Source organism: Larimichthys crocea, chromosome XX (genome assembly GCF_000972845.2).
Source record: "Larimichthys crocea isolate SSNF chromosome XX, L_crocea_2.0, whole genome shotgun sequence".
Classification (NCBI taxonomy): Eukaryota; Metazoa; Chordata; class Actinopteri; family Sciaenidae; genus Larimichthys; species Larimichthys crocea.
Genome location: NC_040030.1, coordinates 11,613,628 through 11,673,691, shown reverse-complemented (window position 1 = coordinate 11,673,691; position 60,064 = coordinate 11,613,628). Strand labels below are relative to the sequence as shown.

The window sequence follows — 60,064 nt, the reverse complement described above, 5'->3', positions numbered from 1 at the left end:
CCATCTCCGTTCCTCCCCGTATCACTCATCAAGATTTAAAAAGAATGAAAGACAGAGAGGAGAAAAGAGAAGAAAAAAAAAACTGCATTAAATATACATACTAATTCCACCGTGAAGTAATCAGATTACAGACCAGGTGACACTGGGTGCAAAAAATTTGGATGGTTGGCAATAACGAGGGGAAGGACGAGGTTCACGGGGAGGAAAGACAGAAGGATGGACGGACAAGAAAAGAGGAGAAAGGTGGAGAGAGAGAAGAAAAGGGATGGGATTTACATTCAAAAGCAAATACCACAAGAGAAAGAGACGACGGTGCCGAAGAAACAGTGCCTCTGAGATGAAGCCTGAGAAAAGTGTGGCCCTGTGCAGGTTGTGCTGACTGACTAAAAAAAAAAACAGCTGTGTTTCGAATCCTGTGGCGGTGAAAGTCAAAGTGCTGCGAACCGCTAATCCACATCAGTGGAGGGCTTTGGTGCTGATGCAGATGGCACACAGAGACTGAATACCTGCTCTGTCTCTGAAAAGAGATACTGAAGCTTTGGAAAATTAGCCTTCACTGTGTGGTTTCTTTGGATGTGTCAGGATTTTTCTTTTAAATGGGTTTTCGAAGTGGAAGAATGCAGTGATGTGCAATATGTTGGTAGCTAAATTGTTTTTAGCATGAATGGGTGAGATGGTCTTAAAGACGGGTGATTATCAGGGAAAAAACAAGAATGTAGATGGAAAAGAGATTCTTAACACTTATTCTACAGCAGTGTGAAGAAAGTACTCAGATCCAACAAGATGTATCATTAGGAGAATGTTTTTAATGTATTAAAAATACTCATTTTTACTGTCGTAATACTATGTATCAATACATAAGTTGCATTTAACTGTTGTATGTGGACAACATATTTTAAACTCTTTTGTATAGTCCAGTATAGTCGAGTGGTTCTCAACCCAGGGGTCAGGCCTCCTGCAAAGTGTCACAAGTTGAATCTGACAGGTCATGAGATGATTAATGGGATAGGAAAAGAAGAAAGAAAAAAAAGTTACACTACACCACTACACTTATCTTTGCTTTTTTTGTGAAGTATTAGATCATGTTATCTAATCAAGTCTCCAATATTTATTGAAATGAAACCATCTGAGAGGTTTCGGAGGAGAAATTTGTCGGTGGAACTGCTACCAACTCTGCTACCATTTGAATTATGACCAGGGCCTTGAAGAAAACATTGTTCGCAAGACAAAAAGATGAGAAGCTACTGGTTCAGTAGTTTATTATGTTTGTGTCTCTGAAAAATGTGAAATAAAAAAATATTTTTTTCTCTCTGAAATGTAGTGGAGTAGTATTTAAAAAATACCTAAAATTGTACAAAAAGTACTTTTGCACTCATGTTGTTGTGTTGTCATTGTATAGCTATAAAAGGTGACATATAAGGTTAATACATGTTGGCAGGTCAGGAATTATGTCATATAATGTAGTTAACGTCAAAAATGTTCTCGGTTTTCTACCGTTTTCGCCTCCCCCTTGTGCGTTTGTATGTCTGGTCTGTCTCTGTCTGTGTGTGCTGCTGGACGAGGCCTCTTGTTTTAACTCTCCCCTGCCTAGTCACAACTACACCTACATCCCATCATCCAATAAAAGACTGGCTCGACTTCCCACATGCTGCCAGATTGTTCAGTCTTCACGGTGGTAACTAGGCTACAACCAACTTGGTGTTTTTGCAAAACCAGCTTTGTGCTTCTTGTCTAACTTTGATCTCCCTCTGATCTCTGCCCGCTACATCCAACTCTGTCATCACCTCACCTGTTTTGGGATTTTTTTTTCCCCCACCACCTGCCCTGCACCTTCCATCTACACCCCATTCTTTAAACCTCTGAGTATTATTGTTGTCGCTAAACTGTTTGTGTTTGCAATTTTGTGTCCGCCTACCATTCAGCATATAAAAAAAGACAAAATCGTCTTGAACAAGTCCATGATTTTGTGAATAACTAATCCTCGGTGCAGCTGCAAAAAACACAAGAATCCAAATCTGTCTTGGAAAATATATATTCATCTCAAAATAATCTGTTTACGTTCTCGTATGAAACGCTTTTGCCGGTTTTGCCGGAGTCAGCGGTGGACAACAAAAGTAATGTGCCGCGAGACAACATTGTCACATTTAATGTCGGAATACAAGAAAAGTTATGACAGCTTCAGGTGGATGAGAGAGACATGAATAATTAATTAGACATTAATGGGGAGACAGACATTAATTAGGCATTAATGTGGAGACTCTTTGTACAGTCTACCCTCACCTTCTCCCAGTCACATCCTTCCACTACGTGCCTATCTGTAGCTCAGCCCTCTCTCTCTCTCCCCCCCTTCCACCCACTGCATGTTCTCTCTCATGTCTGTATAAAGAGGCAGATGTGAACTAACTATTTAGACTGCGGGTTGATATTTAACATCATAACAATTTTAGCTCGATCGAGGTGCTTTTTGGGATGATTCGGGATGATTTCTTGACACTTGGAGCTTCTTCATTTGCTGTTTTTTTTTTCTGTGATTGCTTGACTTTCCTTCTTGACATCAATCTGTTTTCTAGAGTTTGCTGTGCGCGGTGGCAACGTGGGAAGGGTGTAAAAAAAAAAGAAAAAGAAAAAACAGGGCGACATGCAAACAGGCCAAACATCAATTCAGTGTCAACATGTAAGAGGGGAATTTGCCACTGCTTCGAGAGGAGGTTGGTGTCTGTGTAAACTGCACATTGACTGGCTCGTGAAGAGCCTTTATAAACACAGGTTGGGAGAAACAGAAAGGGAAGAAAGGAACTGTAAGGACTGAGTAAATTACTTTCCAGTGTACTGTACATGCTATAATCCTGGGAGAAGGCAGGCAGGGAAATGATAGTGGCAGTGGGGGGCAGTGTTCAAGTACAGGTCAGCTCCATTACCTGGGTCCAGCATGTCTGTCTCACATCCTGAACATACATATATAACCCCGGCTTGATGATATTCTCTCCCAATCTCGCTAGTTTCCATTCCAAACCTCTTTGATCTGTGATTTGCATTTTAGCGCCCACGGGGTGAAAATTATTTGGATGAGATTTTTTTTTTTTTCTCCCTCACTGCCTTCTTTTCTGCATCTTCTCACTCACCCATTCACCGTACCCGAGGCTTGTAAACTCATCCCCTCCCCTCCCCTACTCCTACCCCTTCCCCGATTCCCTCTTTCCCCAGCTCCCTTCCATCCTCCTCCTCCTCCCCCCCACCGCCTGCGCTGCTCAGGATCTCCTTTTAATATCAGTTATGCCCCCAGAACGAAACAAACAAATTAGCTGACGGGGAGGAGCGGGGTTTCAATCTTGGTTCCTCACCTGTGTGTGATCCTTGGGGTGAGAAGCCGGCCCTGAACAAGGCTCCCGAGCAGTAAGAGGGTGGCTAGAGACAAATGGGATGAGGTAGACCTTGGCAGAGGTGGAAAGGAGTACATTTGCTCAAGTACTGTAGCCTACTTAAGTACAATTTTGAGGTATATTTTTTTGTTTATATTTCATGGGACTTTGCTTTGCTATATTTCAGTGGGAAATATAATAATTGTTTGACAGTTATAATTACTGTCCATGCATTTCTTTTAGATTATTTATTTATTTTTTATTTTTTTATGCCCTTATTGATAGGACAGCTGAAGATAGATAGGAAGCAGAGAAAGGGGGAGTGACACGCAGTAAATTAGCCATCCGATGCAGGATTCAAACCAGGGCCAGCTGCAGCGAGGACTATAGCCTCCACACACGGGGCGGCGGCTTAACCCACTACGCTACCAACCGCCCCTGTCCATGCATTTCTAAAGGAATAATCCATCATTTTCCACATCTTGCTCCAGAGTTTGTTACCTTTTGACACATCCAGGCTAGCTGTCTTCCTCCGTTTCCAGTCTTTTATGCTAAGCTAAGCTGAGTGGCTGCTAGTTGTAGCTTCACATTCACCATAAAGACTTTGATTTGCTGAGTTAGAGGTCATGTCTGCACGATAAATATGATGCTACAGCCAGTTAGCCGGTTAGCTTAGCATATCACAAAGACTAGAAACGGTAAAAACAGCAAGTCTCTTTTCAAATGTTACAAAATACACATACAAGCACCTCCACCAACCAGCAATTAACACTTTTGTTAAAAAAAACAAAACAAAGAAACAGCACGGTGTGGTGTTACGGGAGGTTACGTGTTGATGCTAAGCTAAGTGCCTGCTAGCGGAGTTAGAAGGAAAAGTCCCAAAAATAGAAATTTATCTGGTAGAAATTTGGGGAGGGAGGTTAACACTTAATTAGAATTTTGAATGCAAGTCTTTTTTACGTGTAATGAAGTATATTAAGATTAATGTACTGGTACTTTTAGGATCTGTACACTTCCAGTGCAGACATGCGGAAAAGCCAAAAGACACACAAGCAGTGACGCAGAAGAGCTATTTTTGTTTCGTGTGTTTTTGTTTCTGCCCAAAAACTGAACTCTGCATCATCATCCCACTTAAAACATCCTGTGGCTCGAATAAAAAAAAAAAAAAAAAGTAAAAAAACCACAGCATCACGTCATCATCTCACGTCTGCGGACGTGCAAACTTCACCGCCACCTAGACCAGACGCCCCGTCAACAGCAAGTCTGCTTCTAGCCCGCTGCCCATTTGATGTTTTTTTAAACAATTTATATTTGTTATCATATCAAAGAGGAGGCGTGCGGCTATCAAACGCGTGAGGTACACACTCTCAGCCGAGGGGCCCTCTCAACCCAGCCACGCTGCATTCCTTATTCTATTTTATCTCTCTTGGTTTTTGACTAATGTCAGTAACAGCTACCGGTAATAAAATGCTTGTTAGAGTTTGTGCCGTTGCCTCGGAGCGTCGGCTTTGATACATTGTCAGGCCATTTGCCAGTATTTCCTGATTACCTCGCTACCGACTGCATGTTTATTGATTGGGAGTTAATAAAGCGAGGGCCTCCACTTATTTTGTCCTCGCTTCCTTTGCAAAAAGGTGAGGCTTCCTTTGATGTGGGAGCGATACATTGTCGGGCGACATAAACGCGTTTGTTGTAGTGTCAGCTTCGCTCCTAGCCCCTCTCTTCTTTCTTTTTTTTTTTTTTTTTGTGCATCGTGTGTGCGCCGCAGCGAGAGGCGCGTTGTGGTTTTCACTTTGACTGTTATTGTCATTGTTGGGAATAAATTGAAGGTGTAAGAAAAAACAAATGGTGCCAATTACTTCCATTACCTGCAGGCAGTCTGGGTGACTTTGTTTTGCTGTCTGTAATGCTGACATCTGATGCTGCACTATATCTTTGCATCTGCCTGTCTTTATGGGTTAGTGCTTTTATGTCTTTATGTATAGGATTGTCACTGTGAGTCTGTCATGTCTGGACCTGGCTTCTTTACATTTGCCCCCCCCCCTCTCTTTCCATATTGTGTGTCCCCATGAGCTGGTATGGTGATTCCATCCTTTACCAGCTGATTGTCTTTTGTCTCCGTCCTTTCTAACTTCTCCCACTGCTGTTTATCCTGCCCCTTCCCCAGACACAAGCCGCCTCGCATGAATTTCTGTCTCTTCCTCTGGCTTGTCTTGTACCACCCCCCTTTTTTTTCCGAACCCCACTGAGCCAGCAGTCGTGTCAAATCAAAATAACATCTTTAAAAATTCAGTCAACATTACCCCTACAAACAGCGAGGGCCTCCTTGTTGGCTATTCATGTATTCAGGTGTACATTGTATCATGGTGGAGATGCATTCGGGAGCGCAGGGGGAGCCCAACATGGCAATTCCATCAAAATTTGATGTATTCATTCATAGTCACTAGTAAACTCTGTTTGTTTGCAGATAACCGGGATGTTTACCAGCGGCTGGGCGGACAGGAAAGCAGACAGGCACATGCAGATCAGTTTCTTATCAGACAAGCAGTGGCCCTGCACCTGCCGGCCATGTAACCCCTGCTAGGTCCCCAGTGGAACATGAGCATGTGGAATATGACAATGTCTCCACCATCTTTCTGACAGTTACCAACCCGTCTCCCTTTCTGTCGATCTTGATGTGTGCTTGTATTTTTTTGTGTGTGGCGCTGCGACAAACACCATATGTGCTTGGCCTAAGAATACCCCCCTCCCCACACGCGTTCCTGCTCTATCTCTCCCTCTTTCCTCTCTCAATTCTCAGCGTATTTACATCCTTGTTTAGTGTCACATTCTTAGGGGTCAAACCAAAGTGCTGTAGCCTCAGGCTGGCTCCCAGGCTTGTGTATCATTGTGTTTGCTGATCACTTTCACCGCCTATCATAGCCCGGCACTCTCCCTGCCTTATTTATTTTTTTATTCGTTATGATAAAATACCCAGTAGTGCTTGTACAGGCAGTTTGATCTGGAATAATATGTAAATACAGAGTACTAAGAGTACCCTTCATCCATCCCATTTCCCCCCTTTTCTCTGCCTCCTCTTCCTCCTCTGTATCTTTTCACTTTGTGGAGTTTCTCCCCCATGAATCTCTCAGATTCCACCGCTCTCTTCCTTGGAACCCGTCCCAAAATCTCATCGTGTCAGAATGCATTACGAACATCAAAACATTTCTGTTTACAACATCGCAGTCGTGTCAATTAAATCCGATAAATTATTCAAACATTTATCTTCCCCCACCACGCCTGGGGAATTTTTAATCAAGCTTCCTATTTGCTTTAAATTAGCACTGTCAAGTGTGCATTTGTGTAAAATCCCTGGTATCATTAAAGATTTATCAATTGGAAATCTGTTTGGGTTGATTTTGCTGTTAATTGGCTAGGAGGCGTGCTGTGGCTTTACACCCGTCTGCAACAAGTGCCTCTGAGTTAGGTTAAAGCTGCAGAGACGTAACATCAGCATCCTTGGAGAGGGTTGCACTACTAATCAGACTTGCAAAACTTATATATACAGAGCTCAACAAAATGTATCTGTCATTCCAGCTGCAATATTGATCCAATATTTCATTTTTAACACACTTTAACACACATTTGATGTTTTAGTAGGCAGACAGAAATGTAATATTTCTTACTCATGGTCCACATCAGCCTATTTGTAGTAAAGGACACTTTTATTTTGAATGTATTTCTCATTATTATACTTATATATCATTCATATGTAATTTAAAAAGACGTTTCTGGGTTCGAACCTCCTTCTCTCTGCGTACTCTGGCTTCCTTCCACAGTCCAAAGACTCTCTATGTGTCAGCGCTATGATTAACGGGCGACCTGTCCAGGGTGCACGCAGCCTTTTGGCCAATGACCAACCACTTTGTGGGCTCCCATCTCACGTGTCACGTCCTGTCATTTCAAACCATTTCAGACACCTGCTACTTTAGCCCATTACCTGTCTAGCCAGCTACAGATCATGCAGATCGTCATCCATACAAAGTAACCCAGCCAGCGTTCACTCCTTTGCCAGATGGTGTACATTGTCATTCTTTCCAGCTGTTTCTCTGTTTGCCTGCCTTCCTGTATGACATCATACCTGTTTTTTTTGTTCAGACTAACTGCCTTTCTTTAGCTTCCTTGGCTGCCTTTCCGATAACAACTGTATTTTTCAACACTAAGTGTTGCTCTACCTCCATACTGTTATTCTGTCTTTTAATCCTTATATATATAGCCTATAAATCACTGGATGATCAAGAATACCCACATTAAAGGTGCATTTTGGAATAATAATTGGGAATATTAAATTAATCTGGATTGTAACCTGAATTTAGTAAAGCTGACTTGAGCAATTCATTCAGGGCGTAGTGTTCTCAGTGTTTTTGGCACTTGAATCACACAAACTCAGCAGGAGATCTAAGCCAAGAATCTAAGAAACAAAAAAGCTCTGGTTTACATTGCCTGTACTCTACAGCATAAGCATATCCAAGCCAAGTCTTTCACTTGTTTGTCTCTGTGAATGTATAAGCTGTCATTTTAATTGGTGTTGCTGTCTACATTGGGTCTGTACAAGCTCCCATCTTAAGTGCCACTTAAACCTGCTCGATGTTGTTATGCTTCATCCATTCAATGTAAACGCAGGGTGGCTGCGTAGCAGTAGAACATCTGCAGCCATGTTAATTCCGACATCTATTGCTAAAAAAAAAAAGTACCGGTCTGATTCTTCAGTTTGCTTACTTTAAACTTTCTAAGTTAAACTTTAAACCTTATTGGGTGTTCAAATCTATGTGTGCACACTAAGTATTTAGCTGCCGTGATAATATAAAAATAATAAGAGTAAAAAGAGATATAGACAAAATATTCAGATCAAACCAAACAGTCAACATGTCCATTTAAAATGAAAAACTTTGGCCGAAAAATTCATCTCATACGTGAAAAAAAATGCTTTAGATCCTGCATGTGACACTTTAAGCGAGAGTTAAATAAACTTGAGCCATGAACAAAACTAAAGCTAAATCAGCCATAGCAGAATAATCCAAGTAACATTTAAGAATAAATCAGCTGGTATAATAGCATGGTAAGCCAGGCCAGATGGCAACCACATGTCTGTCTGCAGATTCTTGGAGGTTAGACTGAGGTCAAAGAGCAGATCTCTGACACGCAACCCCACTCCCTCCCTCCCTCGCTCTATGGTTCTATTCCTTTCACAGTTTTTCCTTTGTTTCATGTCATTCGCACACCTTTTTTTCCTCTCTTACTCTGTCTCCTTCTTCACTTTAGAGTTAAATATCCCTCAGCAACAGATTAGAGGAAATGGCAGCACAGCAAGTGTTTCACATTCCATTGTCCTCTTTTTACGCTTGAGATTCCGTGCAGTTTTTCCAGTATTTTTTGGGCATGTTTGAAGCATTTTTGAAGCCATATCAGAGATGACATGTTCTGTGCATATTTTCAAACAGCTTCCTTTTGTAATGCAAATGGCCGTGACTCTGTCAATAAGTAGAAAGGCAGACGCATGCTGAACGGATCGCCTGAAACTTTGGCGCTGCACAGTTTTGACTGCTGTGAAGGATTGTAATGTTAACTGCTTGTGATGGGGGGTTGTTTTAGGGCTTCACTGACTCGACTCAACCACACTGACACATGATTTACAAATAGGCACACACACGCACACATCTTGTTGGTTCTCACGTTTGTGCTTCAGTGCTCTCCATCTCCAACTCAACCCCCCAGCACACAGTGTGCTTCCAGGGCTCCCCACAGCCCAAGGAACCTGCAGCACATCTGTCTACACTGCATTTCCTCCTCCTGCTCCTGCTCTGCTCCTCTAACCGCGGCCAGGTGTTTGCCCATAGCCACACAGCTCTTCATCTCCAGGCCGCCAGACCGACGCTGATGTAATTGCTCTCTCCGCTGATCCATGAAAACAGAGAGAAAGGCGAGGGAGAAAAAAAAAGTAGCAAAAGACAGAGCAAGAGACAGTCTGCGTTGTAAAGTCGGAAAGAGAGCTGGGATTATGTGACAGGGAGGTGTGGGTGGTGGGGAAGGATGTGTGTGTGACTATTTTATAGAGGGTGGAGTGTGAGGCACTCTCAGTGTGTGTTTATGAGAAGGTCAGGGATAAGTTGGGTGGAATGTGTGCTAAAGTTGTGATGGTTGTTGTTTGTATGTGCCCATGTTTCCAGGTGCATATGGACAGCCGTCTGCACGCATGACCTCTCCCAAGAGAGACAAAGCAGCTCCATAGTGGGAGTGTGGCGTGCTTTTAGTGGTTATGTTGTGACGGCAATTTCAATTAATGTATTCATGATATTTATATATTTAAATATATTTATAAGGGCTTAAACCCACGGGGGGAGGTGTCTTTCCATTTTCCTTAATGACATGCAAATGGGGTGTAATGTTTTGTTCTGTCTCAAGCCCATTCCGGAGAGTTCTGTGGTGTTATGGGAATTATATCACAGTCTGTATACGTGTCCTAAAGAATGGTTGACCCATCACTGTCTGCTAGGAATCACAATGAAGTTTAAGTTTGACCATTTAAAACAAAAACAGTTTCCATTTGCATTTCAAGCATTCTATCTGATAGTCTCGTCCAGACACACTTAAAATGCATATAACAAGAGCTTTAATCATCTGCATTACATGCAGTCAGTAATCAAGAATTACAAGGGTGCCGCGGCAACAGATCTAACAAATTATTAATGCGTCTTTGGAATGATCATATATCACAGAAAAGCTCCAAGACTCAATATGATTCACTTCATCAAACTGACGTAAATACTAATATTAAGTGATAACAATTGTTTAAACTCCAGTCTGTTAGCTATCCAATATTGCCCACAGGTATGTTATAATAATACTGCAAACACTGCAGCGCATCATTTAAATTGTCCAATTTTCTGCTCAGCAAAAGGAACTAATTCATCAAGTATATCCTATTTGTTCCACCATGAAACAAACAACAACATTAATTTAATAGTCAAAGATTGCAACACTTAGCAAAAATCCCCTGGAGTTCTGAATAAAGTGTTAGATTAAATTAATGTTTCCTCCCTATGTGGCTAACCTGCGGCACGGTGATGAGACGATACTGTATCAAATTAGTGAATCGGAGGGAAACAGCCTCCCGCTGTTAAAGATCTAATTATTGCAAATACAATAAACAGCTTGATTGTTTTTAATGTCTGCCACTGTATTCTTTCTCTCACACAACCCTTGTACATTACGGGAGTCTGAAAGCACGTTTCACTGCGCACAGTAATATTCTATTTTACTTGAGAATAAATCGATAGTTCTTGTTACACTGTATATTTTATATTTCAAAAAAACTGGCTCACTACCTATCTTTTTTCACACATAGAGTGAAGATCATTTGAATCATTTCAAAAACTAACTTGACATGTATTAACAGACAAAAAATAATAGAAAATTGGTAAAATAGGAAATATTCAGAGCGCAATATTATTGAAGAAATAATCTGATATCTTGGATATATACTTATTTGCTTTTTTTTTGCCAAGAGTGTACAAGTGTGAAGGATTTAGTGGCATCTAGTGGTGGTATCTGATTGCATCTCCCTCGCCTCAACCTCTCCTTCCATATTTAGAGCTTAAAAACATGGCAAAGGTCTTGAAGAGGACCCACTGCATCTGTAGATATCGAAGGCTCATTCCATATGTTCTATGTTTACAACTTCTATGCTAAGCTAAGCTAGCCCGATACTGGCTGTAGCCTTATATTTAACGTACAGTAGGTATGTAAATCTTTTCATCTAAGGACTAGAAAGCAAAAAGGAGTATGCTTTTTCCCATCATGTCAAACTCGTCCTTTAAGGTTAATGCATTAAAGCTCTGAACTTCTTTGTGTTGAGGTCAGATGCGTCATAGAATGATCTTATCCGACAATTCTGTTCAACGCCCCTTATTTTGAACGCACGTTCAGACATAATATTTGATGACTTTTCTTCAATTTTATTATTTAAGAGGTGGAGGGAAAAACTGTTTGACATGCATGCCTCTATTAATTTAGTTCTATCAGAGATTTCTAGCGGATGTCACTCTCCATAGATGGTGGATTTCTCATTCAGAAGCAAAACTCTGTCATTTCCATAAACGCTGAGCGAAATCTGTGCTGATTCAGCGTAAGAAAACATTTATCGTGCAACAAATTGATTCTTGATATTAATTCATGTGTTCACTCTTGAAGTGTACCCATGATTTAAGCCTGCCTCTTTTGTATGTCCAACTTAAATTAATTAATGTCTTACTATCATTGTGGTCCAGCTGATTGGTTGGTTCATCATTTACAGTGCTCTCTCTCCAAATCTTATCCTCTCCAGCAACGCTGACATTTGGAGAATTCTTGATTAACATAATTAGACAACTTTGATAGGAGATTTACAAAATCCCCCTTTTCTCCCGTCCTGACTTGTTTCCACGCACGTCTCGCAATCTTCACGTTAATGCTGTGAGTCCATGGATTAGATGTGACATTTATAAGGGCATATTTAACGGAAAGATGTATAGAAAATATCCTCAATGCATAAAGAGATTAAAGGCAGAGAAGTTGGTGTTTAGTGTATGTAGTGCACACGCTGGCACGTGCTTTTTTTTTACCTTACTCCGCTTTGTGTGTCCGATTTCTGTGATTTTATGCGAGCGTGTTGGTATAAAAGCAAATGCTGAAGAGAACGAGAGTGTAAAAAAGAGATAGAAGAGAAAAGAAAGAGACACAGATTGACTCTGGCAGCTGTTATTTCTCTATGAGGGAGACTACGAGGAGCTCCAGCAGTTTATTGATTTTCAGAACTGCTCTGCTCTCATTGTTATCCCAGGGTGCTGAGCACTGTTCATTGGACACACGCAGCACCTCGGGCTGTGATCCCTGCCTGAGAAACCCCAGCTCTCACAACAGGCCCTTCCCCACAGCACACAACCCAGCACACCCCATTCATACCCATTCATGCCTATGTCTCAATAGCTTCCGCTGAGGAGGTTGCAGCCAACCATAAGGGAATAAAGGCATTGAGGCTCATTCTCACATCTTTGAAGTCTATTGTGTGCATAGTGGAAGATGGGGGAATATACTCCTTTTTCCAGATGAGAGAATTAGACTGATATTCCGCTGCGTCATGTCGAGCAAGGGGGTAGGGGGGGATGCTTTGGTGGAGGTGAAAGGTTCAGATCAACAAGGCGTTTATTTCCGTTTTCCAGATCGGCTCTACTTATTCTCGCCGCAGCTGTTGACGAGCATAAATTAGTTCGGATAAGCAGTCACTCTGACATTTCGGATGTTTACCCAGCATGCATCATAAAAGGAATAAAACAACCAAAGCTGCATCACCCCTCTTTACTTACCATGACTCACAGAAGGAAGAAATAACAAATCAGAGCGTTCGTATTGTCCACTACTGTCTGCTCAAACTAGGCCATCTGAGCGCCATTGTGAAGTGATGTCATGGCTGCTGCTCACCTTTAGCTTGGGTTTGTCTTTAATTATTGTCGGGGAGGAACACACAGCCCAGCTCATCAACTGGATAAATATTTGACCGCTGTTCCATAAATTGGCATTGGGGGTTTATTTTAACGATGCATTCTGTCCAAGCCAGACATCATGCACAGAGCGATGCGCAGTGAATTGGCTCTCCGCAGGTGACCACAGCTCGCCTCGGCATGAGGTAAATTAAAACTCACATTTCTGTTCGGGAAATGAGAGATTTCATACACTTCCCGAATTTGTCTTATTTAATTATAACCTATGTCAAAGCCTAATCTAGGAAGCTTAGGCAGGGCATCCAATTAATCAAGAAATAGGTATGTTTGTAGACTCTGGAGGAGCGTGCAGGGAAGTGTGTCCATGCATGTGTGTGAGAGAGAGTTGTTGCATGAATATGGGAGCATATTTGTGCTTTGTTTGTGTATCATTTGTGCGTGTGGGTTGATGTGCACGTGGGTGGCTGCGAGTGTCTGTGGGTAAAATTTGATCCGCTTCAACCCGGGGGGTTTCACTAACAGGACTCAGGGGTACGTGCTGGCACCATGTAAGAAAGCTCAAAGCAGGACACACAGGCTATGAGGCGTCACGCCTTAACAAATAAGGATCCCACTGTGATGTTAGCCAGTGTCGCTTTAGCTTGGCTTATGGTTTATGCTAATCACAAATCTGCGAAGGATCATAGAAATCCAAACAGTCTGACATTTTTGATTATCATTCCACTTTGGACAACAAAGGCAGCAAAGGACGAAGAAGACACCAAACTTTGTGGAGTGAAAACTTAACATTTGCGGATCCATCCAGTTAGTGGGATTTGGGTTAGGAAGGCACAAAATAACAAATGAAAAACATGAATAACGACAGTTTCATTCAAGCGCTAAGCTGCTACTCCTAATTCACGGTTGCAGTGATCGTGAGCGTTTCTCACTAAGTGTGTGCCTGAAGGTTCAGATCACATAAGCAGCCACGAGTCATCTCTGTCACGGACTTTGCAACATTGCCTCGATTGTCATAATATAGTCTGATAAGTCAGTGTCTGTGTAAGCTTGAGTGGCATGCATGTAATGTAAAGTAGCATGTCATAACTCACTCCCATATGTTATGATGCCGGAGAAATGAGAAGGTGGCTAATAAGAGGTGGATATGGTGCTGGCATGCAGTGTGAGTGTATTGCATGAGCGTTTATGTTCCTTATATCAAGTGGTCTGTGCATTCAAGTTTTAAACTGCATTCCACCTTTCTCTGGTTTCCCCATATCATCAAAACATCAACATATGGCAGAGGAATGAGCCTGAATGATGGGTCAAACGCAGTTTCTGTCTCGATGGCTTTGCATGATTGTCAATAAAGTTAAATGAATCACAGATGGATGTCAACTTTGATCTCCTATTCTTCCAGGAGCCGGTGGAAGCCATTTTGGAGGCGTCTTCTTCACATGTGGGATTTGCATCGCCTGGCCCAAGTTCTTGTGATAACCCGTCAAGTGGGCTCTTTTGTTTCTAATGTCAGTATTAATCGTCAATCACCTGCTATTCTCTTTCTTTATCCGAGGGATACATATTTATGAAGTCTGGTGCTTTTGTGTGAACATTTGCAACTGATTATGCGCACTCTTCTCACTCCAAACTTGGAATCCAGATGTGCAGCTATAAGTCAGTCATTATTTAACTCCCGGAGTCCTTGTTCCTTGAGGAATAGGGTGTTTGTTTGCATTGAAATGCTAATCAATTGCAGCAACAGGCTTCATTCAGATCATAGAGAGATTCTTCTTTAATGAGTCCATCAATTCATGCCCTATTCATGTCCATTCCCCGTCCAGACGGAATGATTCAAACTGCCAAACACAGTCTGCCTCCTTTGACAGTTGGACCAATAAAAGGTTGAATGTTTTGATCAGACAGCCTCAAACAATCCTTTCCTTGGGGGGGGAAGAAAAAAAAGCCTTACCATAATGCTATTAATCATGTGAGGGCGTCAGGGTTCAGCTGGTGTCACGGTCAGCTTCAAAAAGTCTTACTTATTAAGTTCTACTCATTCTGCATGGACTTGTGTGTAAAAATCTTTGAAGATTTGATCAGGTACAGGTGCCGGTTCTTGCTGTTCAAAGCGACACCTCAACTCATTTGCCTGGCCATTAAAGTCGACGCAAAGGCCAACGCGGGCCAACTTTTGCATTTCTATTAGAATCGCAGCCTGCTGAGGAATAGGCTCATTAGAGATAATTACAGATGCTCTGTCCCGCAGCCATTTCTCCTGTTCAACTCGGTTTCTGCAAAAGTTTTACTACTCTAACAAAAAACAAATGTGGGTTAGCAAGACACTCACAGTTAATGATAAAGGTGTATCGGCATGCTACACCCTTGGACCGCTCAGACTCTTGCACTCATGCCATTATTAGTGCGTTAAAGGAATGGTTAAACATTTTTCGGGAAATCAGCTTGTTCCCTTTCTTTCAGAGTTGGATGAGATGACTGATACCAATCCCCAATCCCAGTCTGTATGGTATGTACAGCCATTGTGTGTGCTTGAGGGTTAGTTTAGTTTAGCATAAAGACTGGAAGGAGAGGGAAAGAGCTTGGTTACTTGGAGACAAGTTACTTCCTAGTGTTTCCGCTGGTTACCAGGATACTGTTACCTGCCACAGTGTAGCATATAACCCCCATGTAAAACAAAAAAAAAATGAACCTACTGTTTTACACTTCTGGTTTGTATGGATTACACAATATATTGTGGGACTATGAGAGTGAGAGTGTGTATTGATCACCTCATCTTATTCTCTGCAAGAAAGCAAATAAGCCAAAATGCCAAACTCATAAAATGTATTCAAAACACGCAGCAAAGACTTATGATGCTTGGATTGCTGCAGTGTGGGAGCTTGCAGTAGCATTTTTTTTTTTGGATATATGTGTGCGTTTGTGTGTGTGTGTGTGTGTGTGTGCCAGGGAAAGCCACAAACAGAGATGCGTGTTTGTTTGGGGCCTGTGAAAGGAGGATTAGGCTTGTTGGCAGCGCGTGCACCGACTGAGCCGTCGCTCCCCTTTCGCAGTACACACTCCAGCAATCAGGCAGGCTGCCAAACAAACAGATGAAGTCAACAGAGAGATGTTTCCTTGTGTCTTCTGAGATGTGACTGCAACAGATGCAACGCTGACACCGACGCTTGACACAGTGTGACAGCCTACTGTGTCTACACAGCCGGCTCCACTTTGACTTATTTTGCAGGGGGGGGGGGGGTGGGGTGGGGGGATGACACTATGCACATGATCACACACAAGATAATGTTTGTCAGCAGCAACGGCGATGACACTATGTAAGAGAGACAAAGACAGACAACGGGGGTTGATTTCACGGTGCAGTCATGTTGCATGTACAGTCCTCAAAAGATTACCATATGTGTGTGTGTGTGTGTGTCTGTGTGTGTGTGGGGTCGCAGTCAGTTTTTTTTTTTGGAGTTGCAGGCTTTGATTTGCTCTGTGCATGATTCAATCTCCGAGGTGAACTATGGCCATTACACACTGCAAGGTCAAAATCCCATTACTTAAATGCAATTTTATCCATGATTTTTTTTCTTACAGGTCCCATCTCTCAAATATATCTCCACACTGCCACCCAGATAGGCAGGCTGAAAGCACTGCATGCTGGTTAACAGAGTTCTTGGCTTTGAGCAGCTCTAGGGGATGGAGTGAGGGAGTATCTGTATCCAGGTAATTACAGTCTGAGGGGGCACAGAGGTCCTCTGTGATTACACATCAGCCCTGTAATGGATTCAACACTTATATATGGAGAGAGAGAGAGAGCCACGTTCCTTACCTTCCCATCGCAAAGGCAGGGGACGGGCGGGTGAGAGCAGGCATGGTGGGGCGGGGTAGGTAGGTATATCTGCAAGATGGATTACGTGGGGTTTGCCGAGTTCAGCATTGACACAGATTCATCGTAAATCATTATGCTGGGGACCCGGAGTGATTTCTGCATTAGGAGCAGAAAATGGAGTTCAGCCAGTCAATGAGGGAGGGCATATTTCACATCAATCACCTCCACACTCTCATGTTACCATGGCTTAAATCTCACTTATACTGTTACCAATAGGGTTCAATGGCTATGATGGCAATCAGCAAGACACTGCACTAAACAATACCCTACTGACTACACAGAGGCCACAGCATGGGGCTGCATTGCCGTTTATGTAAAGTGAATTATGTATGAATTGAAATGGAGAAAAGTAAAAGATGGTGTTGGCACTGAAGAGGTTGTTTAGATTATAATTCTGAGGTATATATTTATAGTTCAAACTTTTAACACATGTTGGCTAACTTCCAAGCTGTTTTGTTCAGATTCTTCATAGAAATAGAGTCGGCCAGGGGCTGAGTTTGTGACAAGGATCCAACCAACAACAGTTCAGATAGTGGAGTTTTCACTGAAGCACAGTTCTACAGGGAGGTAATCACCTGTGCTTTGTTGAAATTGGCTTCATCTTCTTACTGTGTGGAGTCCCACTGACCTCATGCAGAAGTTCCTATTGACATTTTCTGGAATTAAGTTCCCACAAGCTGGACTTGCCATATGAAGATGACAAAATATGGCAATGACCATAAAACATAAAACAAATAAGTCAATTTCCTCAGTGTGGGATCATCTTATGTTGTCTTATCTTACCTTAAACAAGAACACTGTGTTTAATATTGTGAATGGGCTATGGATGAACAAATATGGATTCCTCTAAAGTAATGTGACATTATCTGTCCAGAGCTTGTGAAACATGTCATCAGTTCAGTTTAGGATGTTTATAAGCCATTCTCATAAATAAAATAAAAAAAAAGTTACAATGAATAACAATGACCATGAGCTGTTAAAGGGGATGTACAGTAGGGTCTCCAAGACCCCCAGCATTAGGGTTAATAAATCATATCTAATGACTTTTTAAATGAATCACTTTCACTAAATGACTTTTCAATGATCTCTATGATGGCTTTATTTGACGTCACTGATTTGTTTTTACATATCAGAAGTGTTCGAAAACATTTTACGACCATAAATTAAAACTAAATAACTTTTAAATCTTCAGCATGTATGTAACTTTCTTTTCAAGCTTTTAGCATTAAAATGTATTCTTGACTTTGGAAATAAAAGTTTGACAAATAAACAAACAACTAACTAACTAACTAACTAACTAACTAACTAACTAACTAACTAAATAAATAAATAAATAAATAAATAAATAAAAATCTCAACACAAGGTCTGTTTCTAAGGCGTTCAACCACATCTTGTGTCCTTCCTCAGTGAATAAACTTGCTCTCACCACATCACATGACATGATTCATACTTAGTAGGTCATGTGATGACAATGAAACCATCTCCATGACAACTGAGCAACTACAAGTTGAGGAAGGTATGAAGGAAGCATTTTAAATACATTTATTTCTTATTATATATATATTTTTTAATTTATTATTATTATTACTAAGTCCTAAAGTAACCTGCACTGATTATATTTTGACACATGTTTCAATCAACATACTTTTTTAGAAGTTTTTTTTTTTTTTTTTTTTTAAATACATATTTTAAAGTTGATTTTATTTAGGTTTTCAGTTGCTCCTAACTTTGTTTTTGAGGTACACATGTTCAGGGAGGGCTTTGTTCACTTCTCTGCCGCCAAGGGAAGCAAAGGGAGAGCAGAGCAGCTTGACTGGCTCCACTGCAGGAATCCGGATATGATGAAAATGTTTTAGACTCAACTTATCCTCAGCGAACTGCCGCCACTGCACGTCGAAGGCGCCTCGAGGATTATTATTAATATATATATATATATATTTTTTTTACACATACGTCAAAACACGTCGGGACAAAGTTGGACAAAGTTACCGGAAAAGTTTGTTTTTTTAGTTGCAGAGGTTACTCTCTCTTAGCCCGGTGTCTTTTTCCTTTTTTTCTTCCCAACGTGTCGGAGGGAAGAGTTGCAGGATGGGAATAAGTCAGATTTGAAGCGAGGGAGTTGTCATGTTTGAAAGGTAAGTTCTGCTTACACAAACAAACATGTCCGCTTTAAGCTATAAACACTTCTTAGCTTCGCTTTTTTAAAACTTTTTTTGATAAAGAAAAGGGAGTGTGTGAACTAATGGGCTGCACATGGAGCAAGTTTATGTAAAAAAAAACGAGAGAGGAGGGAAATTTCCACAAAGTTTTTTTTTTTTTTTTTTTCGACGTCACTTCTCTCGCCGTGTGAATAATAAGCAGACGACTTTTTTCTCAAGTTGAGTAATGACCCGCACGGTGTGGCTTTGTGTCTTCAAGCCTGTGCTGATGGTGAGACATTGCTTTCCTTACAGCGCTGAGGGCTGAGGAAAGGGAGGCTTCTTCTTCTTCTTCTTCTCCTTCTGTGTGTGTGTCCCCCCCAAAAAGACGGACTGTCTCATGTCCAAGGAGACCGTCTTTCCTCCGGATGGTCCGGCAGGACCAGGGAAGGGCCCTCAGCAAGACACAAGTCCCCTGCTGTCAACCTCACAAGGTAAGGGCACACACACACAGGAATAGCATGTTAAATATAGGGGTGAGCAAGGTGGGTGAGCTTCACAACATCTCCTGTCACTAATATTTCATCACACTGAGGAGACACCACCTCTCAAAGTGTAAACATGTCCGGCCATGCTGTGCCCGGTTTAACATCTGACAACATCATTCTGCAAATCCTTGTCACCCATGAGCCAAAAACATTTATTAAAGTGACAAACATTTCTCTCCTGTGAACAACCTATAGAGTGTGTTTACGTCTCCTCCATGCAGCCGGTGCACCAGCAATAAAACCGAGCTATAAATATCAGTGACATATTCTGACAAGTGTCGCTCGTACAGTGAAACATGTGTGCGAGAGAGAGAAAAGAAACGAGTCAATGAATTGCGTATCGGCATTTATCAGTCTGCTCGGGACAATATCGGCCTTGTCGTTTTTAAATTATATTCATGTGACGTTTAAGATGCATCAATATCCGGCCTCCAGAGTTAAGCCTTGATAATGTTTTTGATTTTTTTTTTTTTTCTTCATCTTCCCCCTCCTCCTCAATAAAGTCTGAAGAAACGCCCTGGTGACTATTAACAGCAACCACAGCCAATTATAGTTTTTAATTAACTTTCTAGTTGCCCCTAAGATTATCACATGTAAAATAAGCTTACCCCCTCCACACACACACACACCCCCCTTTTCCATTTTTCTTCAAACAAGCAATGAACCGTTAACCATCCTATTTATACCAAGCATCATTATGGCACTGTCAAAAAATAGCAAAGTAGGACAAAGTAAGCAATCACTGCGGCTGCTGGATTGCGAATGGATTTTCGCCGGACCTTCAAAGGCGCTCGCAGTTAAGACTGGATTTCCCCTCTCAGGGGACTGTGGATGTACTGAGGATAGAGCAATTTATTTCTAACTGTGATCACTAAATACTGCGATGCATCACACAGTACTGCTGCTAACGCAAGTGCTACGCTACAATACATCAGCTCCAAGCTGAGATATGTGCCACATCTATCTAGGGCTTCTAGGCCCGCGCCCCATCCCATCCCCGCTCCCTCCATCCATCACTGCTTACAAACAGAAAGTGTCGTAGCGTCGGAACAAACGCATCAAGCGGACGGGATTTGCTGAATCATCCTTCACTTGTTGTTTTTTTCTTTAGAAATCCGCAGCTAAAAAGTTACTCAGGACACAGTGTGTTACTGTAAAAAACTTGTAGGCTATGAGAAAAACTGTGGGCTATGAGCAGGCATCTGGCACCGAACCAGTGAATAAAGTCATTGTGGAAGGTTTATTTACCGAACAAAGCAGCAGTGTGCAATGAGCAAAGCGTCAGCGAGTCTTGAAGTCAAGAAGCCAGAAGACACGGCTTAGAGAGAGAGAGAGAGAGAGAGATGAGTGGAACTGTCTCTCGTGTTTCTTTTTTTTTTTTGCACAGCTATCAGGCCTGGAGTTTTTGCCCACATACTTTTTCCAATTTAGATGAATGCAGCCTTTATGGCAGTGAAAAGAAGCTTGGCAGGTACAGCACACCCGGGAACAGAAGGAGAGAAAATGAGATCCAGAGCTCTGGCAAGGCCTTTACCTGAACCGCCCCACCATGTTGTGCAACCATTTGCCAGCGGCCTGTGCTTTTTCTGGCAAAAATAGGCCCGAGCGGCCTCTGCACCTCTTGGCTCGTCCAGCTGTCCCTGATATTTTGTCCACTGTGGCTGACCCCGCAGTAAAAGTTTACATCTGTTTTTGGAGGAATGGATGTAATGCACGTTAATTTAGAACAGTTGAGCCCATAATAGGATAACATTAAAGTAAACAGCCAAGGCCCTCTCTGTTCGTCACTATGCGGCATAAATATGTTTGTACGCAACAGGTTTTCCTCTCTTAACCCCTGTTTTAACTTTCAATGCTTTTGACCGTAGATGCTTGTGACAGTGAATCATCATCAGGAAGAACGCCGTCTCCCAGGAAACCAGCTGATGAAGAACAAAGTTACGTGACTGAGGAGAAGCCTAATTATTGCGGGCCTGTAAGAAGTAAGTTTTAACGACCTGGGAAAGCTGTGGGCGGACAGCAGGATATCTTGGTGTTATTTTTAATGATAAACAACAATGAGCCATTTAATTGCGGAGAGTAAAAAAAAACGATTTTGCTTGCCAGATGATCAAGCTTAACCAATGTTTAGCTCTGTTTTATTTCACATCTAAGTCCTTTCCGACTGTCAAGAATAGCCGCTGTTATGACACTCGCATGGCGTACATGCACGAGGCAGAGGTCAGTTGGCCAACTAAAATATTAAGCCTCAGTGTTTCCAGTTAAAAGAATGTCAAGATAGCACCAAGGTCTCTGGGCGAATGAGCGGTAACATGCGTGCTCTCTCATTCTGCCATAATGACCGAGACTTGGCTCGTTTCTGCATTTTTTAAAATTTTGTTGCTTCTCCTTCCAACCCTCAGCCCTCTGTTTTGGAAGTGGGGAAATCCTGTTTGTGGTTCTGGCATTGGCTGTTTTAACGCACTTGATTGCATCTTAGCCACAATGTTTTTACCCCGTACCAAACATTTACCTATTGGAGAGGACTCGTGCCAGCTGCTCGAGGCATTTTCCTGTTGAACAGTGTCTTCAGTGTCGTTCAGGCTAATACAACTTTGCATGGGCGTATTGCTCCTTGCAATAATCTACTGTACCAACAACATACGTTTTCGATTTTCAAAACGTCTGTTTCGCTTTTTTCTGCGTCTTATAATAACTTTGGAAGCGTATGAAACCTGTATTATTATTATAATCCAAATAATCACATTGTTTTATGTAAACGTCTCGACGCAGAGGTTTTTACAAAACGGTTATTTGGCATTGGACTGCTTGAGTTATTAGCAGGTCTAATTGAGTCTAGATGCACTCTCGTTTAGTAAAATGACTTGATACTGAGCTATGGATTGCAGGTCACAAAAGGAAACCAGCTAAAAGCTTTGTGTGTGTGTGTGTGTGTGTGTGTGTGTGTGTGTGTTTTATTGTTCTTAAGCAGAGTGAGATGTGTCAGCAAAGGCTAATAGCAGCTGATTGCTTCCATCCATGTAAGTGCCTAGCTATAATAAGGATTGTGTTTGCATTTGACACAACAGTTCTTTTGTTTCTAGGTTGTTAACTTTTCCAGGGCGCCTTTTCCTGCCTTTTTTATTTTTTTTTGGTATTAAGCTTAATGACTTGCCAGTGGCTTGTTTACTGAATCAGCGAGGAAAAGAGATTCAGTTGCCGAAAAAAAAAAAAAAAAAAAAAGATTTTCTGTCAAGAGGTCTTTCTAGCTTGGCAGGTGTGTGGAGTATTGCACTTCTGGAGAGGGAGGCATGCTTTTCTTTCATCTCAGCAGATAAGCCCCTGTGACAACAGTTTTGCGTTGTAATTGATGTCACCCACCCCACCCCCTCCTCCCGCCTCCACCTCCAACATCCACACATGCTCTCTCAACACTCACACAGACTTGTCTGGTGAGGGAGTTTTAAGAGGAAGAAAGATGTGCTACTTCTCTTTTGAGTTACAAGAACATAAACTAGTCATGTCAAATAAAGGCAAAACCCCAAGTTTGTGCTATGATAATCTCTGTGAGAGTTTAATGTGCCCGTGTCTGTGTGTGATTAAATCAAAGTTGTGATATTTTTTTTTTTTGACATTTAGGGGTTAACCTATTTGTATCACAGTCTCACTGTGGTTTTGTTTGTTGAGCCGACCAATCACATTGCCTACTGGCAAGGTAATTGAGAGGCCTCTTCACTGCAGAAACAGGAAATCGATAAGAAATCATCTGCCTGCCTACATCCTGGCCCTTGCTGTTTTTTCCCTCCACCGATGTCTGATTTAAAGCTTGTGTACAGTAAGCGGACGGTGACTTTTCACAACAAGAGGAAGCCTATTGTAATGTTGTAATAACAGCACATATCCTATTTCGGCTATGATAACATTGTTTTGACAAGTTGTCTTTTTAAGCAGTGGGTCCCCCCTGAAAACAGGAAAGTAAACATGGCAGCGGTTCCCTATTGATTTAAAACTGTTCTTCACGGAGCATAGCATTGATTTTCACAAGAGTACATGAGACACTGAATAACCAAACATCACCGCACAATTTATCATCAAGTGTGACCTAAAAATCTGGAATTATCGTTATGAACTGAAGTTTCAGAAATTCATATGGCACAGGGGGGAGGAAAAAAAAAAAGTTGAAGTGTGGTGGTGGTGGGCTGCCAACCGCTGTGGCTTGTTAGACAAAAAAGAGGGGGAAAAAAAGTACAATTCTGCCCTTCCTGTAAGGCCGTTGTCAGTGAACGGTTCCTCTGTGGCTCCGCCATCCTGGGGGAGGAGGGAGAATCTTGTGGGGGAGACAGACATTCCTCAAGAGACCGTTCTGGGTTTTCAAGCAGCTGATATCTCCTGCAAACAGGGCCTCAGCGCTCCAGCCCCTGCCTCAGAATAAATTGCTACCACCCAGCACCAGTTTTAGGAGTTTAATCGTCACATTATTCACCGGATTGTCAAATACTTTTTTTTTTTTTTTTTTAATGCTTCTGTGGTTGATAAAGATGACCTTACTAGCTTCCGAGGAACAGGTCTGTTTTTTTATCTCGGTAAAATTCTGTAGTGAGAAAGGAAGGTCAAATAACATGACTCTCTCTCACTCTTTTTTTTTTAAAGAAAGACATTAGTCTGGCCTTTGTGTGAATGCCTGATTGGGCTCTTTAGTGGCACACCTTCAAGGTTATTACCTGTGCGCAGAATTGACCTTTTTGGAAGAGAATTTGTGACCCCTAATAAATGCAGTAAAAGGGATTGTTTAAATGGAGAGTATCTCATACTTGCACCCCTCTCTCTCTCTCTCTCACGCAAGAAAATATTCCTTGACGGTGCAACAATTAAGATTTATATACAAAACTATAAAGCGTTATGATGCTAGACAGTTGGAGGAGTTGCACTAAGATGAAACAAAGGGCAAGTGCCTCCTCCTCATCATTTTCATCATCAGCGCTGAAATATTTTTGCTGCCCAAGTGTGGAATCAACATTCGCAGACTGTCTCACTTGCCTCATGTATATTCCAAAGTTACTTAAGTACTTAGAGACTTCTTAACCTCATGCCAGTTTTCTTTTCCCAGAATGTGTTTTTTTTTTTCAGCTATAGGAAGTGCATGGTGATTGTTGTTATGCAAGATTCATATCTTTATTGTAATCCTCAGAGCCCTGTCTCTGCAGAAATAATGTGTCTAAAGCATAGACCTATTATAAACTGAACCGTAATTTTCAAGTGATTACTTACCAGTGGGTCATGGAATCAAAAACTGTATAAATAGGGTGAAATGCTAGTGTAGGGGTTGATTAAAATGGCCATTGTAATTCTGCCTCTGTTGTAATTATTTTCTCATTGTCTTGGTGCAGATAGATTTCATATGGGAAATTTCAAGTGTGTTAATTAGCATATTTTACCCGAAGTGCCCAAGCCTATTCACTGTTAATTTTTTTTTTTTTTTAAGATATTCAAAATACTTGAGCCAAATGATTAGATATGCATACCTCAATTCACGGACTGCAGTCTTTTAAGTGCTTATGTTAGATACAAGGCAACATATATAGATTTTGATTGCGGAGGAAGAGTGCGTTTTTGTAGCAAATTTGGACGTGAAGAGGAATCCTTCCAAGTCGTTTTAACACCAATTGACCTCCGTGTCTAAATGCTTCTTTTGCAGCACTTTGTCGTGCCGCGGTGGGGAAAAAAAAAATTCTGATCTTTTACTTGAATGAAAGCGGCAGTAATGCAGTGTGAATCTACGCGAGGAAAGTCCTGTGTCTTTAAGTCTTTAGCTATGTTAATGCACAGATGTGTATGTTAACACAGAGGCAGCAATTTAGTCTGTAACGTTGCATCATAAGTTACAAGTTAATTATATGTTTTTTAATGAAGAGTAAGTTTAAACTACGCTATCAATTAAATGCGGAGAAGTGCAATAAAAAGTAATACGTTTCTTAACTGAATTGGGCATATTTATAAATAGCCTTACAACAGGAATACCATAGTTAAGTAAAAAGTTACTCAAACTGCGCTTAAGTTCAATACTTGATAAGATTACTTATTTACGACTGCTGCAAAGTGGAGTCAAATTGTGGCATATTTCATATCCAGACAGTTCAAATGAATCTAACCTCCATATTTTGCTCGTTGCACAGGTAAGGTAGAGGGCTCGCTCAGCTCATGTTTACCGCCTCCCCAACCGATGCCACACCAGGCAGTGTCGGTGCCTTTCACAAGCTACTCACAGAGAGTATAAAAAAACCCCATCCAGTTCAAATGAGAGCAGTGCAGGGGGGATTACTTGGCCTCTAACAGGGTTTTGGCTCCAACATTAAGGTTAAAACCCTTTTCTATTACTGAGATCTCTGCTGATGTTGCCCCCGCCAGCCCCGACCCCCTCGAGCTTCCAGCTCCTTGCCCCCTTCGTGTTTGCAGGTTCAGTGCCTCACTGCTAGGTCATTCTGTCAGGCCCCCTGATCAGTGGAGGGTGACCAGGGACCAGGGGATGGCTCCCGTCCAGACTCCACAGACAGCCACAGCCGACACAGGCCCCGGCTGGTGCAAAACACCCCCCCCCTCATGCAACCTCCTCCCTCCTCTCTTTCAGGCTAGAGCTAAAATCGATTCGGGCGTCTCCGTGTTTAAAAAGCCACTCAGAGGCAGACGAGCACCTCTGTCCCGAAGGTTGATCTCTCAGCTTAAGGCCTTGATTGGCATCCCGAAGATGCGAGGCACTGACCCACAGCTGTCCCATTAGCAGAGGGTTAATGCTGAGATTGATACTGAGCAAATAAAGGAACTAGGTGTGGGGGTATTTTGATAGACTACCGATCCCCTCTCTGACCCGGAGACAGACCTTAGCTGTATTTTAGCTTTTTAGGGAGTGGTTGCGCTACTGCCAGATCCTCATCTCTGACTCCAGTAGCGTCTGTGTTAGTGGATCTGCCGCAGATGCACACTGTATTTATTTGGTGTGTGTGTGTGTGTATGTGTGTGTGGTTGACTCTGTGTCTGCCGTTTTTGCATGTGTGTGTCTGTGTGCGCGCCTTTCTGTGTATATGTGCACAAGTACGACGACTGTGCGCATGTGCACGTCTGCGCGCCTGCCGTTGAATTTCAAACAAGTTGAGTTTCCTGTGGAACTTCTACTTCAGCAGGGAGATTTTGAAGCTGGTGGAATATTTGAGTCATCGATGTAACTGAAACTGAAAATACCACTATTCCCCCCCTCACCCCCCCCTCGCCCCCCTCCCGCTCTGTTGCTCTGGTTTTGTTTTGAGTCGTCAGCGAGGAGAGGGTGGAGCACGTTTTTTTGGAGTATGGAGCCTGGCAGCTCCCTCAGGCCTGCTCTGAGTCACGTCATAATTGATCTTTCTAGAAATTGTGGTAGCTAGCCGTGTAAAGTCTAAATCTGTGCAAGATGTGCAGCTTTTTAAAGATACTGCAATCGCTCGCGTTCGTCTCGTCTTTTTACTACACCCTTTTCTCCCCCTCTCGGATGGTAAGGAACAGATGAGGGGAGAATGAAAAGGCGTTTGACAAAGCTTAATGCAGAAACAGGCTCGTACAAATTCATCTAAGAAAACGAGGAGAGGGAGGGAATAAAGCGCCATTTAGTGTCTCTCACAGCAGCCAGGTTGTGAGGCTTTGAACACTTCTTGATGTCTTGCGTTCTGCTACATTAGTAGCACTCAAATTAGCACCATGCCAAATTCCACACAACAGTGGAGAGACCGGAGACTTCTCTGGGTCGGAGCTTGGAGGTAGGAGGGGGGGTGGGTGAGTGAGGGTGGTGCTGAGTTTGAATGACTTCCCCTCAACATGATTCATGTAAGAGAAAATGGCATCTCATTGGGAGTTTCAATGATTTAGATAGCAGTCAGACATATTAATCTGGGAAAATGTTCCGTTTTGAAATCAAATGATAATTGATGACCCCCTTTTCCCTCCACCACCACGGACTCCCCCCTTTCCCAGCGCGCACACACACCTTAACCAGCCTGAGTACGCTGAGAGGTTTGTGTCGTCAAATCAAGCTCTTGTCTTTCAAGTTGCCTTTGCTACTGTAAAATGTAATTAAGCAGAACAAGGTCCGAGGGGGTTATTTTTTCCACTCAATCAGCAGCAAAATTTGAAATTAGTAAATCCCTGATGCCCGGCTTCTCTCTTTGTTGGGTGGAGGAGGAGGTGGCGGCGGCGGCGGCAGCAGCGGCGGTGGTGGTGAGGAGGGGGTTTGGAAATAATATTAAGCTCTGTCTTTACATGTCACTTCCCCTTCAGCAGGTTGGAGTAGCCAAATTTGAATGACTGTCACAGAGAATTAAAACGCGGTGGAAAATAAGTGTGTCGCCACTGAAAACGAGCTGAGCAATATCGACTGACTGTCCTGGAATGGGATGGAAAAACAGACAAGAAAAAAAAAAAGTGATGTTTCCTGCTTAAATGAGATGCTACACAATATGATCAGCCTTGACAGGTGAAGACAGCTAATAGAGTTCTGTTGCAGGTTACCATAACACACCCACGCACACATACAGGGCATGTCACTTTTGCTGATGAGGATCCAATATCAGAGCAGGTAATTTAGCTATCCTCAGCGGTCATCACCATCCGTGCCGCTGCCATCATCATCATTTTATCTTGGATAAATACAAAACATTGTGGTGCGTGCGTGCGAACTGACAGGGCCAGGATTGCCGTGTGATGTCCAGAGTCACATTTTTATTCATATCTGTTGGAACAAGTGACATTTCTGTTAGCCCCGTGTCAGGTCGCCATCCACTCTGTGCAAACGCCCTGAGACAAGAGCGGCGGAGTTCGCGTGGCAACCCCACATCTTCTTGCACTAACGGACGAGGGAGTCTAATTTTCTAATCAAATGCTAGTGCTCAGTCGCCTGGTTTGACATGGGCAGTTTGCTCTCATTTCACACCGCTGATATCTGCATTATATTGATGCTAATCACAGTTAGTGGGGTTTTTTGTTGTGCTGGGACACTTGAATGATGATCCCCGAGTCGCTTGTCTGTTCCTTCCGATGCGTCCTTCTAGACAATAAAGAAAGTCCTTGTCCCGTAGTTTGGAAGGTCAAACGGTAAACGAGGCTTTGATACGCCCAAGGAAAATTTCAATCAGAGCCCTTTGTAATAACATTCATTGTACTATTTTCCTCTCTCTCTCTCTCTCTCTCTCTCTCTCTCTCTCTCTCTCTCTCTGTCCCTCTCACTCTCTCTGCAGTATAATTCCCCTGGTTTTGCGTCTATAAATATGGACAGGGAAGATGTATAATTTCTAATGAGAAAATATATCCCTTTGGATTGAAAGGCAGGGGCTGTTCCACACGCTGCTGTTTGTTAGGAGGAGAGATGATACCTCGGGCTGTTTTGGCAGCGAGAGGAGGAGGAGGGGGGGGGGCGGCGGCGGCGGCGGCGGCGGTGGTGGCGGTGGTAAGAGGAGTCTGGCTAGGTCATTGCACATTTACAAATTAGCATTTCAATCATGCAGGTACATGGCCAGCCGAGCAGAAAATATACATGTTTTTCTAATACAAGGCACAAAAAAAGATAAACAAAACACCGGCCGTGTTATTGGAATTAGCATTTCCGGGCTAACTGTCACTGTGTATTTCACTCATCGCTGTTTCGGGGACTCGTAACTTAAAAAAATAAAGGTTCCTCTTCCGCTTTCATTCTCTATTCAGTGTTAACTCCCAAACTCGCTGCATTGTGTAATAACGGCTATTAGGAGATAAATACAAGATCTGGATTGCGGTGTTTATTTGGCTGACATGATGTGACATTTGAATAACTGTATGCTCTCTATGATGGGCATTCTAATAAGCCTAGGCAAACACCTTTTCGTCTCTCTTCTCTCTCTTTCTCTCTCTGTCTGTCTCGGGGGCATTAATATTAAAAAGGACCGAGCTTTAGAAACGCGGAGCTCGGTGTGGTTGTTCAATCTACTCCCTGCCTTACCTGCGACTCTCGGCGTAGCGGTGTGCAAATGAGAATCTCCATACTGCCCTGTTTGACCTCTGTGTTATATTTTCATGTTCTTGACTATTTTAGAATTCTTGTTTATACAGCTCTGTTTCAGTTGACATGCATGCATGCATATTTCTTCCTGGTAGGTCTGCTTTTTGCGCTTGTGCGTGTGCGTGTGTGTGTGTGCGTGTCATAAACGAATATATATAAATATATATACATGCTCCTCCTCTTCTTTCTTAAGTCTTTTGGGTGCAATTTCCAGCTCCCTCCTGTAGGACCTATTTTCTGTGACAAAAAACGGAGGTGTTTATATACTCAGTTTTACATACAGAGCGATCCCCCGCACAGCTCTGGCGCAGCTCCAGCACTCTCCAGGCACTCCGGTGCGTGGTCCCTGTGTGGCGCAGCCACTGAAGACTCGGTGACAAATGGCAATTATATTTGTGTGTTCTTCATGAATCCATCAAACACTGGCCTTTTAAAAATGCTCCCCAGATATTTGAGGCTGTCAGCTACTGGTAGCTGGGACCAAATTGGGATGCTGCTTAGACAGTCAAGAACCACTCACCCCCTAGTTTCCCCTGTGATGTGTGTGACAGCGTGTGTAGGGGAATACCATGTTTTATTCAACTACAAATGTACACTCTCAACAGTTGTTGATGTGCTAGAAATAGGGAGGTTACAAGTCCAATTTGAAGTGTGTGTGTGTGTGTGCATGTGTGTGTCCACTTCTTCCTCCAAAACACGGTGTTTTAATGCCACCTGTCAGGTTGTCTGCATTCAGTTATCTCAGGACAACCCACCCACCCTACAACTCGTCTGATTTATTTTTATACTTTTTGGGAGTTTTTGTCATATCAAAATTTTAATGATTCATTTTAATGCCGGTTGTGTTTTCATGCTGCGTTATTGGAACAGCGCAGTTGCTGTGAGTCTGTATCGCTCCGTGAGGATTTATTAACCGGCCCAGCTAATATTTGCATTTATCAGTTGAATACTCAGATGTGGAATTAAACTTTATGTTTTAAAAATTTCATTACCGCATTACATTATTTTGAAAACAGTCAAATCTTGTGTAAACCATAGTGAAAACTCCGAGAAGTTGTTTTCATACTTCTAAAATGTCTGTTAAACTTCACCAGCCTGATTCATTTGGATTGCTGATTCGTTTCAAAGTGATCATATCATTTCTATTTAGTTTTATACACTGAACCACCGACTACTATTTAACATGTAGTCGAGGCATATTGCCATACAAACCTTTTTCTTTCACTGCACTGCGTGTACAGTGAAAGTTTTTGATGCCTCAAACATAGCAGCGTAGCAAAAATTCCAACAGGACTTACTGTATTTCTGCTTTCTCTCATTACGTCTTCATTTGTCTCACGGCGACTCTACAAGTCTGTCATTGCCATCTTTGACAGTATCATCATTATCATGATCAATGATTATGAATATTACTCCGTTGTGTCCATTCATCTTCGTCACCGCGTCTCGTCAGGGTAAAAATAAAGACTGCGACTGTGTAAAGACTATCCAGGAACCTGCCACTGAAGCACACTTCTCCGCAGACTTGAACCCACTTTTTTAGGGCTTTGCAGTGTGTCAGAAACCTGAGTCGCCGCTTATGTGCTCTGGGTTTTACGTGGTGGTTTCTTAATAACTATTTATACTTTGGTAAATTGAAAGCTTGACTTCCTCAAAAGGAAAGGTAATTATGCCTCCAAGTCTACTTTGGCCTTTTTGTGCATGAATGTGTGTTTATGTGTGTGTGTGAGCTTGTATGGCTAGATTTCTTTACCTAAACGGCCGCGCTATTATGCAAGATACAACAGGTGATTGATTTGTTAAGGAGCTGTCATCCTTTAGACAAGGAGTCGGTGTGTTTTATTGACTTGACAGTATTCAAGACTGTGCAGTGTTAGCTGCAGGTTGTGCTATGTTTGTGTGTGTGTGTGTGTGTGTGTGTGTATAAGGTCTTTACAAATGAGTTTGGACAACTTAATCATTAGAGAGGGATTTCCCCGGTCAGCCCCGTTCATGCCAGCCAGTGCTTTTTATGTTTTCTAGCCACATCTGAGGAATCGAATAACGTGAGAACACACCAGCAGTGTGATTAGAAGAGTTTCTCATTTTCATTTCAGTGTCCTGCCAGTTTTAAGACATGTAATCCGACCTTGTTGAAGCGGAACACTTAACAGAATACGTTAAGTTTCTTGGAATAAGTCAGAGATGGCTGAATAAGCTAACTTTTTAGTTTGTGCTTCTTGTTTATTATAACAGCAAAGCGAGCTGATTTAAGCTCAACTGACTCATGGGGAAAATGAAATGTACTGCCGTTCACTCCAATCTGATCTGGTCTGCACAACCAGACCACAACAATGTGATACCAATTAGAGAAGTAAGAGGTTCAATTTGAAAGAAAACATCTTCCTGGAAGCCAAAAATCATCCTCGACCACCCAAGTAAGGCCCGCCGTATATAGAAAACCATGCTGTTCTTAGCTTTATTTATGATAATGGTTTGCTAAGTGTTAAAGGAGTAAAAAAAAAACATAGCAAGTTGCAGCTGTCAGGGGTAAACGTGAAGAACAACAACAGATGTAGCCTACTCCGAGTCTCCTTGTTAGCAAGCCTCTCCCCACATTGTCATGGGCAGGCTGCGAGGCTTTTGTCTTATGGAGAGGAAAATCCATCAACCTGCTCTTAAATCACTGCATAATGAATTCGATCGTGTGCTACCCAGTTGTCTAATTCAAATTGCATGGAATCCTGATCCCTAAAGTCTATATTTGTTTATCGAAGCAGCATGCAGAAGCCTGAATGAGGAGAAGGCAAAAGCCCAGTGTGTGTATTTAATTGCTTTGTTTTACATCCACATTCACGTCCGGCCTCTCCCAGGGTGATGTGTTGTTAAAAAGCGCGAGGCCCCGATTCCCACACTCTCCCTCTCTTGTTAACCGTAATTGCACTTGTTGGTGAGCTGAGAGAAAGAAAATGGAGATGGAAAGAAATTACCAAGTTTCTATATTAAGTTTGCATCCACTTTGGAAAATCTGTTGATATCAAGTCAGCCAAAAAAAACCACTTCGACGGAGCTGCGAGTGTTTCCTTCAGCTCGTGCCACACAACCTGCTTGATAAGGCAGAATTTGGTGGTGAAGATACCATAATATTCAATGTATATACAGAAAGTATAGAATAGGGGGGAGTAAAAAAAAAAAAAAAGAATAAGTATGGCTCACTCAGACAGACTTAAAAAGAGATGAATAATTCACAAACTCTCAAGTTAACCATGCACTGGCGGTGCGTGCACTTGCACAGTGGCTCTGATGTGGAGGGAAGGTAATGTAGGAGTAACTCCCAGTAGAGCTGAATGTGCAGGTGTTCCTCTCAGTAAAATGCCACCTCCTTTGCTCACTCACATTCTTTCTTATCAGACAGGTCGCTGTCTCCTGACTTTCTGTGGCTGTCACACATACACTTAGAAAGACTAGTTGAGGCCATCTCTGAGCTTTCAGAGGGAAGGAGATCATTACTGTTGCAGACAGCAGCTATTTTGTATATGCACAGTATCACAGGCTCTCTTTCTCTTTTCACTGCATTAATCTCTCTTTTCCTCGCGCACTGTCTTAACTCACCTGGGTGCTGCTCCCGCAAACGTCTCGTCTGCCTACAGCGGTGGCTTTTGTGAACCTGTCACATATGAGGCTCATATATCTCTCCCGCTTTTTTTTCCCCCCTGTCAACGCGGGTTGAAGTGTTTGCCATATGATCGATATTATCATGTTAGGAAATGGGGTGGCAAGATTTGCTGAGAATTATCGAGCTTGTGTGTCGGTGGTGTGTTCGAGCTGAGCGTTACAAAAGCTACGGCAGCTTTATATGTGAGTAAAAGGTGTGATGTGCAAAGGTTCAGAGAGAGCAAAGTTATCTTGAGTTAAAATAAAGTTACAGGCTTATCAAGCGTTTACCTTCATAAGGGTAAAAGGAATCTAAAACTCTTTTCATGAAAATAGACACTACAAATTCTAGTTATTAAAATAAACTACGTATTCCTTTTTTATGCTTTTTGTATTTTAGTGTTTGGTAGTGTTTTGTCCTCTACTCTCACATCGAAAGTGTGCTTGAATCAACAAGCAGCCCTCTGTTTTGTTTCAATATTCAGTTTTATTTGATTTTCTTGTTGTAAGAGTCTTAGCTTGCAGCTGAAATACTCCAGGCAAACTGTCCTTAAACACCGATCGAAGTAATTGCGCTGAAACAACACACCCCAACTCTTTTCTCAACATGAGTGAAAATGAAATCCTCCTTTCTTCATGTCTCCTTCCAGCTCAACCTCGGTCTGAGTCACATCCAGTTCCCCCGGAGCCTACCGAGGAGGGAGACGTTGGCAAGGATCAAAATGGCTTTCGCCACAACAGCGCTGGCACGCCCGCGCTGAGTAACGGCAACGGAATCCACCCTGGCATCGCCGGGGCCGGGGCCACGCGCACATGCTCCTGCGGTGCCAACATCGGCGCGGGTGCCATGGTGGGTGGGTTGAGTGGCCCAGGCACGAGATCAGTGGCGACGGCGACGACTACAGAGCAGCCAAGGAAGCAGCCGTCCACGCTTGTGTCAGAGAGGATGCAGAGGAAATTGAGGTCCAGCTTATCGGTCAACAGCGACAGCAGCCGACGCAGCAAAGGCAGTTCCACGGGATCACAGAAACCTCCTTTACCAGAGGGTGAGTATCCAACACAAGAGGTGACAATGACAGCGAGTAAAAGACACCACAAACACACATACACTGATACGCATACTAACTTTTCTAACACTTGTTTGCTTGCATGCCTCTTTTTTTTTTGCATATCCATCTTCTGTTTGGTCATAAATTCATTCATCAGGATTTCAAAATGAAAAGACAGAAATGCGAAATAAAAATGCAAACAAGCAGCCGGTCTTATAAAATAAGAAATTCTGCACCGTGCAGCTGTATTATTTCAGAAAACAGAAATATCATGTCTGACCTGGTCGGGATTAAAGGCAAAGAACACCACAAAGTAATTTGTTAAAGGAGCTATTCCTGGGAGTCGCTGTCGAAATAATACCCCTTATAAGATATTGATAATAAATTCTTACCTTGTCTCACCTTTTAATGATGGGAGTGCATGACCTCTCATATTTATCACCCCCGTCAAGCAAATGACATCTTATCTAGCTCCTGTGGCTTTTATTTTCTTTAACAACAAGTCAGAGAGTGCGTTTGCCACGCAGGGAAGCCGTCACTTTGTCAGGTGCAAGGCCGAGGTGAGTCCAGTAATGAAGGCGGTTGGCTGGTCCTATTCCATTGGGGAGATAGGTGTGACCGTCTAACGAGGCCTGAGAGCACGGGGTGCCTATTAAAAGACGTGACCAGCCTTCTTCAGGCCCTTCATGGCCCCTCACACCTCTCTGGGCCCTTTCTGGCTCTCCCTACATCCCGTCAGCATCACCCCGGCCCTCATTAACAGACAGGGCCCCGTCGCATCCCTCCTCCAACTACTTTACCGTGCTGGCTGTGCATGTGTTTGTGGACATGTGGGTCAAGGCATGTTTCTTTTAAAGTAAGGGGGTGATTCCGACTTTATTCATCCAGCTCAAGCCTTGTCTTTTTTTTATGTTGGGTTTTTTTAACTGCAGGGTGAAGATGGAAAATAAGATGTGACGTGTGTTTATTAAAAGATTCACAATTGCTCAGGTTGAGATATAAATGGAGGAGAAAAGCGGGCAGTCAGATGTTTATTTGATGACGTGAAATATGCATCAGATCGAGTTGCAGGCCGGGGCAGAACAAGAAGACACACGCACACGTTTTCAACGTCTGGGTAAAGAACAGACGAGAGAAGGTGCAAAAAAAAAGAAAAGAAAACAAATAAATAAACAAACAAACAAAAAAAAAAACCCACACACAACAGCCGCTCAACAAGTCCGCCTCATTACGGCGTTAGTGTTGCTTATTTGCCGACGCGGGAGCTCTCAGAATCAATATGTTCGCTCTCGACTATTTATTTCCCCCCGGAAAACAGCCAAGCTGTGCTTGTTTGAATGTTTACACGGATTAACATAATCTGTTTGCCTGTGAAATTAGCCTCCTAAACAGGCCCCCGAACACAGGAAATAAAAGGCGTAAAGCTAGCAGGAAGCTAGCTCTGGGGATTCTGCTGCTCACTGTGTTTTTCTTGGCACATGCCGTTGGCACCGTAGCCAATCTGTGCGATAACACCGCAAGCTTCTCGAGGAGTCATTTACCACACCGCTTTTGTTCAAGCACGGGAGGCGGGGTTGTCTCAACTCTTGTCATCCAGTTTGTGTTTTTTTTTTTTGTGTGTGTTAATTGTGTGTAATCAGTTAAGGTCTCCAAGCTGCTTTAGTCTCATTTAGAGGGGTTTAGGGGCCGAGGGCCCGCGAGCGTCGTCTTTGCCTAAGCTGTAAAAACCTTGTTGTGTTTGTGTGTAAGCTCTACTCCTCCAGCTTTGACTTTTTCCCGTCAGTCATGCATTATAAACAGGCTTGCTTTAAAGTACATGTGGTGGACCTCCACTATCCAGCCCACATCCTCTGCCTTTCTTTTACCCATGTGTGCATTCCCATGGCCACCAAGGCTTTTTCTGATCAATCTCTCTCTCTCTCTTTATCTCCGTCTGTCTAGCCATCTCGCCCTCTCTCTCCCTCTTTGTGAGTTTGAATGTTTTGCACAGCTTGCTGCTCTGAGGCCCATCCAGCTTGTTTTGTGTCATGCCGCTCCCCCTTTTTCTTTTTTTTTTTTTGATGTTAGCTTTCCAGATGTCTCATACTATTTCCTCAGAGGGGGCCGGACCGCTGTTTTTGGCCCTGCAAACTCTGGGCTTCATCGCCGCTCACTGACATTAAACAGGAGCAGTGTCAGTGTGTGCTGTTCTGTCTGTCTGTTGCTTGGTTTCGCTCTGTGTCTCCGTCTCTCTCTCTCTCTCTCTCTCGCTCTGTTTTCATGGAGATGTGCCTCGCGTCCAGATCTCTTGTGTACAGTATACGACCCCTCCCCTTCTCGTTCCCCTCCCTCCTTCTTGCTGGCTTCTCTAAGATCCAGACTAATCGCTGGTGTTGAATTATACATCTAAGTGAATAGCTGAGATGGCCGGCCGCTGCTTAATGCCTGTGTACTGTGTTTATATCGTATTCACAGTCTACTGTTACATTCTCAACGCTGGCATTGCTATACCCTCTGGGTCCTTCAAAGTTTGTTAGGCTGAACTTTGAGGTTTTTTTTCCGCATGGAGCCGCGGCCAGCGTTGATTGTTCTCATTGGCATTTTGTAGCAACTCAGATGGCAGCACTACAGCGCACCGTGCCAGCGTAGAAAGCGAGGAGTTTTGTTTTGCCCAACCCGATGCCCAACAGTCATTTACTGCATCAGATGATCACCTATGATTTATTCTCATGCATCTTCCATCACTGCCAGTGTTAAGGCCTCAGATAAGGATAATAAGATGCGTTCAAACTTCAGGCACCCTCACACACCCACACACGTGCGTGCCCCGCTTGCTCGTTTCATGTTTCCCTCCTCTATCTTGTTTGCATCACAGTCAGCTAGCTGCTTCTGGTCAGCTCTGCAGCCCCCTGAGCGCCGCAAAAATAGGGGAAGGAAAAAAAAAAAACCTCTACTTTGATTAATCAAACATGAGCATCCAGCGGTCCACAGCTTGCCTTTCCTATGCCGTCCTCCACACTCTCCTCCTTTTCGCTTTCCCTCTAACCCAATCAGTAACAGCCCCTTCTGACAGCTCAAGATGGGCTGATGAAAGTTATGCAAATGCGCCCTGTTTGTAATGCTATTTTTCTTGCATACATCCACATCATGTCTTTTTAACACTCCAAAGCAGTGGCGCTGAGCTGGCCTCGGTTCAAAAAAAAAGGAGGCAGCTTGGATGCCAGGCGCACTTACCGAATGATGTATGATTTAGTGACTTAGATACAACTACAGAAGTTGTGGCGCGGAGCAGCTTGATTGATGACAACATAAATTGCCTACATTCATCTCTTATTAGTGCGGCGGTGTATCTTGTTGGCTGTACATAAACAATTTCTGTCTGTATTTGATCTCACCTTGTACTAACCACCATTTTTCATCGCTTTAATGCATCTTTTTTTTTGTTTTGTTTTTAACATCAGCTTTTAGAAACTGAATAAATGCATTTAGAAAAAGTTAAGCGGCATGCCGTGTCAGTGGAAGTTTCTAAGCAGAAATTCAATTTGTCCTCTTTCATTACATATTCAACACGGACGCATTTTTAATGCAACTAATTTGGCCATTCAGAAGCGGATTTGTGATTGCTAATGGGTATATTGGTAATTTAAAGGGGAACTCTTTTTTTATTGCTGCGAAACAACAAGCTGAAACATGCGACCGGCTCTTTTTTTTTTTTTAAAGAGGGTCTGCGAGGAGGTTAAATGTTAATCAGAGGTGTGAGCATTGCTGGCATTAATCCACCTATTTACCGGGAGAGACTCTTGGACTTCGCTAATCATCTTTGTGTGATCAACCGGGCAGTTTGCATGATAATGCCACAATTATTTAACAGTCCGTTAATCAAAACTGCAGGAGAGGAATTCATTTCTTTGAATTTCACTGCCTAGTTAGCCCCCAACCTTTTCACCGCATACCTACTCTGTTCCACCTGCCAAGCATGTGAGTCCTCGCCGCTCTGCTTTGCATTGTTTTTATTAATACGCCCTAATCGAATCGAATCGAATCTGTGTGTTTACACTTGCACCCAGATGCACATACACATCTGTTTGTCGTGTTTATTTCTGTGTTTTATGTCTGTGTTTTTTTTTTTATGTTCTTTCTCCTCACTGGCTGGTTTTGAACCCCAGACTGCTGCGTCCACTGCATCCTGGCCTGTCTCTTCTGCGAGTTCCTGACACTTTGCAACATGGTGGCGGCGCAGGCCTCGTGCGGCGCGTGCACGTCGGAGGCCTGCTGCTGCTGCTGCTGCGCCGACGACCTGGGCGACGACTGCAACTGCCCCTGTGACATGGACTGTGGCATCATGGATGCCTGCTGCGAGTCCTCAGATTGCCTGGAAATCTGTATGGAGTGCTGCGGCATCTGCTTCCCCACATAGGGAGGCCTGCGCTGATGTAGAAACAGGATGCCTTTGCGTGGGGGAATAACTGGACCCTGGATGGAAGAATGGAAGGAAATTGCTGCTGCTGTCACTTTGAATTCAGCAACAGACAGGGGGAACATGTGTGTGTGTGTGTGTATGTGTGTGTGTGTGTGACTGTGAGTGTGTGTGTGCAGTCCTGTGTTGGGGTTGAGTAAAGCATGCTTTGAAAGATATATTTTGACACTGGGCTTCTCCATCAAAACCAGCTCAGCAAGGGCTAGAAGTAACTCCACATATATGAACATGTTAGTTAAAATTCAGTGTATAGTGAGTCGTCTCTGTAAGTATTCTATCCTTTGCGTAAGAAGTATTATCACAGACCGCCTTAAAGATTTTATTGTTACATCAAGAATGCTGTCTAGTTGTATCTTGCCTCTTTCAAATCATTTTGATGAGACGTGTCGCGTACTCTTAGCAAAATGTTGACATCACCCTGTTTTTCAATACATGTTTTTTTTTTTTTTTATTTTGATGCTCAATAACTGAGGTTGCAGTCTTAGTGCTGTACAACACTGTAAAAGGTTTATGTGACACGTCCTTAGTTGCATACTGTAGTTTTGCAACACTTTCATTTTACACATATCTACTGTTGCACTGTCGAAACTGGTGAAATATCTTAAGGTGAATCAGGACATCACATTATCTGCTACTTTCTAAAAACCAAAGGTGGAGATGGTGCTTGTTTTAAGGGTGTTTTTTTTCCTTTCATATTTCATTTTTTTTTTATTAATCAAACTGGTCTATCGTTACAGAAAACCTGCACAGAATTGCTGATAAGCTCATAATTGTTTGCTAAATCGTACTCAAGTGCTGGAAGGTCTATGAAAACATTGTACCAAAGAATCTCATCTCTCGCCTGGCTTGACAGTATTTGAAGCCTTGGGTTTACTGGAAATACAGAACGGATGCTTACATTTTTAAAATACAACAAAAAAAAAATGTTCCAACCAGCTCACTGTACAGTTTTCTGCAACCTAAGATGAACAATGTGTACAGCTTATGTCTTTATTTCTGTGAGAGTCTTCAATGATTAGGTTTCGTCAGCTGCTTATGGTACAAGTTTTCCTCTGCGATGCTCTATCACATACATACTGTGTAAGTACGACTTGTTGGACTGCACTCTGTGCATGAGAGGAGTGGAAGGAATTAAAAAACGGTGACCCTGGTTACCATATAAGCGGCTTTTGGGTATCAAGCCCAGTGACTCACAGTACAAAAAAAGGGAGTCATGAACTGTCATGTTGAAATGGTAAACTAATGCAGGGTAAAGGCAGTTTTCTTCTCCTTTCTTAATTCTGTGTATCTCGAGATGAGTTTGTGGTGAATCACCAATGGAGTCATTTTCTTGTCTTGGAGATCCGCTTTGATGTTGTTTAAGTGATGATACTTAATGCTGGCCCTCATTAGCACGGCTTGGTAAATGGTTAAAAAAAAAACGTCCCTTCCTAACGCCAACGAAGATAATGTGCTGTCATGCACAGCTCGTCTTAACGGCGCACTGTTATTGTGTATAAGGAGGTTGGATGGGCACCTCTGCAGCAGATACTGTGCAGAAAGTAAACCTCATTTTCATGTTTATGATTAACTCGCGCCACATGTTTTGTTACGGGCTAAAGAGTGTCAAGAAAACACTATATAGATAATGTGAAGAATTCATCTAAAAAGAAAAAGTGTATACATGTAGCTACAGTAGTTGTACTCTTATACTAAACTGTTTTTTTATTTTTTAATTCTGTGCCTTACACTTGATCATTTTCATCTCAATCATTTCTCAACTTGGAGTTCACAGCTCGTTTTCGTAATTTTGTACATCATCTTCAATCTCAAAGAGAACCGTTTTTAAAAAATAAAACATTACCAAAGAAATGTATGATTCTTGTTTTTGACACTTTTTTTTTTTTTAAACATCACGTTTTGCATCTATTATTTCTTCCATCATGTTCCGGTTAGCGAACTCAATCCGGTCAGGTAATGCCCAAGGGCAAAATGTGACAAACATGCCTCTCTTCTCCTTGAACATCGAGTTTTGTGTATCTTGCGTCTTGACATACACGTTATGATTCACATTTTGTATCTTGGACTTGAGAAGATTAGACACTCAAAATGTCAATTTTTCTCCTGTTACTCATATCTATGTGTATATCTAGTCCACAGACTGACTAAACAGTGATTCACAGTCGTGTTTTTTTTTTTTCATTTTAAGGTGTCAACTTCAGATGTTGTTATGTATGCAGTTGACAGCAGGGAAACATCTGGAAGTATTATACAGCACTCCAACAATTAGTTGGTTCATCAATTAAACGATTGACATAGAAGAAGTTCAACTACCTGACATTCGTTTGTCAAAATAAAAGATATTTTGCTTTGTCACATGATAATATATGTCAAAGTTGCTCCAATAAAACAGGACATTTGAACACATCTACTTAAGCTGTGAGGGAATTCACATTTTTCACTGTTTTCTGATGGTTTATAGAACAAATGGTGAATTGATTCATCAAGAAAATCGAAAGCAGATTGTCCAATAATGATAATAATTGCTAGTTGCAGCCCAGATATTAAATCAAATTTAATGACCGTTTGGTAGAGGAGCTGTTGCCATTTTCCTCCACCTGTCCCTCCACAAAACTACTTCTGCTGCTGCTGCCACCTTTGTGTGTCAACTTGTTTTCCCTCCTGAACTGTCTCTGGTTTAAGTCCCAGTCCACATCTGGTCCACTGCATCCATATGCATTATTATTACGGTAACTGCTTGCAGACATTGCAAACTTGATTTATATCATAATGTCAGACTTGTGTGTTCTGAATGCCAGGCTGTTTTTTTTTTTTTCTCCCTCTTTCGGACGGGCCAGCTGTGCAGCAGAAAGTGTGAGTTTCATAGTTGCCACATGTGTAACCTCTCCCCTCTGCCCCCTTTTCACAGCTCTTGTGTTGCACAGCCCTCCTCCTCTGGTCCTTTCTCTATTAGAGAGGGTGCTCACCTGGCAGCAGCGTTCGCGCTAACACGGGAAACATGGCCAACAACACTCAATGGGGTCATAAGGGAGCAGGGACCTCCTGCTGGGTGGAACAGCAGTCTGACCTTCAGCTGACACCACCCCCTGTTAACCCCTCAATTAACCTCCACGTCAGCCCCCCTGCTGAAGGAGCACAGAGGAAGAATCCCCCCCCTTACTCCCTCCTCCTCCTTATTCAATTCTATCTTTATTTCCTTTTATCATTTTCTGCCTGGATACACCCTGGCCCCGGGAAATTACCATCTTATTTCACTAATGCGTTGGGGAAAATATCACTGTCCAGAAAGTCTGTAATCACACAGGAGTTGTACTTTTCCATTCTTTCTTTCACTTTCTTCCACGTTCACGGAGGAAGGCAGAGGGTTGAAAAATATTAAAAAACTCCAGGTAGAGTGTGCAGTGACCTTTTCACAAAGTCGTCCACCTTTCCACTCCTCTAATCAATCCCCCTCTGATCGCTCACTGTGTGCCGGATTGTAATGTCACAATTAGGACGGCTCCATTGTTTCTGTTTGCCGTCTGGGGGAGAAATTCAGCACTTCTCTGATCTCAAGGTCATTTCTCTTACATTATTAAATAAATTAGTAGTGTTGCGGCGGCCACCTCCTCTGCCTAGCCATGTATTCATCCATCCATCCACCCATCCATCCCTTCTTCCTGCTCAATTGGGTGGGATACAACTCTTTCACTCAGAAAATGAAAATTTCCCATGGCCACGGAAAACAAATTACTGCTTTTGCTTTTTATGAGAGGAAAAAAAATAGATACATTAATAATATTTTGTTTCCTTCATTTTCATATTGGAGGTAGACCTCAGAGTTGTATACTCATTCGAAACCATAATATAATTACATATAATATGACTAATTAGACAGGACAAGAGGGGGTGTGATGCTTCTCTTTATTCACCATCTGTGTTTTTCCAGATGGAACATCAATGTTTCTTTTTATCAAACGGCAGAAAACGTAACCGCACATGCTTTATCTCCCCCGCTCCTCTTATCAATCCATAGGTTCCGTAACAGCCGTCATTAGCAGATGTTTTTTAAGGTGATTCATTTTGATGCATTTATGATATTGTGTGTTGTGAGTCATTAAAGATAATGATACGGACACAGTGACATCTGCGTACAATTTATGAATCCGGAGCGCATCAGGAAAATGACATGCATTGTTGGCATAATGGCACGTGTCATAATGGGTTGTAAACATGATACCGTTCTGTGATTGCGGTGCAGTGAAGCAGTTAATCCAGAAGTTTGTCGCTAAATAAAAAAAGTACTTTGAAGCATGCAGGTTTAAATCCTCTGGGAATCCTAAAATCATGAGTTTCTTTTGAGGGGAAAAAGACACGTATCCTAACGCACGACGGTGTCCTCGTTTTTTCCTCCTCCTCCTCACTCGTGTCAAAGTTTGAGAAGACTTGACCTCGCTGTTTAGACTTGTGGCATGACATTAAAATAAGATGAGACGATCTTTCAGAGGGCTTTGCAAGGTGGAAAAAAAGAAAGAGAGGAGAGTTCAAATAATGTCACTTTCAATTAATCTCCTCAGGTAGTGGCCCCATTAGCCCTCTCACACAAGGGCCTGGTTTACAATGCAAATAGGGTCATTACCTGAGGAGTCTAATTGACTTTGACAAGAGGCCGAAAGAAAGCCTTGCCTTCTTTTACGTCACGTGTTATTTGTTTGCTTATTATTTCTGTCGCGCAAATTATTGATGTGGTTGCCAACGTGGAAGGCACATGAAAAATGCATTGGCAAGTGGCAGAATGCTGATGAGAAGTGATTTTTTTTTTTTTTTTTTTAGGTTTCTTTTCAGTCAGCAGAAAGTGCCGCATGTCATGTGTTAAATTTTGTATACTTTTAATACAAGAAAAGCTCAAATTCAACACTCAAAATTTGTCTGAGCCTCAGCAATGAAATGTAAATGATTTCCAAGTGAAAGATTTGTATTCTTTGTTCCCCCTCTCGTCTTAGAGTAACAACGTGTGATCGTACTCATACCTTAAATATTTAAAGACCCCCTTTTGCTAAAGCTTTGCTATGGTACATGGGCCTCTGACTGCTTCTAATCTCCTTGTTACCTGGAGGCGTCGCCACGGCGATGCAAGGATAACGCGGCAGTTAGCGAGATCACGAGACCTGAGCTTGAAAAAAAAAACTTGCTGGATGTGGGGGGCTACGGTGAGGTTCAAAGTTTCCGCCACGCGCCCGTGCCCCGGTGAAGTCGGCGCCGACAACATCTTGCCTGAGAGAACGCAGAGAATCAGAGAGGAATGAAAGGGGAGAGGAGACGCCGAGATGTTTTCAAATCATTTCCTTTCTTCCTCGACAGCGCTGAAAACAGCCTCTCCCACCTCGCACCCTTCCTCTCCCCCCCCCCCCCCCCCCGCGGTTTAGATGGCACCTTAAACTGCACATGCAAGTGGAATATTTTTGTTTGTGTGCTTGTGTTCGGGGGAGGTTTTACAGATGACTGCACAGGTTTCCGGAGAGAGTTAACAGGAGGCAGAGGGCTTAGATCTGTAAATAAGACATCAGCTTAAAGTTGCGCACTTTTAACTTTTCTATTTTCCTTCCACTCCTCTGTCTGAAAGGCAATGGACCGTGGGAGAGGTAAATTGAGAAAGACGTGCGGACCAGGGATGCCTGTTTATTTGCTTGTACATGCTCCTTGAGCTATAAATTAGATGTCACCATTGTTACATGTCATTTGCTGATGTGGACGTGTTGCGGTCTCCCGAGCAGCTCTTTTGATTGTTTGTTCTTAACATCACTTAAATGAACGTGGACTCCGCTGGCCTCCAGTCATCTGGATCTTGCGGGTGATTGGCAGGTTGTTTGGTAGGCCTGCTTGTTCTGTTAGTTTATCTGAGCAGTTTACAGAGCGGGATGTGCTCGTGATCAAATCTGATGTTCAATTTATAAAAAAAACACCCAGTTGTGTTATTTAGGCAACACACCGACATATTGGCTTTTGAAATAAAGACGTCTTTTGCAATTTGGGTTTCAATCAGTCGGTTTCTTTTGCAATTTTCTTCGATTTTCTGGAGCTGCCAAATGAAACAGTTCATGAAGGTTGGTGGCTCGGTCTCATTTTTTTTTTTAGGTTTGTTTATGTTCTTTTCAGATCAACTGCAACCTTTTTGTGCATCAACGAGTATTTATTTTTCACAGATTCCACCAAAAATTCTTCCGATTGAGCATAAACACGAGCACAAACGGAAAAATTTCCCTCACTGTGGTTTCAAAAGAAGAGTGTTTACAGAGCCGAGAAGTGTGTTTGTGTGTGTGTGTGTGTGTGTGTGTGTGTGTCTCCTCTTAACCCGACTCAACCAAGCCACCCCGCCCAACCCCAGTGAAAAGAGAGCATCTAGTAGCTTACCTCCCTCCATGCAGAAAGAAAACACGGATCAAGGTCTTAATAACGCCAGCCATTGTGGCAAATATATAGGACTCAACTTTCCGCTTGGAGCAGCCTCTTCACAATGAGTTAACATGAGTGACAGGCAAAGCCTCACACACATACACACACACACACACAAATAGGCTGGCTCTAACATGCTTCATAACAACACAAGATCAAACAAACATGTTCACATGTTGTACATATTTCACCTGAATCTGTTGTTTCTCCTTTTTCCTTTATCAAATAAACAAAGAATTCATTGTTTCAGATCGTTTTTCAGAACTTTGCTTTATAATGCGCTTGTCTCTACAAGCTCCACCGCAAACAACAACAAGGCAGCAGCAGCGGTAACCCCCGCATACCACCAGATGTTTTGCCTCCATGTTCTATTTGGCTGTCAGGCGTCCCTAATTGTTTCATCTGCTACAAATAAACACATCTCCTGTTGCATCTTTGTTTACGCGGCGTTCACCAACAAACTGTTGCCGTGACCGTTTTTTTGTTTGTGATGATCTGTAGTGTGCGGCGCAGATTAGAAGAAAGGTAACTAGGCATCGGCGCCGTGTTTTGTACACACACCTCAGGGAATTTGATAAGTGGGGAAAGTTTACAGGTGTGTATCAGCAACACCTGCTCGCATCCTCATCCGGAAGAGAACTTCGTGAAGTGTAAATTAAACACGTGTGTAATGCAGGGGGGGTTCATTCTTTGTCAGGTTAAATGCAGCGATGTCTCATACTGTTACCACATACAAGTGATGGTGTACTGTAGGCTCATTTTGTGAGTTCTGATTAAGCTTTACAGCGTTGGTACATCCAAATTACAGTAAAATAACACATTTTATTGTCATTAACCTCTTTCTGTGCATATAGATGTGGCTTTATTTGTCCTGGTTCTGAGATATCTGTCTTTGTATCCACCTCAGTACAGTGAAGGTGACTCCACTGAAATATCAGCCAGAACATCTCTTCCCACAAACAGTGGCCTCATTTCTTCCTTAAAACTGTTTTTATAGGAACTCTTTCATTAGTACAAAGTAGATCCAGTCCAAAACTGGAAAAGACAAGACAATTTTTTGATTAAAGCGTACACAAGCTCATATCAGTATTTAATATTGTTATGGAATTTTCTATCCTTAGGCTACACATGGTCACATGTGGGCCTTGAGGTCCTCGGCAGTATTAATTGTTTGTCTTTGACTAGGTGCCACCATATCTCAACACTGTGGTGGCCGGGGTCGAAGAGACCTATTGTTGCCTTCATAGACATAATACAGTAGATAGCTTGTTGTTGACGTTCCAATCTGCGTAAACAGACATCTGTGTCTCCAGACTAGAATATGCTGACAATAACACCTCCAAGGGTAAAAACATTCTCTTTGACTAACTCTGGGCGTGTAGTATTTGGGGTGTGATCTGGGGGTTTAAAGTCTATCCACCATCACGAGTTCGTCAGAATGTGAGACCGACTCAGGCACTACTTTGAGAGTGTCTCTAATTCTCTTTGGCCAAGCGTCAATAAATAATACAGCATAAGACATCAGAGGCTCCTGAACACTTTCTTCCCTCCTGACCTCACCATTGACCTTTGACTTCAGCAATTTCTCCACAACAAATATATCGGTATATATATATATATATGGTCATGTGCCCCATGTACTAAGGTGGCAGTAGCCCAGTGGCTCTTTGCTGCATGTCGCTCCCTTTCTTTCCCATTTCCTGTCAATCTCAAGCTGTTACTGTCAAAAATAAAGGCTTAAGGAACCACAAACTAACAAAAAAACAAAACACCATTCATCCCCATTGTATGAAGGTGCCTGCGGAAATTGTGAGGTAATGTGTGTCTCTAAAGTCTATGTAAGGGCAGATTTCTTTCAAAACACATGAATTATGTTGGAAAATAGTTCCTGAGAACATGTGAAAAGACTTTGAACGATATATTACTGAAATGTGGAGTTACAGGTTAAAACAGTTTTTCACCAGTTTTCAGTCCACGATTTTGTGGGCGGTCCTAAAGGGTGGCTCGATGACACGCTGAGGCCACCCTGAGCATAACCCTGCACCCCTAACAGAGAGATTGAGATTCATACATGTTGCTCAGAGTTTTTCAAAGTGAGTCATGTCATTTTCTGAACTCATGTGACGCGTTTCAGTCGCTTCAAAATTGCTGCTTGACTGCTCCCACGAGTGGGTGTGGCTCCAACACATTCAGCAGACCACTGAATGAGCAGTGTTCTCAGTCCTGGAGCTGAGAACACTGCTCATTTTTACCTGATTTTGACACCTGATTTCATAAACTTGTTTATATTTTTAATCATTCAAATTTGGCTGGGTGTTTAATAACACTTTCTTCTTTGCTCTGACAAAGTCAGAACACACGTTTATTCTTACACTACATGGATTTTGGTTTGCTTAAATAAATTGAAATTAATACCCCTTATCATATATTGAATAATAAATTCCTTACCTTTTCTCATCAACTTTTTCCTGCTGGCGTGCATGCCCTTCTCCCTCGGTTCTCCCCCGTCCGCCCCTGCCCTCTTCTCTCGCTCCTGTGGCTTTTCTTGTTCTTTCCCCCCCCCCGATCCAGCGAGTGCGTTTTCCCGCCCGGCCGCCGCCCGCTTGTCCGGTGCCCCTGCCCGCGGTGCGTCCCCTTTCTGCCGGCGCTGAGCTGGTCCTCTTCCATTGGGGCTCTCGGTGTGCCCCGTCGGACACCCGCGGCCTGCGCGCCCGGGGTGTGACCTCCTATCCCCGGCCTTGCCCCGCTTCGAGTTCCAGCAAGGCCCTTCAGGCCCCTCACAAACCCCTCCCTCTGGGCACCTTTCTTGGCTCTCCCATACAATCCCGTCACAATCAACCCCGCGCCCTCATTAACAGACGGGCCCCAGTCGCATCCCTCCTCCAATTAACACTACCCCGTGCTGGCACTGTGCATGTGTGGTGTGGGACATGGTGGGTCCAAGCGAGTTTCTTTGAAAAGAGGGGGGTGATTCCCGACTTTAGGTTCATCCAGCTCAAGCCTGGTCCTTGGTTTTTTTATGTGGGGTTTTTTTAAACTCCAGGGGAAGATGGAAAAATAAGATGTGACGGGTGGTGTTATCTCCACAAGATTCACAATTGCGCAGGGTGAGAATACTAAGAGGCGCGGAGAAAAAAAGCGAAGCGTCAAATGTTATCATGTGATGACGATGAAATAGTGATCAGATCGAGGGTTGACAGCGAGACAAAAACAACACGACACAAAAAAAGCGTTTTTTCAACGGCTGGGGAAAGACAGACGAGAAGGAGAGGTGAACAGAAAAAGAAAACAACAAATAAAATAACAAACACCAACAAAAAAAAACAACCCCACGCACAACAACCACTCACAAGTCCGCCGTCATTAACGGCTGTAGTGTTGCGTCTTATGGCCGACGCGGGAGTCATCAGAATCAATATGGTCGCTCGTCGACTAGTAGATTTTCCCCCCGGAAAAAGACAGCCAAGCGTGGCGGTGGTGAATGGTTACACGGGTATAACATCAATCTGTTGACCTGTGGAATGAGCCGTCCAACAAGGCCCCGAACACAGGAAATCAAAGGCGTAAAGCTAGCAGGAAGCTAGCTCTGGGGATCTCTGCGATCTGCTGCACTGTGTTTTTCTTGGCACAGTGCCGTTGGCAACCGGATAGCCAATCTGTGGCGAGAAGCACCGAACGCTAAGGTCGGAGGAGTCATTTACCACAAGGCCGCACTTTTGGTCGAGCAACGGGAGCGGGGTTGTCCAACTCTTGTCATCGCCAGTTTGTGTTTTGTTTTTTGTTTGTGTGGGTTAATTGTGTGTAAATCAGATTAAGGTCCTCCAAGCGTGCCTTTAGTCCATTAGAGGGGTTTAGGGGCCGAGGGCCCGCGAGCGTCGTCGTTTGCCTACGCTGTAAAAAACTGTTGTTGTTTGTGGTGAAGCTGCGACTCTGCCTCCAGCTTTGACTTTTGTCCACGTCAGTCAATGGCATTATAAACAGGCTTGCTTTAAAGTACTGTTGGTGGACCTCCACTATCAGAAATCCAGCCCAATCCTCGGCCTTCTTTTATACCAATGTGTGCATTCCCTGGCCACAAGGCTTTTTTCTGATCAATCTCTCATCTCTCTTTATCCTGTCTGTCTAGCCATCCCGGCCCTCTCTCTCCCTCCCTTTTTGTGAGTTGATGTTTGTTCACAGCTTGTGCTGCTCTGAGGCCATATCGCTGATTTTTTGGTCATGCCGGCTCCCCCCCTTTTTTTGTTTTTTTTTTTGATGTTAGCTGTTCAGAATGTCTCAGTACACTTTCCTCAGAGGGGCCGGAACCGCGTGTGTTTTGTTTTATGCCTGCAAACTCTGGGCTTCATCGCCGCTCACTGGACATTAAACAGAGCAGTGTCAGGTGTGCTGTTGCTGTCTGAGTCTGTTGCATTGGTTTCCGCTCTGGGGCTCTCTCTCTCGCCTCCTCGCCTCGCCTCCTCTCTCTGTCTTTTCATGGAGATGTGCCTCGCGTCCAGATCCGTTGTGTACAGTATACGAACCCTCCCCTTCTCGTTCCCTTTCCCCCCTCGCTTCCCCCCCCCCCCCCGCCTCCTTCTTGCTGGCTTCTCTAAGATCCAGATAATCGCTGGTGTTGAATTATACATCTAAGTGAATAGCTGAGATGGCCGGCCGCTGCTTAATGCCTGTGTACCGTGTTTTATATCGTATTCACATCTACTGTTACATTCTCAACGCTGCATTGCTATAACCCTCTGGGTCCTTCAAAGTTTGTTAGGCTGAACTTGAGGTTTTTTTCCGCATGGAGCCGCGGCCAGCGTTGATGTTCTCATTGGCATTTTTTAGCAACTCAGATGGCAGCACTAACAGCGCACCGTGCCAGCGTAGAAGCGAGAGTTTTTGTTTTGCCCAACCGGATGCCCCAACGTCATATTAACTGCATAGATATCACCTAGATTTATTCCATGCATCTTCCATCACTGCCAGGGTTAAGGAAGGCCTCAGATAAGGATAATAAATGCGTTCAAACTTCAGGCACCCTCACACACCCACACACGTGCGTGCCCCGCTTGCTCGTTTCATTTTTTCCCTCCTCTATCTTGTTTGCACACAGTCAGCTAGCTGCTTCTGTCAGCTCTGCAGCCCCTGAGCGCCGCAAAATAGGGGAAGGAAAAAAAAAAAAACCTCTACTTTGATAATCAAACATGAGCATCCAGCGGTCCACAGCTTGCCTTTCCTATGCCGTCCTCCACACTCTCCTCCTTTTCGGCTTTCCCTCTAACCCAATCATTAACAGCCCTTCTGACAGCTCAAGATGGGCTGATGATAAGTTAATGCAAATGCGCCCTGTTTGTAATGCTATTTTCTTGCATACATCCACATCATGTCTTTTTAACACTTCCAAAGCAGTGGCGCTGAGCTGGCCTCGGTTCAAAAAAAAGGAGCAGCTTGGATGCCAGGCGCACTTACCGAATGATATATTGATTTTAGTGACTTAGATACAACTACAGAAGTTGTGGCGCGGAGCAGCTTGATTGATGACAACATAAATTGCTACATTCATCTCTTATTAGTTGCGGCGGGTGTATCTTGTTGGCTGTACATAAACAATTTCGGTCGGTATTTGATCTCACCTTGTACAACCACCATTTTTCATCGCTTTAATGCATCTTTTTTTTTTTTGTTTTGTTTTTTGACATCACTTTTAGAAACAGAAAGTTAAGCGGCATGCCGTGTCAGTGGAAGTTTATAGCAGAAATTCAATTTGTCCTTTCATTCAACCTATTCAACACGGACGCATTTTTAATGCAACTAATTTGGGCATTCAGAAGCGGATTTGGTGATTGCTAATGGGTATATTGGTAATTTAAAGGGGAACTCTTTTTTTTTATGCTGCGAAACAACAAGCTGAAAAATGCGACCGGCTCTTTTTTTTTTTAAAGAGGGTCTGCGAGGAGGTTAAATGTTAATCAGAGGTGTGAGCATGCTGGCATTAATCCACCTATTTACCGGGAAGACTCTTGGACTTCACTAATCATCTTGTGTATCAACCCGGCAGTTTGCATGATAATGCCACAATATTTAACAGTCCGTTAATCAAACTGCAGGAGAGGAATTCATCTTTGAATTTCACTGCCTAGTTAGCCCCCACCTTTAACTTCACCGCATACCACTCTGTTCCACCTGCCAAGCATGTGAGTCCTCGCGCTCTGCTTTGCATTGTTTTTATTAATACGCCCTAATCGAATGAATTTGTGTGTTTACACTTGCACCCAGATGCACATACACATCTGTTTGTCGTGTTTATTTCTGTGTTTTATGTCGTGTTTTTTTTTTTTTTTTTGTTCTTTTCTCCTCACTGGCTGGTTTTGAACCCAGACTGCTGCGTCCACTGCATCCTGGCCTGTCTCTTCTGCGAGTCCTGACACTTTGCAACAATGGTGCGGCGCAGGCCTCGTGCGGCGCGTGCACGTCGGAGGCCTGCTGCTGCTGCTGCTGCGCCGACGACCTGGCACGACTGCAACTGCCCCTGTGACATGACTGTGGCATCAGGATGCCTGCTGCGACCTCAGATTGCCTAAATCTGATGGAGTGCTGCGGCATCTGCTTCCCACATAGGAGCGCCTGCGCTGATGTAGAAACAGGATGCCTTTGCGTGGGGGAATAACTGGACCCTGGATGGAAGAATGGAAGGAAATTGCTGCTGCTGTCACTTTGAATTCAGCAACAGGGGAACGTGTGTGTGTATGTGTGTTGTGTTTGTGGACTGTGAGTGTTGTGTTGCAGTTCTGTGTTGAGGTTGAGTAAAGCATGCTTGAAATATATTTGGACACTGGGCTTCTCCATCAAAACCAGCTCAGCAAGGGCTAGAAGTACTCCACATATTGAACACGTTAGTTAAAATTCAGTGTATAGTGAGTCGTCCTCTGTAAGTATCTATCCTTTGCGTAAGAAGTATTATCACAGACCGCCTTAAAGATTTTATTTGTTACATCAAGAATGCTGTCTAGTTGTATCTTGCCTCTTTCAAATCATTTGATGAGACGTGTCGCGTACTCAGCAAAATGTTGACACCACTGTTTTTTCAATACATGTTTTTTTTTTTTATTATTTTGATGCTCAATAACTGAGGTTGCAGTCTTAGTGCTGTCAACAATGTAAAAGGTTTATGTGACACGGTCCTTAGTTGCATACTGTAGTTTTGCAACACTTCATTTTACACATATCTATGTTGCACTGTCGAAACTGGTGAAATACTTAAGGTGAATCAGGACATCACATTATCTGCTACTTTCTAAAAACCAAAGGTGGAGATGGTGCTTGTTTTTAAGGGTGTTTTTTTCCTTTCATATTCTTTTTTTTTTTATTAATCAAACTGGCCTATTGTTACAGAAAACCTGCACAGAATTGCTGATAAGCCATAATTGTTTGCTAAATCATACTCAAGTGCGGGAAGGTCTATGAAAACATTGTACAAAGAATCTCATCTCTCGCCTGACTTGACAATATTTGAAGCCTTGGGTTTACTGGAAATACAGAACGAATGCTTACATTTTAAAAATAACAACAAAAAAAAATGTTCCAACCAGCTAACTGTACAGTTTCTTGCAACCTAAGATGAACAATGTGTACAGCTTATGTCTTTATTTCTGTGAGAGTCTTCAATGTTAGGTTTCGTCAGCTGCTTTATGTACAAGTTTCGCTCGATGCCTCATCACATACATACTGTGTAAGTACGACGTGTTGGACTGCACTCTGTGCAGAGAGGAGTGGGAAGGAATTAAAAAACGGTGACCCTGGTTACCATATAAGCGGCTTTTGGGTATCAAGCCCAGTGACTACAGACAAAAAAAGGGAGTCATGAACTGTCATGTTGAAATGGTAAACTAATGCAGGGTAAAGGCAGTTTTCTTCTCCTTTCTTAATTCGTGTATCTCGAGTGAGTTTGTGGTGAATCACCAATGGAGTCATTTCTTGTCTTGGAGACGCTTTGATGTTGTTTAAGTGAGATACTTAATGCTGCGCCCATTAGCACGGCTTGCTAAATGGTAACAAAAAAAAAGACGTCCTTCCTAAGCCAACGAAGAAAATGTCTTCATCACAATCGTCTTAACGGCCACTTTATTTGTTTATAGGAGTTTTGGATGAGCACCTCTGCCAGATAAGTGCAAAAGTAAACCTCATTTTCATGTTTATGATTAACTCGCCCACATGTTTTGTTACGGGCTGTAAAGAGTGTCAAGAAACACTATATAGATATGTGAAGAATTCATCTAAAAGAAAAAGTGTATACATGTAGCTACAGTAGTTGTACTCTTATACTAAACTGTTTTTTTTTTTATTCTGTGCCTTACACTTGATCATTTTCATCTCATCATCCTTTCTCAACTTGGAGTTCACAGCTCGTTTCGTAATTTTGTACATCATCTTCAATCTCAAAGAGAACCGTTTTTAAAAAATAAAACATTACCAAAGAAATGTATGATTCTTGTTTTTGACACTTTTTTTTTTTTTAAACATCACGTTTTGCATCTATTATTTCTTCCATCATGTTCCGGTTAGCGAACCCAATCCGCTCAGGTAATGCCCAAGGGCAAAATGTGACAAACATGCCTCTCTCTCCTTGAACATGGAGTTTTGTGTATCTTGCGTCTTGACATACACGTTATAATTCACATTTTGTACTTGGGCTTGAGAAGATTAGACACTCAAATGTCATTTTTTTCCTGTTACCATATCTATGTGTATATCAGTCCACAGACTGTATAAACAGTTTCACAGTTGTGTTTTTTTTTTTTCATTTAAGGTGTCAACTTCAGATGTTGTTATGTATGCGGTTGACAGCAGGGAAACATCGGGAAGTATTATACAGCACTCCAACAATTAGTTGGTTTATCAATTAAACGATTGACATAGAAGAAGTTCAACCACCTGACATTCGTTTGTCAAAATGAAAGATATTTTGCTTTGTCACATGATAAATATGTCAAAGTTGCTCCAATAAAACAGGACATTTGAACACATCTACTTAAGCTGTGAGGGAATCACATTTTCCACTGTTTTCTATGGTTTATGAACAAATGGGAAATGATTCATCAAGAAAATCAAAAGCAGATTGCCAATAATGATAATAATTGCTAGTTGCAGCCCAGAATTAAACAATTTAATGACAGTTTGGTAGAGGAGCTGTTGCCATTTTCCTCCACCTGTCCCTCCACAAAACTACTTCTGTTGCTGCCTTTGTGTGTCAACGTGTTTCCCTCCTGAACTGTCCCTGGTTAGGTCCCAGTCCACATCTGGTCCACTGCATTCAAGCATTATTATTACGGTAACTGCTTGCAGACATTGCAAACTTGATTTATATCATAATGTCAGACTTGTGTGTTTCTGAATGCCAGGCTGTTTTTTTTTTTCTCCCCTCTTTTGGACGGGCCAGCTGTGCAGCAGAAATGTGAGTTTCATAGTTGCCACATGTGTAACCTCTCCCCTCTGCCCCCTTTTCACAGCTCTTGTGTTGCACAGCCTCCTCCTCTAGGTCCTTTCTCTATTAGAGAGGGTGCTGCTCACCTGGCAGCAGCGCGCGCTAACACGGAAAATGGCCAACAACACTCAATGGGGTCATAAGGGAGCAGGGACCTCCTGCTGGGTGGAACAGCAGTCTGACCTTCAGCGGACACCACCCCCTGTTAACCCCTCAATTAACCTCCAGTCAGCCCCCTGCGAAGGAGCACAGAGGAAGAATCCCCCCCCTTCCCCCTCCTCCTCCTTATTCAATTCTTTTATTTTCCTTTTATCATTTTCTGCCTGGATCACCCTGGCCCCGGGAAATTACCATCTATTTCACTAATGCGTTGGGGAAAATATCACTGTCCAGAAAGTCTGTAATCACACAGGAGTTGTACTTTTCCATTCTTTCTTTTCACTTTCTTTCCACGTTCACGGAGGAAGGCAGAGGGTTGAAAAATATAAAAAAACTCCAGGTAGAGTGTGCAGTGACCTTTTCACAAAGTCGTCCACCTTTCCACTCCTCTAATCAATCCCCCTCTGACGCTCACTGTGTGCCGGATTGTAATGTCACAATTAGGACGGCTCCATTGTTTCTGTTTGCCGCTGGGGGAGAAATTCAGCACTTCTCTGATCTCAAGGTCATTCTCTACATTATTAAATAAATTAGTAGTTGTTGCGGCGGCCACCTCCTCTGCCTAGCCATGTATTCATCCATCCATCCACCCATCCATCCCTTTTCCTGTCAATTGGGTGGGATACAACTCTTTCACTCAGAAAATGAAAGTCTCCTGCCCATGGCCACGGAAAACAATTACTTGCTTTTGCTTTTATGAAGAGGAAAAAAAAATAGATACATTAATAAATTTGTTTCCTTCATTTTCATCATTGGAGGTAGACATGAGAGTTGATACTCATTCGAACCATAATATAATTACATATAATATGACTAATTAGACAGGACAAGAGGGGGTGTGATGCTCTCTTATTCACCATCTGTGTTTTTCCAGATGGAACATCAATGTTTCTTTTTATCAAACGGCAGAAAACGTAACCGCACGTGCTTTATCTCCCCCGCTCCTCTTATCAATCCATAGGTTCCATAACAGCCGTCATTAGCAGATGTTTTTTAAGGTGATTCATTTTGATGCATTTATGATATTGTGTGTTGTGAGTCATTAAAGATAATGATACGGACACAGTGACATTGCGTACAATTTATGAATCCGGAGCGCATCAGGAAAATGACATGCATTGTTGGCATAATGGCACGTGTCATAATGGGTTGTAAACATGATACCTTCTGTGATTGCGGTGCAGTGAAGCAGTTAATCCAGAAGTTTGTCGCTAAATAAAAAAAGTACTTTGAAGCATGCAGGTTTAAATCCTCGGGGGAATCCTAAAATCATGAGTTCTTTTGAGGGGAAAAAAGCACACGTACCTCCTCCTAATGCACGACGGTTTCCTTGTTTTTCCTCCTCCTCCTCACTCGTGTCAAAGTTTGAGAAGACTGACCTCGCTGTTTAGACTTGTGGCATGACATTAAAATAAGATGAGACGATCTTTCAGAGGGCTTTGCAAGGTGGAAAAAAAAAAAGAGAGGAGAGTTCAAGTAATGTCACTTTCAATTAATCTCCTCAGGTAGTGGCCCCATAGCCCTCTCACACAAGGGCCTGGTTTACAATGCAAATAGGGTCATTACCTGAGGAGTCTAATGACTTTGACAAGAGGCCGAAAGAAAGCCTTGCCTTCTTTTACGTCACGTGTTATTTGTTTGCTTTTTATTTCTGTCGTGCAAATTATTGATGTGGTTGCCAACGTGGAAGGCACATGAAAAATGCATGGCAAGTGGCAGAATGCTGATGAGAAGTGATTTTTTTTTTTTTTTTTTAGGTTTCTTTTCAGTCAGCAGAAAGTGCCGCATGTCATGTGTTAAATTTTGTATACTTTTAATACAAGAAAAGCTCAAATTCAACACTCAAAATTTGTCTGAGCCTCAAGCATGAAATGTAAATGATTCCAAGTGAAAGATTTGTATTCTTTTGTTCCCCTCTCGTCTTAGAGTAACAACGTGTGATCGTACTCATACCTTAAATATTTAAAGACCCCCTTTTGCTAAAGCTTGCTGTGGTACATGGCCTCTGACTGCTTCTAATCTCCTTGTTACCTGGAGGCGTCGCCCACGGCGAGGCAAGGATAACGCGGCAGTTAGCGAGATCACGAGACTGGAGCTTGAAAAAAAAAAAACTTGCTGGATGTGGGGGCTACGGTGAGGTTCAAAGTTTCCGCCACGCGCCCGTGCCCCGGTGAAGTCGGCGCCGACAACATCTTGCCTGAGAGAACGCAGAGAATCAGAGAGGAATGAAAGGGGAGAGGAGACGCCGAGATGTTTTCAAATCATTTCCTTTCTTCTCGACAGCGCTGAACACAGCGCTCCCACCTCGCACCCTCTCTCCCCCCCGCGGTTTAGATGGCACCTTAAACTGCACATGCAAGTGGAATATTTTGTTTGTGTGCTTGTGTTGGGGGAGGTTTTACAGATGACTGCACAGGTTTCCGGAGAGAGTTAACAGGAGGCAGAGGAGGCTTAGATCTGTAAATAAGACATCAGCTTAAAGTTGCGCACTTTTAACTTTTCTATTTTCCTTCCACTCCTCTGTCTGAAAGGCAATGGACCGTGGGAGAGGTAAATTGAGAAAGACGTGCGGACCAGGGATGCCTGGTTTATGCTTGTACATGCTCCTTGAGCATAAATTAGATGTCCACCATTGTTACATGCATTTGCTGATGTGGACGTGTTGCGGTCTCCCGATAGCTCTTTTGATTGTTTGTTCTTAACATCATTAAATGAACGTGGACTCCGCTGGCCTCCAGTCATCTGGACTTGCGGGTGATTGGCAGGTTGTTTGGTAGGCCTGCTTGTTCTGTTAGTTTATCTGAGCAGTTTAACAGAGCGGGATGTGCTCGTGATCAAATCTGATGTTCAATTTATAAAAAAAAACACCCCAGTTGGTTATTTAGGCACACAAACACCGACATATTGGCTTTTGAAATAAAGACGTCTTTGCAATTTGGGTTTCAATCAGTCGGTTTCTTTTGCAATTTTCTTCGATTTTCTGGAGCTGCCAAATGAAACAGTTCATGAAGGTTGGGGGCTCGGTCTCATTTTTTTTTTTAGGTTTGTTTATGTTCTTTCAGATCAACTGCGACCTTTTTGTGCATCAACGAGTATTTATTTTTCACAGATTCCAACCAAAATTTTCCGATTGAGCATAAACACGAGCACAAACGGAAAAATTTTCCCTCACTGTGGTTTCAAAAGAAGAGTTTTACAGAGCCGAGAAGTTGTTTGTTTGTGTGTGTTGTGTGTGTGTGTTCTCCTCTAAACCCGACTCAACCAAGCCACCCGCGCCCAACCCGAGTGAAAAGAGAGCATCTAGTAGCTACCTCCCTCCATGCAGAAAGAAAACACGATCAAGGTCTTAATAACGCCAGCCATTGTGGCAATATATAGGACTCAACTTTCCGCTTGGAGCAGCCTCTTCACAATGAGTTAACATGAGTGACAGGCAAAGCCTCACACACATACACACACACACACACACAAATAGGCTGGCTCTAACATGCTTTCATACAACACAAGATCAAACAACATGTTCACTGTTGTACATATTTCCCTGAATCTGTTGTTTCTCCATTTTTCCTTTATCAATAAACAAGAATTCAATGGTAGTTTTCAGATCTTTTATGCAGACTTGTCTTTCATAATGCCTTATCTCTATCCTCCACCGCAAACAACAACAAGGCAGCAGCGGCGGTAACCCCCTCTTACCACCAGATGTTTTGCCTCCGCGTTCTATTGGCTGTAGGCGTCCCTAATTGTTTCATCTGCTACAAATAAACATCTCCTGTGGCATCTTTGTTTACGCGGCGTTCACCAACAAACTGTTGCCGTACCGTTTTTTTGTTTGTGATGATCTGTAGTGTGCGGCGCAGATTAGAAGAAAGGTAACTAGGCATCGGCGCCGTGTTTTGTAAACACACCTCAGGGAATTTGATAAGTGGGGAAAGTTTACAGGTGGTATCAGCAACACCTGCTCGCATCCTCATCCGGAAGAGAACTTCGTGAAGTGTAAATTAAACACGTGTGTAATGCAGGGGGGGTTCATTCTTTTCAGGTTAATGCAGCGATGTCTCATACGTTTACCGCATACAAGTGATGGTGACTGTGGGTCCATTTTGTGAGTTCTGGTTAAGCTTTACAGCGTTGGTACATCCAAATTACAGTAAAATAACACATTTGTTGTCATTAACCTCTTCCTGTGCATATAGATTTAAATTTATTTGTCCTGGTTCTGAGATATCTGTCTTGTATCCACCTCAGTACAGTGAAGGTACTCAACTGAAATATAACAGAACATCTCTTCCCACAAATAGTGGGCCTCATTTCTTCCTTAAACTGTTTTTAAGGAACTCTTCATTAGACAAAGTAGATCCAGTCCAAACTGGAAAGACAAGACAATTTTTTTATTAAAACGTACACAAGCTCATATCAGTATTATATTGTTATGGAATTTTCTATCCTTAGGCACACTGGTCACGTGTGGGCTTGAGGTCCTCGGCAGTATTAATGTTTGTCTTTGACGGTGCCACCATATCTCAACACTGTGGTGGCCGGGTGAAGAGCCTATTGTTGCATTCATAGACATAATACAGTAGATAGCTGGTTGTTGACGTCCAATCTGCGTAAACAGACATCTGTGTCTCCAGACTAGAATATGCTCACATAACACCTCCAAGGGTAAAAACTTCTCTTTGACTAACTCTGGGCGTGTAGTATTTGGGGTGTGATCTTGGGGTTTAAAGTCTATCCACCATCACGAGTTCGTCAGAATGTGAGACCGACTCAGGCACTTCTGATGTACTTTTGAGAGTGTCTCTAATTCTCTTTGGCCAAGCGTCAATAAAATACAGCATAAGACATCAGAGGCTCCTGAACACTTTCTTCCCTCCTGACCTCACCATTGACCTGACTTCAGCAATTTCTCCACAACAAATGTACGGTATATATATAGTATATATATATATATATATTATGGTCATGTGCCCCATGTACTAAGGTGGCAGTAGCCAGTGGCTCTTTGCTGCATGTCGCTCCCTCTCTTCCCATTTCCTGTCAATCTCAAGCGTTACTGTCAAAAATAAAGGCTTAAGGAACCACAAACTAACAAAAAAACAAACACCATTCATCCCCATTGTATGAAGGTGCCTGCGGAAATTGTAAGGTAATGTGTGTCTTTAAAGTCTATGTAAAGGCAGATTTTCTTTCAAAACACATGAATTATGTTGGAAAATAGTTGCTGAGAACATGTGAAAAGACATTTTTTCACCAGTTTTCAGTCCACGATTTTGTGGGCGGTCCTAAAGGGTGGTCGATGACACGCTGAGGCCACCCTGAGCATAACCCTGCACCCCTAACAGAGAGATTGAGATTCATACATGTTGCTCAGAGTTTTTCAAAGTGAGTCATGTCATTTTCTGAACTCATG

At 42.8% G+C, this 60,064-nt stretch overlaps 1 protein-coding gene across 3 annotated transcripts; it reads left to right on the top strand.

Moving 5' to 3' along the window:
* Positions 1–18,216: 18,216 nt before the first annotated feature.
* Positions 18,217–40,451, top strand: mdfic (MyoD family inhibitor domain containing). 3 transcript variants are annotated; one of them, XM_027272082.1, is made up of 5 exons: positions 18,217–18,262; positions 19,273–19,378; positions 21,301–21,414; positions 33,746–34,141; positions 38,290–40,451. In XM_027272082.1, exons 2-5 carry the CDS (start codon positions 19,285–19,287, stop codon positions 38,538–38,540), a joined length of 855 nt encoding a protein of 284 aa, XP_027127883.1. In that variant the 5' UTR covers positions 18,217–18,262; positions 19,273–19,284; the 3' UTR covers positions 38,541–40,451. The 3 variants fall into 3 exon arrangements, with proteins under 3 accessions (XP_027127883.1, XP_027127884.1, XP_019127064.2); XM_027272083.1 differs by lacking the exon at positions 18,217–18,262 and adding an exon at positions 18,525–18,881; XM_019271519.2 differs by lacking the exon at positions 18,217–18,262 and adding an exon at positions 18,526–18,881 and having other exon boundaries at positions 19,200–19,378.
* The last annotated feature ends 19,613 nt before the right edge of the window (positions 40,452–60,064 follow it).

Coding starts and splice junctions, on each gene's coding strand:
- mdfic (XM_027272082.1), top strand. CDS start 19,285: ATGTCCAAGGAGACCGTCTTTCCTCCGGATGGTCCGGCAGGACCAGGG. Junction 19,379..21,300: donor CCTGCTGTCAACCTCACAAG/GTAAGGGCACAC, acceptor TTTTGACCGTAG/ATGCTTGTGACAGTGAATCA. Junction 34,142..38,289: donor GAAACCTCCTTTACCAGAGG/GTGAGTATCCAA, acceptor TTTGAACCCCAG/ACTGCTGCGTCCACTGCATC.